This window comes from Felis catus, chromosome D4 (genome assembly GCF_018350175.1).
Source record: "Felis catus isolate Fca126 chromosome D4, F.catus_Fca126_mat1.0, whole genome shotgun sequence".
Lineage (NCBI taxonomy): Eukaryota > Metazoa > Chordata > Mammalia > Carnivora > Felidae > Felis > Felis catus.
Genome location: NC_058380.1, coordinates 52,447,370 through 52,519,458, shown reverse-complemented (window position 1 = coordinate 52,519,458; position 72,089 = coordinate 52,447,370). Strand labels below are relative to the sequence as shown.

The window sequence follows — 72,089 nt, the reverse complement described above, 5'->3', positions numbered from 1 at the left end:
GATACAAAGCAAGAAACAGACACCTAACTACAGAGAACAAACTGATGGTTACCAGGATGGAGAGGTGTGGGGGATGGAGAAATAGGAAGTGTGGATTAAAGAGTACACTTATGATGAGCACTGAATAATATATATAGAATTGTTAAATCACTATATTATGCACCTGAAACTATGATACCATATGTTAATTATACTAGAATTAAAGTAAAAAACTTAAAATTATTTAAGTTTTTAAAATTATTTTGAGAGACAGAGAGAGTGAGTGGGGGGGTGGCAGGTAGAGAGAGAATCTCAAGCAAGCTCTGCACTGCCAGCATGGGGCCTAACACAGGGCTCGAAGTCACAAACTGTGAGATCATGACCTGAGCTAAAAGCAAGAGTCAGATACTTAACTGAATGAGCCCCCCAGGTGCCTCTAATATTATTTTTTAAAAATAAAAATTATTTCAGAACCAAGAAAAAAGAAAATTGGCAAGTACATGAAAAGACAGTGCATTGAAGAGCATATATAGGTGGCAAAGAGAGCACATGACAAGATATCCTGTATCATTACCCATCAGGAAAATGTAAATCAGAACCAAACTGAGAAGCACATCAAACTTATATGAATGTTCAGAGTGAAAAAGATGGGATAAGGGATAATAGCAAGTTTTGGAGAGGATGTGGAGAAATTGGAACACTTATACACTCCTGGTGGTAGTGTGAAATGATACAGCTGCTTTCGAAAATAATGTCAGGTCCTTAAAATGTTAAACATTAAGTTGCCATACGATGCAACATTTCCACTTTTACATATGTACCCCATACAAATGAAAACATGTCTGTATAGTAACATGTACATAAGTGTTCATCGCAGGATTATTCATAATAGCCAAAGCGGAAAAAATTCAATTACTCATCAAATTATGAAAGGTTGAACAAAATGTACATCCATTATAGTATACCCATACAATGGAATGTTATTTGGCCAGCCACATGTAAAAAGTTAAGAAGTACTGATATATGCAACAACATGAATGAACTTTGAAATTATTACCCAGAATGGAAGAAGCCAGGCAGAACCGACTGTGTATCATATGATTCCTTTTATATGAAATATCCAGAATAGGGGAATCTATAGTGAGAAAGTAAATTTGTGTTGCCTAAGCTAGGCAAGTGTGGGTTGGTGGCGTGGAAATGTAAATGCTGCCCACTATTGAATATGGGGTTACTTTCAGGGGTGATGAATATGTTCTGGAAATAGAATAGTGATAGGTGAAAAACTACAAATATAATGAAACTATTTAATTGTTTACTGTAAATGGGTGGATTGTATGGTAGGTGAATTATATGGCAATATCAAGTTGTTAAAAAATAATAGTTCCAGTAGATTAAAACAGGCTATGAAGTATATAATAAGAGATGATATGGAGAAACCGTCTATTGAAGGCATCAAGCTCTGTCATATTTCACTGAAAATTACCTGCCCATTTTTCTTTTCTCCAAATTCTACACTTTCACACCAAGTGATAATGGCAGTGGTTATGAGTAATTTACTAGGGCAAACAGTCCCATACCATGTTCTCCATGGATTTTTATGCTGGCTACTCTAAAATTCTGCCAATTTCTAGCATAGAAGTACTTGCAAACTTTAATTTTGAATTGTCTTTAGGAATGACTCACCTTTTCCCAAGTTTAATGTATTTGGGCCCTGATAAAATTACAGACCCACAGTGCAGCTATTTTACATTTGAAAAACTCTCTAGCAGGTGTGTCTTTCTCATTTTCAATTGTCTACTTAACTGTCTTCTCAGAATGCAGTAAGTAGCACATTTAGTATACTCAGGTTTTATTTTGCTGGGTTAATTCGCTTGTTTTATCTCTATTTGAGATACTCCTAGTAAGTTATGTATTGAACAAATGTCTATGAACCAAATTATCTTTTTCAACTTATTTCCATGGTACCTTTGGGATTGTGTTCCTACAGGAAATCTTTTGTGGCTGGTACCTATCAACTTCCAGCTCACACTAAAAACAGTACTCTCTAGAATGAGGCCATGCCTATCACCCACAGTCAGGACATTTTGTTTAGGGGACTGGATTGCTGATGAATTTCTCAGAATCTTCAAAAGAAGAAGTATTTAGCACAATGTTACAGCACACAGGATTTAACATCAGAAAGATCTGTGTTCAAATTATAGGTCCAATGAAAAATAGCCAAGGCAAATAAACAGCCTAAGTGTCTATTGACAGATGAAGAGTGTGGGGTGTACACACACACACACACACACACACACACACACACACACACACATACACAGGAATACTATCTAGTCATAAACAATAAGGAAATCTTCCCATCTGCAACAACATGGATGGACATTAGGGCATTATGCTAAGTGAAACAGATGAGACAGTGAAATACACTTGTGGTCTGGTCTCACTTAAAAGCAGAAACTAAAAACCAAATTCATTAAAAAAAAAATTGAAAGATCAGATTTGTGGTTACCAGGGGTAGGGATGGGGTATGAGGGAATTGAATAAAGGTGATCAAAAGATACAAACTTCCAGGTATAAATAAGTACTAGGGATATAATGTATAACACGATAGTCATAGCTATCACCAATATATGTTATATTTGAAATGTGCTAAGAGAGTAAATCCTAAAAGTTCTCATTACAAGGAAAAATAATTTTTGCCAACATATAAATAAGTGAATTAATAAATATACTTTCCAGCACAAGAGCCTATGTCTTGCTCCTCATTGGAAGAGTCCAGCACATTTTGCCTTGGTAGCAGTATATACTAAATAAGAACAACAATCTGGAGTCAGCCAGACCTGGGTTCCAGTCCTAGATTTCTCACTGATGGTTTAAGTAAGATGTTCACCTTGAACTTCAAACTCTTCATCTACAGTAACAGAGGTAATTATTGTCCCCCATTCATACAGTTATTGGAAAGACTCAATGAAGTAAATTATATAAAGTTCCGAGACATATGCCTGACAAACAGCATTAAATGATCATAGCTATTTTTATTACACTTGCAGCTATAACAAATTCAGACACAGTCTTTTGTGGACCCACATCTAGGTTTATGAAGATGGAACTACGTCTATTCCATACCTGAGAATACCGAGAATTTGGTTCAGGTAGAAGGTCATTTATCTAACTCACTGAGGAACACCATTTAATTTTTCTAAAAAAATCAAAGGCACAGGGGCGCCTGGGTGGCATAGTCGGTTAAGCGTCCGACTTCAGCCAGGTCACGATCTCGCAGTCTGTGAGTTCGAGCCCCGCGTCAGGCTCTGGGCTAATGGCTCGGAGCCTGGAGCCTGTTTCCGATTCTGTGTCTCCCTCTCTCTCTGCCCCTCCCCCGTTCATGCTCTGTCTCTCTCTGTCCCAAAAATAAATAAAAAACGTTGAAAAAAAATTTAAAAAAAAAATCAAAGGCACAAAATACACCCCTGCTTTTTGTTATTTATTTCTGATGAGTAGTCTTTCTGGACCTGACCCAAATTGTTTTTAGCATGCAGATTATGTGACACACTCTTAGTATTTGAAAGTAGCATATACTCTTTACAATCTGTATCAGATACAGAAGTCTTCATTTCCCCAGAGGCCACAGCTACCATTCCACTCCTATTACAAAGGTACTTTCCACTGCTTCTCAGTGGAAAGCAGTGATGCCAAGTAATGATAGCTTTTGTATGACGGCCATTTTTTTTCCCCTAGTAAATTTCTCTTCTTGCCCTCCAGATAGCACACTCTCTGTTGCAATACATGTGGTTTTCATATGTTTTTTTTTTCCTACCCAATACTAAAAGGTTTTATATCTTTTCTATCAAATATGAGCCAGTCAGGATGCCTGACAAATGAATCCACTTCATATAGCTCCATCAACCAACTAAATATGTCAACAGAATGTATTAGATCTAACATACCATCAAAAATGTTCAATTCTTTGCCTGATCCAGCTATACTCCAGATGTTCCTAATCATCACTCCTGGGCTCAGTCCTGCCAGGCTGTGGAGTGGATGATATTTACAGCTCTCCCTCATAACAGGGAGATTATGGTAATTTTCTAATTTACAACAGCATATCATAAGTATTCAAAACATAATTTTAAACAAACAATGCCTAGGCATTTATACTCTCTTAACCAACTCCTACAGTGATCTTTCAGATGGAGCTATAGCCAGTCCTTTGATCTGTATCACAAGTTCCTAGATTTGCTGATAGGTCCTGGTCTCAATGCCTACCCACCCCGTCTGTCCAATAATAAGGAACAAACTTGTTGTCTTTACTGTAAACCATTTGTCTGCCCTCTATCATTAGAAATATTTTCATATTTAAGATATGTTTTAGGGTAAGACTCCTATTTGTGCTTGATTGACCATGGACCTTTCTATATCATTGATACCAGTTCTCCTTTCCCTCCCCCAGAAAACATCACTATTAGTTTGATGGTAAGTGGAATACAATTCCTTTAAGTACTTAATAAATTTTGTCAATTTTAGGTGCAGCCTTTGTTTGTCCTTTTATTACTTTTCTCCTTGATATGATGGAATTATTCTGAATTAATTTCTGAAAAATTAGTTCTAAAAATCTTACAACCATGGGAATTATTAATATTCAGAGACGATGTTTCTTTTTCTTTGTTTTCTGGGATATTTTAAAGAGTGTTAATTCTTCATAATGTGACTATTATGTGTATTTTTTTTTCATATTGTGAAACTGCTAAGATTCTCAGCATCTTAAAAAGGCACTGCAATCTGGGAACAAATAGAAGGCTTATTGCACTGCTATGTGGCTACTGGGTGCTCATTAAATATTAGTTGATGTTTGAAAAGTTAAGTGGAATGTAATTGCTTTCTGCATAAGGAGACTGCAAAGTAGAACTCTGGCCATGCTGGAAGCTGAAGGAAGTGATTTTAAAAATCAAGAATAAGGGCCTCCCTTATTTTATTATTTTGGTACCTTGGATGTTATAAAATGTCATAGAGAGTAATTATGATTGTGACATACCACAATATTTTTTCTGGAAACTGGATGTTTTGACAAATATAGATCTTATTCAAAACTGAAAAGCTTTTTTTTTTAAATACTCTGATGACTTTCATTTTGTATTAATTATTTGGGATAGGAGTAAGGTTACCAGTAATGATTAATCTATGTTCTATAAAATTCTATGTTAGCAAATCTGTATTTCCAGTGAATCTTGGCTCCAGACAAAGTGACTTGCCTCTATAATAATTTATCTTAGATTGGTGACTGAAATTCACTCACCATTGACCCAGTGTTCATGCCCTCATTTTTCCTTAGAAACATGGTAACTACTAGAATACACACTAATTACATACAAAGCACAATTATATCCACCTATACACTGCTGATATTTACATAACTATCAGTCTAATACAATTCTTTTAAGTACTTAACAAATTTTGTCAATTTTAGGTGCAGCCATTGTCCTTTTATTACTTTTATCTACAAGGACTACAGGAACTTTTTGACATCCTTCATTCTCAGGTTGGGATTCAGTAAGAAAGGAATGCCTGGAATGGAGTTAAAATATTATCCCTAATCTGTCTTCTCAGCAGAAGCAGGTTGCAGCTCTGAAAATGTTGTACATCTTTGTGATGAATGGGTATTTTCTCGCTGTTAGGATCCATGTTTTAGATGTGCTTCTCATATCATACTTGGTAGACGTGTTGTTCAAATCTTCTGTTTTTCCTAATTTTAGTGTAATGTTCAGAGAAAATAGTGATGTAGGTGGTACTCTGGACATTTATTTTCCGCATTTGATCTACTATTGGTTTCTGCCCATTTCCAAGCTCTGTTGTTCAGATATCCTCTAAATTTTCTTTGTTGTTTGCAGCTGTGATGATTTCTCTTGATTTCAAATGATAACCTGTCTGATTCAGACTTTGGAACCAAGAATGCATTGTAGATAAGAGACTTGCAGTCTCTGGAAGAAATGTAAGCTTGTTCATCTGCTTTTACTGCTACATATAATGAAAATCCCGTTATCATTTATGGATAGACAGCTGGCTGACCATGACTTTCAGTTAATAAGAGCAAATTAAATTACACTCTATGATAACCAGGATTAAAAAGCTGATTGAAAGCAAGTTTGGGGGAATCTTTGCTGTTCTCATGATACATTAGAATGATGGGCAAATGTAATTCAAGAAATGCTGCATAGGGTGGCTCTAAGGGAATTAAATAATTTAAAGGAAAAAAATGACAAAACTGAATCCCTAAAATATGTCTTTACATAGGTTGAAACAAGGGATAATATATAACTTTAAAAATCTGTTATCACTAGCAGCACCAGCAATCTAGTAGATAATAATTAACTTAAGTTATTATTTTATAGGTTGCCAAACTGCAATGACAATAGAATTTACTGACTCTCCAGATCTCTTCTGTCAAAGTCAGGACATGGATTTTAAAAATGTGGGCTTTACGAAGAGAAATATAGGCACACAGGAAACTTCCAAAGTCAGGATTTCCCCAAAACCTCAGCTCTCCCTGAGTCTCCTCTGTCAGCTAAAACAGACTCTTCTTCACCTATTTGATAAGTTTGTTTGTCATTTTAATGCTTTATAGAATGCTCAAATGAGGCACTTGCTTTTCAAGATAAGGTCAATTCTCACACACTCAACTCCTTAGTAACGGAATTATAATTAGAAAAATACTCCCCCTTATACCACAGATAAATAATAAAGTAAAGCCTGGAGAGACAGGCTTGTTTTTCTTAAACACACCTCTGAAAATCTTATCTAGATAATAAGCATAAAATGTAGAATGAATAAAATTAGTAATAAAAGTGATTTTCTAAAGAAGGAAAGCATTACATCAGGTTGAATACGCTTATAGTGCATTCATACACATCCACATATTCTGGATACAACATGCCAGTTTGAGCAGATAGGGTCAGTTCTAATACTTTGTTTATTTTACTTTTTAAAAATTGATTTGCTGGCGGGTCTTCTCTTTGAAGTTAAAATGTTAAAATCTCATACAAATGCTTTATTTTGAAAAATGGAAATTCAGACATGGCTATGACTAACAACAATATGACATCCAAGAATATTTTCCTTTCCACGTCTTTAACATGCATGGACATGAGAGGAGCATTTGCATCTCTCAGAAGTGCTTCTGAGGTTGTTCACTTTAGTGTAGTCATATTGACAAGATATACTACAGAAGAAATCATGATAAGTGTATATTAGGTGCCCACCCACCCCCAAAGTAATGTATTTTAAGTCACAGAAATAAGAACAAGGAAGGCTTAATTAACACAACAGGGTGCAGGGTAGTACAAAATTATTTGATCCATGAGAAATGATTTCTTTATTGCATATTACTTGACTATGGGATACTCAGGAGTAAACACAGATGCATCCCATTGATGTTCTATTTCCCATTTCCCAGAATTGAATCAATTCTAAATTCTATAGCCCCTTTAACAAAGTAGAAGCTGGGTATACTTAAGGAAAACCACTACAGCATCCATATATTTGGTGTATTTTTATACCAACGGTATGTGCAACTATTTTTTAAAGTTACTTATGGATTTAGATTATTGAATGCTTGCCAAAGTAAACACTATAATCTAGAGACCTATACTGTTTCTCTATTATTTTCCAGTATGCATGGGAATTTATGAAGACTAGGTCATCAACAGAGCCCAACATGAATCCACCTCCCCATACCTCCTGTGGAACATCCAAATTATCCATTGTTTATTAAGTTATTTAGTATATACTATTGTAGCAATCATTAGCACCTAGGCACAACATTGCATGGGTTCTCTGATACATAGAATAGTGGTTATTATGGTAGGAAGGACCATGTAGAAATCTTTGGTACTTCTCTTTCCTAACTCTTTCCTTGTACATCAAAAGCTAACACATGACTAGAAGATAATTTAAGAAACTAATGCCACTATCAAAGACTTACATAGGAAAGTAACTTTATCATTTCGTATTTTGCTCATTAACTTAACTGATACCCAAACATATGGTGTATAACTATTGACCTGGGGAATGTTTCCCCCCTTCCCTCTAATTTAATGGAAAACACCAGAAGCTGTCTTGTTTATTTTAGCAGGAATTACAAGATACTTACCATCTTGCTTCTAGGGTGTCAGTTCTGTACCATATTGTAGACTGCAGGGGCTTTAACTCTCTTACCATCTAGACAGCATTATGCTGTCAGCATTGATGATTTAATGGTATAAGAATGTAAAATATAAATACTGTAGAGGCTTTGGTAAGACATTTGTATGATGAAGACAGAGATAAAGTCTTCAAATATCGAGACATTTAAATAACAAAAGAAATAATGAGAAGAATATATTATTGTCATAGAACAAAATAAGAATCCATGAATCCAAATAGATATAAATAAATGGTAGACAACAAACGCTTCTTCCTTACAGTCAATTCCTGACTAATAAATATAGAAGAAATGATAGAACTAGAAAACTACCATTTGGCGCTCATCTTATTATTAGTTGTTTCAGACAAGAATCACCATAACCTAAAAGTAGTGCCCTAAAATATGACAAAAAATATTTCTAACCTATCTCTAAAAGATACTTATTAATTGGGATGGAAAATATAGTAGAAAAGTCTGGCCAACAATACTTTAATCAAGTGATCAAATTAACATCACAATTAATGGGAAAAGTTGAGGTCAAGTGCCTCCCTCCTATGATGATTTCTTCCAAAAATCCACACCTAAAATTCTAATCCCGATGAAAATCAGGTGAACATAAATTAAGGAATAGTCTAGAAAATAAATACCCAGAACTCTTCCAAAATATGTTAAAGTCATGAGAGAAACAAAGAGATTGCAGAATTTAAATTTATCGTGTGACCCTGGATTGAATTCTGAGAAAAGAAGATCTTTTTTTCCTAAAAAAGGTAATTAAAGGGACAACTGGAGAAATTTGCACATAGTCTGTAATTTTGATATCAACACAAATTCCCTGGTTTGATAACCTTACTTTGATTATGTAAGAAAACATCTTATTTCTAGGCAATATACCCTTAAGTATTCAGAGGCATCTTATCTTCAAATTTCTTTTCAACTTTTGAAAGAAAAAACTGCATGTAGATATATAAATACATATGTATACTCATGTGGTCTCATAGTTTATGTGTATGTGTGTGTGTCTATATGGATTCAGAGAGAAAAAAAAAGAGGGAGGAAGAAAAGTGTATGTGAAAAATGTAAATATTGGTGGACTTGAGTAAAAGTTTAGGTGAATTTATTGTCCTACATTGCAATCCTTTTTATAATTTTCCAATCATTTCAAAATCCAAAGGAAAAGAAAAGCCAGTTGGATTGCAATCTTGTGAAAAGCTGAAGAATCCAGTGGCTCATTCTAAAAAAATTCACTCTTAAGAGAAAAACAATTTGCTGAACATTATCACTAACAAAGAAGCACATTTGTTTCTAATTGCTTGAAATTAAGAACACCAACTGATACAACAATCTAGAGAGAATAGTTTAAGACCAGATGAGACTAGAATGGGAAGCAATGAAGGAAAACCTACCAGTAATATGAAAACAGCAAAATACTGGTCTCATGTATATTTCCTTTTTTTTGCAGTTTAGACAGTGTCCATAAATGGCTATCAGTTATATATGCCAGTACCATCTCAAATTGTTTATTACCCTTCACGTACCTCTTCGAAATCCCTTCTTTCATTTGGTATTATATACCTAATTTGTACCAATCATTGCATTAAGTCTTAAAATACCCATCAACAAAAGGGTCATCCTTTCCACAATAAATACACAGTGTCATGGGGAACAATAAAAATAATTATACAAATAATTATTTAATATTGTCACCATAAATCCTATGAAGTAAATGAAAAGACAGGGCAATGAGAGTTTAGCAAAGGAAAATGGTATAGTTTCAGAAGACACATGATTTTTTTTAACAAAGTGACTTTAGTTGGAGATTTGATAAATAAAATCTAGTCTATTTATGGATACTCTGTTTAATTAAAAAAATTATTAAACATTTATTCATTTTGATCCACCAAAAAACTGCTCAACTTGATTCATGAATTCAGCAAAGTTGCAGGATATAAAATCAATGCACAGAAATCGGTTGCATTCCTATACACCAACAATGAAGCAACAGAAAGAGAAATCAAGGAATCGATCCCATTTATAGTTGCACAAAAAACCATAAAATACCTAGGAATAAATCTAACTAAGCAAGTGACATATCTATACACTGCAAAATATAGAAAGCTGATGAAAGAAATTCAAGAAGAGACAAAAATTGGAAAAAGATTCCATGCTCCTGGATAGGAAGAACAAATACTGTTAAAATGCAGATACTACCCAAAGCAATCTACATATTCAATGCAATCCCTATCAAAGTAACACCAGCATTCTTCACAGAGCTAGAATAAATAATCCTAAAATTTGTATGTAATCAGAAAAGACCCCGAATAGCCAAAGTGATCTTGAAAATGAAAACCAAAGCAGGAGGCATCACAATCCCAGACTTCAAGCTATACTACAAAGCTGTAATCATCAAGACAGTATGGTACTGGCACAAGAACAGACACTCAGATCAATGGAACAGAAGAGAGAACCCAGAAATGGCCCCACAAACATATGGCCAACTAATCTTTGACAAAGCAGGAAAAGAATACCCAATGGAATAAAGACAGTCTCTTAAGCAAGTGGTGCTGGGAAAATTGGACAGTGAAATGCAGAAGAATGAGCCTGGACCAGTTTCTTACGCCATACGCAAATATAAACTCAAAATGGATGAAAGACCTCAATGTAAGACAGGAAGCCACCAAAATCTTTGAGGACAAAGCAGGCAAAAACCTCTTTGATCTTGGCCGCAGCAACTTCTTACTCAACACATCTCTGGAGGCAAGGGAAACAAAAGCAAAAATGAACTATTGGGACCTCATCAAAATAAAAAGCTTCTGCACAGCAAAGGAAACAATCAGAAAAACTAAAAGGCAACCGACAGAATGGTAGAAGATAGTTGCAAATGACATATCAGATAAAGGGTTAGTATCCAAAATCTACAAAGACCTTTTCAAACTCAACACCCAAAACCCAAACAATCCAGTGAAGAAATGGGCAAAACACATGAGTAGACACTTCTCCAAAGAAGACATCCAGATGGCCAACTGACATATGAAAACGTGCTCAACATCACGCATCATCAGGGAAATACAAATCCAACCACAATGAGATACCACCTGACACCTGTCAGAATGGATAACATTAACAACTCAGGCAACAACAGATGTTGGCAAGGATGTGGAGAAAGAGGATCTCTTTTGCATTGTTGGTGGGAATGCAAGCTGGTGCAGCCACTCTGGAAAACAGTGTGGAGATTCCTCAAAAAACTAAAAATAGAACTACCCTATGACCCAATTGCACTACTAGGCATTTATCCACTGGATAGAAGTGTGCTGTTTCGAAGGTACACATGCACCCCCGTGTTTATAGCAGTACTACCAACAATAGCCAAAGTATGTAAAGAGCCGAAATGTCCATTGACAGATGAACGGATAAAGAAAATGTGGTATCCACATATATGTATATATATGTATATGTATGTATGTGTAAATATATGCGCGCGCGCGCACACACACACACACACACACACACACACACACAATGGAGTATTACTCGGCAATCAAAAAGAACGAGATCTTGCTATTTGCAACTACATGGATAGAACTGGAGGATATTATGCTAAGTGAAATTAGAGAAAGACAAAAATCATATGACTTCACTCATATGAGGACTTTAAGAGACAAAACAGATGAACATAAGGGAAGGGAAACAAAAATAATATAAAAACAGGGAGGGGGACAAAACAGAAGAGACTCATAAATATGGAGAACAAACTGAGGGTTATTGGAGGAGTTGTGGGAGGGGGATGGGATAAATGGGTAAGGGGCACTAAGGAATCTTCTCCTGAAATCATTGTTGCACTATGTGCTAACTGATTTGGATGTAAATTAATAAATAAATAAATAAATAAATAAATAAATAAATAAATAAATAAATAAAACATTTATTCATTTTGAGAGACAGAGAAAGAGCACGAGTGAGGGAAGGGTAAAAAGTGAGGGAGACACAGAATCTGAAGCAGGCTCCAGGCTCTAAGCTGTCAGCACAGAGCTTGAGGCCGGGCTTGAACTCACAAACCAGGAGATCGTGACCTGAGCCAAAGTCAGACATTTAACAAACTGAGCCACCCAGGTGCCCCTGGACCCTCTATTTTGATACACTATTCTATTTGATCATCTTTTCACCAATACAACACTCACTCAGTTACTGAGTTTTAAAGCAAATCTTCAAATCAAGTAATAAAGAGTCGTCAACTTTGTTCTTTCAGATGCCTTAGTGATTTTTTGATTTTACATTTCTACATAAACTTTAGAATCAGATTTTCAGTTCTTAACACGAGCAATGTATTTTCGAATTTGGATTGGGATTGCATTTAGATTGCTTTGGGGAATGAAATTTTATAAATAATGAGTTTTCCAAAAACACAGTTGACGCATCTCTCCATTTACTTATGTATTTTTAATTCCTCTCCACAATGTTTTATTGTTTTCAGTGTAAAGCTCTTTAACATTTTGTTAAATATATCTCTCCATGATTCATGTTTTAAAACTATTATTAATAGTAGCATTTGGAGTGGGGCACCTGGGTGGCCCAGTTTGTTAAGTGTCTGACTTTGACTCAAGTCATTATCTTACCAATTGTGAGTTCAAGCCCCACATCAGGCTCTGTGCTGACAGCTCAGAGCCTACACCCTGCTTCAGATTCTGTGTCTCCATCACTCTCTGTCCCTCCCACATTCACACTCTGTGTCTCTTGCTTTCTCTTGTTCAAAAATAAATACACATTAAAAAAAATTAAATAGTATTTTTTAGTTTTACTTTCCAATGAATGGCTAGTATGTACAAATAACTAATTAGACTCCCACTTCTGCTTAAAATAGAGAATGTCAAAAACACGTCAATTCTACCATAACAATTAACACATCATATAGTGTATAAAATCCTAATTTTTCAGGCCATGATGGAGCTGAGCTTCCAAGGTAACATGAAAAACTGAAATCCAAAGAGTTCCAAACCTCTCCTATGAGAGACAAGAGTACAAATTATTTTCCTTTTTGTCAAACAGTAGAAAGAAGAGGTCATCACCATAAGAGCAAGTAAGAAGAAAACAGCTGAAACATAAATGAATTATTAAAAGGCAAAATATGTGCTACCATGACAGTTTAGAATCCCAGGGAACCTTACATGCAACATAAGTCCACATCATTCATCAAACTTTTTCCCTGAGCCTCCACTGATTACTGATATGACAGAATTCAAGACTGAAACACTTGGAAGAGAACCCCTCTGTGGTCTACACATGACGACTTCACTACATTTAAAGGTGATACTTCATCTCAACTCTACAGACCATTTAGAGTACAAGGTACAGGTTGGCTCCTGATGGAGGATGGGCACAGAAACAGGCTGTGTCCTAGACATTTGTCAGGTACAAGGAAGAAAATGCCTATTGATGGGCATGGAACAGAAAAACACTCTGCCCCTAACCCTGCACTGACATGAAGCAGAAGTTATCTACAGCTGGAGCACGACTAAGAAACCCACCCATCTTGGATCCTTTTAGGTTAATTCTAAAATTTCATTTATATAGATTGCTTAGAATTTCCTAATATGGAAAATCATAAATATGAAAAGAGTTTTAATTTTCTTAGGGATATTAAATTAAAATTTCAAATGAGTGCTAGCAGCACTAGGCTTTAGAAAAAAAGAACTACTTTAAAGTATTAAGAGAAATAATATCACTATTCTAAAGTGAATACACTGTTACGCTTCAAGTTATAATACCTTTCAATTCAAATTACCATTATAGTTTATTCTGGTAGAAAAACACTTTCAAATGCAAATTAACAACCAAGAAATGGATACTTCTTTTTTATATCCTCTTCCAACATTTGTTGCATCATTTAAAATACATGTCTAGCCCAAAGTATATTTTCAGGTTATTTGGCTAAACTAGGAAATTATCCATACAATCAGATCATCTATCTCTGTCTTTGACATTTTCAGTATTTCCCAATCTCATCTAACTTTGAAATGCTTCAAAAGCAATGGTATTATTGGGATTTATCAGTTTTCTTCAGAGACATTAAAAATATCCATACATAAATCCCATTTTTAAATATGCAATAAAAATAATTTGGTAACTCAACTTTCACTTTAAAGGTTTAAGTTTCTAATTTGGGTTACAGACACAGAAAAACTAGACATGCCTGCTAATTAAAAATCAAGACATCTCATTATAATATTTTTATATTATATAAAATATAGACACAAACTTTCCCAATGACAATCCATCAATTACTACAACATTCCCATTTTTTATCATTTTAGGCATTCCAGCTCTGGTTTTTACGAAAAACTCTGTATTACTAAGTCAACTGAGTTTGTAAAAGGCATTCTTCCATTAGACCTAGTTTTATCCTTAAGTGACTTCAGATATTACTCTTTCTCATGGAGAAATGGTAACATTATAAATAGTAGCTTTTACTTAAATACTAATGAGAAAAGTATGTATTTTTGAACTTTGAAATATGTGGAAAAGAGGGAAGATGAACATTGAAATAACTTGCTATTCTGCCAAGCAGTGATATCCACTCAATATTTTGATGCATTTAATAATATTCATTTCCTATCCATTCATCTATTGATGGACATTTGAACCAATTACCTATCTTAGCTATTGTAAAGAATACTGCAATCAACATTGGAGTGCATATATCTTTTCAAATTAGGTATTTTCTTCTGCTTTTGGTAAATACCCAGTAGTACAATTTAGATATATAAAGATGTGGTATATATACATAGTGGAATATTACTCAACTATAAAAAATAAATGAGATATTGCCATTTGTGCCAGACAACATGGATGGATTTAAGGGTAAGTGAAGTAAGCCAGTCAAAGATAACATGATTTCACTCAAATGTGAAATCTGAAAAAAACTAACAAACGAAAAAAAAAAATGGACCCATAAATACAGAGAATAAATTCAGGAACAAAATAAAAAACAGAACCAGACTCCTAAACACAGAAGTTGCCCTAGGGGAGGATGTTGGGAAGATGGGTTAAAGAGGTGAAGGAGTCATTGGAACTTTCCTGAAGAAATGATATCTGAGGTGAGAATTAGAGCAAGACGATTTGGCCATGCAAAGGGCCAGGGGAAGAGTGGGTTAGTCCAAAGTCATTCAGGCAGCAAAGAACTTTGCACCAGTTCAACAGAGAAATGGGGCTATGGGATTAGAGTTTAATAATCTGTGGTGGGAAGAGAGGGTACATACAGTGGGGAAAGTTAAGATGTCTAAAATCGTATACCAAGAAGTTTAGATTTTATTCCAATCAAATTGGGAAGTCTCTGAATGTTTTATGCAAGGGTGTGATGGTTAATTTTATGTGTCAAGCTGACTAGGCTAAGGGATGCCCAGATAGGTAGTAAAAAATTATTTATGGGGGTATCAGCATGGGTGTTTCTGGAAGAGATTAGCCTTTGAATTGGTGAACTGAGTAAAAAAGATAGTCTTCCCCAATGTGGATGGGCATTATCTAATATACTGCAGGCCTGACTACAACCCAAAGAGGAAGTATGAATTCTCTCCTCTCTCTCTCTCTCTCTCTCTCTCTCTCTCTCTCTCTCTCTCTCTCTCTCTCTCTCTGCTTGAGCTGAGACATCTATCTTCTCTTGCCCTCAGACATCATCACTCCTGGTTTTTGGACCCTTGAACACAGAACCCAGATTTACACTATTAATCCTCCAAATACTCAAAGCACCCCAGATTCTTAGGCCTTCATAATTGAGAACAAAATTGAGTATTACACCAACTTCCTGATTCTTCAACTTAAAGATGGAAGATCCTGGGACTTCTTGTCTTTCATCACTGTGTGAGCCAATTCCTAGAATAAAATTCATATACACACATACACGCGCACACACACGTACACACACACGTGTACGTGTACATGTGTGTACGTGTGTGTGTGTGTGTCCTGTTGGTTCTGTTTCTCTGGAGAACCCTAATACAAGGGGGCAATGCGAATTAAGGTTTCAATTTAATTGATCATTGACTTCTGTGGAAAATAGCTTTCAGGTTCATTCCCCAAACGAGCACAAGCATTATTCCATTAATTGCAATTTCTTTGGGGATGTGGGAGTCTCCCTTTATCCACAGTATTGCTTTCCATGGCTTCAGCTACCCGTGGTCAAGTATGATCCGGAATAAGATAATCTTTCTCCTGAAAGTCAAACAGTAGCCTGATGCTATGTAACAACATCTCTATTCACTTCACTTTATCCCAATGCAGGCCATTTAATCATCTCACACCATCCCAAGAAAGGTGTTACAGTACAAGAAGATCCTTTGGGAGAGAACCTTATTCACATAACTTGAATTACAGTAAGTTGTTGCAATTGTTATATTTCCTTATTAGTTATTGCTAATCTCTTACTATGCCTGATTTATAAATTAAACTATCACAGGTACACATGATAAGAAAACACAGTGTATAGAGTATCCGGTACCATCTGTGGTTTCAGGCATCAACTGGGAGTCAGGAACGTATCCTCCCATGGATAAAGGGGACTACTGTGTATCATTGTGTCTTTCACTATAAAGTAAACTCTGTTGGGCTACAACAGCCCATGACCGTAACTTTCCAGTATCAGAAACATTGCTAAAAACTTCCTACGATCCTACTCTGCTTCTCTGATACACTCTTCCTACCAGTAATGCTGCTGTGTGACAGAGAACAGTAAACTAAGCATAGATGCCTTGTCATCTTAGGAATGCCATTCTAGTTACACTTCTGTCATCCACATACTCTAGTAATATTTATTGAACAGATAACATGTGCTAGACCTTTTTGTAGGTAGGCAGTGGAGAATAAAAAGGCATGGATCCTACTCTATGAATTTTAAAGTCTGCTTAAGGAGAGAAAACATCTAAAACACCAACACACACACACACACACACACACACACACACACACACACACACACACTCACTCACTCACCAGAATCGAAAGTTTCAGAAAAAGAACAGAGTGCCATGAGACAGTAACAAGAGGAAATAAATTTCATTGGTTTTCCAGGAGAGAGGAGGAGAGTTAGAAATTGTGTCCTTGAGAAGTTATAATTTAAATTGAAAATTAAGCAGATGCAGAGCTTGAGGGAAGAGTATTCTAGTTAAAGGGAACAGTATGTAAGAGATTTTAAAGCATTTGAGGAACTCAAAGCTGGCTCATGATCTTAGTGTAAACAATAGTGGTATAACAGGCCTTTGTGGAGGAAGGCAGAAGCCAGATAATCATCAAACTTCTAAGGCCATTTAGGAATTTGTAAATTTTTTGTTTGAAAAAAATTTAAAAAACTCCATTGGATTCCAAAGCAATGGTATTTTAACAGCAATAGGGACACTGAGGGATTTTAAGAAGGGCAATGACATTCCCCAACTTTAGCACAAGCCATCCTCACTGTAAGTTCAGGAACTGCTTTTACTGATCTACTTTCCTCGAAGACACAGGCAAATTTATTTTAAATGTGTCATCAATGTAGTGATAATTTCCAATTGACACCAAAACTAATGAATAGAGAAAAAAGATATTCCTGGGCAAAGAAGAATAAATAATCGGTACAATAATAGCAAAGGAAAGTTTATTTTTATTTCTGTGTTTTCCCTAGAATCTCTGATGGTCTCAATTTTATTACAATTAAAGACGATACAAAGTTAATACAAAACAGCAACCATTTTATAAGTCTTTACTGTGTCCTCTTTTATTTGCTCTACAACCATATAAGGAATATAAAATTAGCCCAATTTTTTAAGTGAGGACACTAAGGTTTGTAAGCAGCAAAGATCAAAGTGATGGAGCCAGGTGGCAATGGCTCCCTAATAACTTTGAAGTTCTCTGGCCAATTTATACAAATATTTTTATTTTGCTCTTTCCAATTCTGAGAGAAGTTAGAACTTCCGCCCAATTTCAATTACAAACCAAAAAGCCCTAGCCTTCCTCAAGTCTACAAGTATTCCTCTAATTTATCTTTTCTCAGAGTTTGAGGATGCTTACCTCAACATTTCTCCTACTCTTAGTGTGAGGATTCCTGGTATTAGTTTTCTCAACTATGTCAGTTTTCAGGTCCAAAGTATCATGGAACAACACCTAGGTGTTAGACTAGATAACTATTTGGAAGCCCCTGGGAATATTTCTATAAGGGCAATAGGGACAATGTCCATTGAGGATACAAGACTCACGTGTGGTCTCCTGAGTCACTAAGGCTTACTACTGCGATCAATTACACTCACCTTCTCTCACATCTACTTCCTATACCATTCTCCCCAACAAAAGCCATGGTTTCTACCATTTCCTGTTTCACCTTGAACATGAACCTGTCCCTAAACATATTACAGAAGCACTAACTGAACCAACAAAAGATGTCACTCACAAGGACTAGTGACTTAAAAAAATATTTTTTAAACCAAAGCATAGGTATTTCTCACTGGGACTTAGATTTGTGGAGAGGGAGAATTCTGGGTATCAACTCCAGCTCTTCTCCAACCCTGTAGCTCTCATAAAATCCCCAGTTGTTATTTACATTGCTACTTGGTATGTCTTGGAATAAAGGACAGAGTCACATTTTTCCACTCTCAATCACTTGATTCCAAAGCCAGTCATCCACCTTAAATGCATCACCTGAGCTTTGCACCTACTGTGGCTCACATAATTAAAAATGTTATATTCAGTAAATAAAGGGGCCAAATTATCTGAATGGAAAAATAGTGACATTAAAAGCAGTTCTGGAATGGGAAACATGGGGGTCTCCAACCAATTCACACAAATATCATCACCAAGGCCATCAAAAATCTCAGACATGGTCCCAGATGCCTTTTTCACTCTGCTCTCACCTCATTAACTGGTTTTCCTAACTGAGGACTGACAAAGATGTCACATACCGTGGGTTACCTTGAAAATAGTGCTTTGTAAATGAACTCCCACCCTAACATCAGTACAAACAATAAACAGGAAAACATCTAAGAGGGAGGGATGGAGAGATGGCAAAACAGAACTCTCTAGAGTCATCAGGATGAATCCCCATGACTCAGAGCCCGGGTTCCTAATGTTCTGTCTTCTGCTATGTGCCTTCAAAGAAACACTCAAGAGGGGATCTAAGCTCTGTTGCCATTATTTTTTTCTTTAAATTCCCATTAAGATTTTTAGCTGGCTGACAATTTCTAAATAGCCTAAATGTCTCCATAACGTCTTAGTATTACTTGAATAGTTTCCCAGAGGACATGCAAAAATCCCACAGGGTAAGGATTTTAATATATCATAACCCACATGAGACTTTGGACTCAACTTTCCTTAGTGGCATTCACATCTGTGTGTCAGATAAGAATTAAATTCGTCTTAAGGAAATTCTATACACTTTTACCAGGGCCTCTTATTTTTTCTTTTTACTAAAACATAATTAAAACAATAAAAACCCTAACTACCTTTCATGTAACACTTTTGCCTCTCTTCAGAGTACATGCAAAGTGAGGGGCTGATCTGCTTCCCTAGCCTCTTCGCATGCACAGGACTGGCCTGGAATTCCAAGTTCCCAGGTAAACTAGATACCTTCACAAGAATCAAATGTGTTACATGCGCGTTCTTGTAAACTTTTCACCTTCTTCTCTTCACCCCACAACAGAAGATCCAGGAACTGGATCTAGACAATAGACCCTTCCAGATCTCCTCTGTAGCACTGGCTTTCCTCTATAGCAGGGATGGTAAACTAGGTCTATAGGCTGAATCCAGACATCGCCCTGTTTTACAAATAAGGTTTGATTGTAACACTGCCATACTCCATCATGTACATACTGTCTATGGCTATCTCAATAAAAGAACAGATTTGAATAGTCATTACAATGACTATATGGTCTGTAAACCTAGAATATTTACTACCTGGCCCTTTAAAAAAAGTGTTGATAGATGAAAAAGCTCTGGAGGCTTTCTGAAGAATTTTAAATCATTTTTTCAATTTTTTTAAATGTTTATTTTTAAGAGAAAGAGACAAAACATGAGCGGGGGAAGGGAAGAGAATGTGGGGGTGGGGGCACAGAATCCGAAACAGGCTCCAGGTTCCAAGCTGTTGGCACAGAGGCTGATGCGGGGCTCGAACCCATGAACAATGAGATCATGCCCTGAGCTGAAGTCAGAAGCTTAACCAAGTGTGCCACTCAGGTGCCCTGAATTTTAAATCTTTTACCTCATTCCATCAACTCCCCAACAATCTGATATCCCTCAATGCCCAAGCTAACAAAACTTTCTCTGCTCATGAGATTCCTCCAGCACTCCAGCAAATTCATGTTTTTTGACCTCTGGAATCCAACCAGTCAATGTGAACAGGGACTTTTTGTGTTCTAATAAAACAGCATTATTAAGTCTCAGATAATTACATTGATCAGTCTATGACATATTCCTCAAAGCACTTAAATCTCTGGCCTCCTCATATTCCCTAAGTTTCTGCTTAGAAATACTAGAATTTGAGGTCTTAATTCAGATTTCTCTGGCATACTTTGATTATTACGCTTTTCAAAACAGGCTTGTTGAGATACAATTCACATGCCAAAAAATTCACCCATTTAAAGCTGACAATTCAATTATGTTTAACATATTCTCAGATTTGTGCAACTATCACCACAATCTAATTTTTACAACATTTTCATCATCCCCCAAAGAAATTCTGCACCCATTATCAGTTGCTCCCAAACACCTTACACCACCTCAAGCCTGGAGCAAACACTCATCTATCTTCTGCTCTATAGATCGATTTATAGGGAAGGTCCAGAAGAGACAATCTCACTATTATAGTCTTTTGTGACTAGCTTTGTTCACTTAGAATAATATTTTCAAAGTTCAATTGTGTTGTTGCATGTACCTGTACTTCATTCTTCTTTGTCTATGTCTGAGTAATGTTCCATTGTAAGGATATACTACATTTTAAAATCCATTCACCAGTTGGTGAACATTAGAGTTTTTCCCCTTATGAATAATGGGAGCTATGACCATTCACGTACAAGCTTTTATGTAGACATGTATTTTTTTATTTCTCTTGAGTACATACCCAGGAGAATTGCTAGCTCATACGGTATACAGTATACTAACATTTATGGAAGTGCCCAACTATTTGCCAAAGTCACTGCATCCTTTTACATCCCAGTCAACAATGCAAGAAGGTCCCAATTTCTTCATAACCTCAGCAACACTTATTGTCTTTTCCATTATAATCATTTCAGTGATTGTGAAGTGACGTCTCATTGTGGCTTTGATTTGCATTTTCTTAATGATCAACAGTGTTGAGCATTTTTTTCCTGTACTTCTCTAAAGAAAAAATAAAAATGGTCAACATCCATTAAATCATTTGTTCATGTTTTAGTTGGGTCGGTTCCTTTTATTATGACATTGTAAGAGTTCTTTTTTATGACTCTGAGTCCATTATAATATATATAATTTGCAAATATTTTCTCTCATTCATTGAGCTGTTTTTTCAACTTTCTTGATGGTATCAAGTACAAAAGTTTTAAGTTTTGATAAGGTCAATTGATCTATTTCTCTCTGGTTGGTTGTGCTTTACTATCATATCTAGCTAATCACTACCTAACCCAAGGTGGTAAAGATTCACTTCTGTTTTCTTTTAAGAGTTTAATAGTTTTAACTCTTATATTTAGGTCTTTGATCTACTTGGGAGTACTTTTTATATATGGCAGGAGTTAAAGTTACAACTTCATTCTTTTGCATGTGGATGTTGGTGTTACTGCCCTGTGTTAGCACTATTCCTTTCCAATTAATTATATTAGCATCTCTGTTCAAAGTAAGCTGAACAGACATGTAAGTTTTTTTTTTTTCTGGATATTCAATTATATTCCATTGACTATATTCCATAGTGTGTCTGAGAGGTGAAACTTCCAACTTTGTCTGGTTGAGTGCCTCCCATATTATTTTGGCTACTGTACAAATGTTTTGCATTTTCATATGAATTTGTGGATCATATTGTCAATTTAGGCAAAAGAACCAGCTTAGATTTGGTATGTATGTTAAACACTGTTTTACATGTTCTGTGAGAAACTTAGGATAACCTGCTAAGGTTAGAGTGGATAACAAATTGCGGTCAGCTACAGTAGGTAGAAAATACTAATTTGGGGAGGAAAGTCTAGGACGGGAAATGCCAAGACCTCTGAGCACCACAGAAAGATTATTGCTTCCCAGACTGCTAACATGATGTAACTTTGGCATCACTCCATTATTCTAGGAAAAACTTATTTCAATCTAATCAATTTCTCACGAGGAGTTCCTCTTCTCTCTCCCTAGTATCTCTCATTGTTACTTCACCAATGATGTACAAATAACAGCATTAGCTACCATATGCATACCACTCATTGTTCAAAAGACAGTGTTTATACGACATATTTAATTCTTACAATCAACTTAACAGGTAAATATTAGTTTTATTGTACAAATCAATACCTAGAGGGCCAGTGGATAACAGCTTTGCTATCCTTTGTTTAGGAATGAAGTTTTAGAGATGAGATTTGGACTCAAACTGATAGAGCTCTTATATTTAAGCTATTAATCAGTATTTAAACTTCCCCCCATGAAGCATCCTTTTAACAAATATTTTTGCAATCAATTAATTCATCAAAATTAAGTCAAGCTTCAGCAGCAGTAACTCTTTGTACTGCCTTTCTAAGCTCTCTGAGTGACTCTGAAACAAAAATCTTAACTCCACTATTTTTATAAAGATAAAGATCTAAAGAAGCCTACCTATCATTTTATAAGAGCCTACCCCATAGTAAAATTATTTTATGTGTCAGATGTGCTTCCAAATAGTCCATGTAGATGAAATAGGGGATGCAATTTGATTAAACAAGTTTTTGAAAATTGTCAAAGACAGGGATTAATACATCGGGTTCGTTATACTATTTAATCTGCTTTTAAAAATCATTATGTCCAGAGTAAAAGTTTGTTTTTTTAAGCAGAAGATTTGAAAGTTTTTTCTTTAATCTCAAATGCATTGGTGAAATAACGTCTCTTTTACAGAACTAGTAACGTTGAGGAAAAATAAGGTAAAATAAAGTACGACACAGAGTAAATATATAAATAACCAACATCAAGGGCAACTAAATTAATTATTTCAAACATTTAAATTGGTGGTCCTAGGATTCCATGTCATTTTAAAGGTTCCAGTTTTCTCTCTTCTCCCTGTCCAGGTCACGGTTGCTACTGGGCTATTTGGTCAGTACCAACCTACTTCAGTCATGTCCTAGATCCTGAATAATTTTTCTCCTGTTCTTATGAGCTGATCAACTTATCTGATGTACTCACTTTACTGATCAGTCTTAACTTGTGCTCTGCTCTGTAGAGCAGGACACTAATGGACACCAAGTCCATTCCTGGAAGACATGGAATTTTTCTAACAGGCCTTATATAACGACTCCCACTTTGCTGAAGCTTCCCTAGACTGCTGATCATGACATTTTCACCCAATGACCTCTCTCCTTCACTTGGAGTCAGTCCTGTGCTCTCATTTGACAACTAGCTCCCCCAGATTTCCCAGGCTTCCTCTCTACTTTCTCTCATGGGTGCTTCTTGTAATAAAGACCTTTCCTTGTTTGATCACCATGGCACTTGCTTATGGGGGGACTGCTAGTAGCATGACTACATACTGGACAGATTCCCTAACTTTGAGTCACTTTTAAGTTCTTTAGACTTGTTTTAATGTCCAGTCTTATATGGCACTTAATTTTATCTCTCTTCTTCCTCCAGACTCCTGCCAAAGAAGCTTGGAGAGTCAGGAGCTGTAGCTCTTTATTCTCAGCCTGCTTTTAGAGCCCCCTTTGGCTGCTGCTCTTTCTTTCCTTAAATAGTGACTATAAGTAGCTCAACACTCAGGTTTGTTGGAAACGTGGATTAGATACATGTGAGTTCCTTAAGGACTTCTCCAGAGACCTCTTCCTGGCTGCATGGTTTTCTAGTAAGGGATATCCGATTCCAACTTCATTTCATTCCACTCTCTGCTACATTTTCAACCTCTGTTCATACAATCAATTCAGACAGCAAACAACTTTCTTGGGTGGGTGCTTACAGGACAGCTCAAGCTCATCTTCTTCCAAGCACTGAGGGTGGGAGGCTGACTGCTACATGGCTCCCCAGCCCCCCCCTTTTTTTTTTTTACCTTGTCCTCCCCCACCCCACCGGTTACCTTATTGCTCTATTCAAAAAGGCATAGATTTCAGATCAGCAAATCACTTCATAGGAACACTTCCAAAAGGGAAATGAAATGCCAGTATTTATTTTCTTCTCTATCAGACTTCCTTCATCTCCACAGACTATTCTCTCAGAACCACATTTACTTAGCTAGTGGGTGGTGGACACATACTTTCTCTTCAATAGGAAAGGGTAGCACAAGCCACATCACTCATTTCTAGGTTCTTATATAGGACTTCAAAGGAGTTCTTTGATATATTTAACCTCCCTGTGGTGGTTTTGTATAAACGAAATAGAGGAAAGGTGATGGACAGTTTGAGTAGCAGAGCTTATCTGACCATGACTAAGTCCTGGAAAGATGTCAGACCTCAATTATTTTGGGCTTTTGTTAGAAAACGGTGAGTATTTGAAACTTCTTTGTCATCAGTTTAAGGTTCTATAAATCTCCATGGAACAGTTAAGCTTCATGAAATAAGTTCTGTGACATTAATTTGCTCCCCTGCAAAGCCCGGATTCAACCCTCTTTGACACTGTATTCCCATTTTAAACTGTTAACACTTAATACTGTCTCTAGCTTTTAATTGTACCTAGATGCAGTTCACTGTTGCCCTCTTCAATTACATGTTTTCTAGATCTGCCACTCCTCTGGATTAACTCAGGAAATGGACGGAGAAAACTTAGATACTAGCCTACACACACTCCTTTGTTATTTTTTTTTAATGAGATTTAAGTGATTACTACACTTTATCTTCTATCCATCTTGTTTCCCTTGCATTTCATTAAAATTTGACAGTGGAATGATCTCCAAATTCAGACATCTTTGCCTTATGACACCCCTACGATAGTTAAAAACATCAGTTCTAAGTCATGGTTTTTCTCTTCTGAGTTATTCTGGATGCCCCAGCTACTTATTTGTGATTTTCTTCGTGAAAAGGTAGTCTGTTGAGTAATATGATTCTAAGGGTAAAGGGGACTTCCCTTCCATTTTCTTAAACATTATTTCTCAGTCATCAGCATGTCCCGAAAGATCTCATATGCTGTGTCTGGGATCTTTGCTGCAAGGGCCCAACTCTCGCATGACACATGAAGCAGTAGGCTTAACTGCACCTCTCTGCTTATCAATACCCACCTCCATGTCTCCAAAGATTACTGATTTCTCCTACATTCTGTCTCTAAGACATTCCCAATATTTCTGGTCTTCTTCAAATCAGTAACTATATCCCTTTTGTAGGAGTATTTGGAAATGCTAGAATTGAAGAACCTACAAATTCACTTTTACTTTGTCAGACCAGGATTCCTAACCTGTATAGAAAATGGTATTACAGGAAAAATGCAAGCCTTGAAGAGGAAATGAAGAGACTGCCTTTCCACTAGTGTTAAAGAGAACCATTCCTTGGCTAATGTTAACAATCCAGGCAACAACAGATGTTGGCGAGGATGCAGAGAAAGAGGATCTCTTTTGCACTGTTGGTGGAAATGCAAGCTGGTGCAGCCACTACGGAAAACAGTATGGAGGTTCCTCAAAAAATTAAAAACAGAACTATCCTATGACCCAGGAATTGCACTACTAGGTATTTATCCAAGGGATACAGGCGTACTGTTTCAAAGGGACACTTGCACCCCAATGTTTATACCAGCACTATCAACAATAGCCAAAGTATGGAAAGAGCCCAATGTCCATCGACAGATGAATGGATAAAGAAGATGTGGTATATATATACAATGGAGTATTACCTGGCAATCAAAAAGAATGAAATCTTGCCATTTGCAATCACGTGGATGGAACTGGAGGGTATTATGCTAAGTGAAATTAGTCAGAGAAAGACAAAACTCATATGACTTTACTAATATGAGGACTTGAAGAGACAAAAAAGATGAACATAAGGGAAGGGAAGCAAAAATAATACACAAACAGGGAGGGGACAAAACATAAGAGACCCTTAAATATGGAGAACAGAGAGTTCCTGGAGGGGTTGTGATAGGGAGGATGGGCTAAATGGGTAAGGGGCATTAAGGAATCTACTCCTGAAATCATTGTTGTACTACTATATGCTAACTAATTTTGTTGTAATTTAAAAAAAATGAAATTTAAAAAATAATAATAATAAATTTAAAAAGGAGCACCATTCTTGCTACTCATCAGTCACTGTACCTCTGTCATTCTTCACATTTCATGGAATTTTCTTCTAATTGAAACTTTAAGTAAGCACTCCCACATAAGCTCAACTTAGGTATGAAGCTAATGGAGTGAAATTTCTGTAAGTAGAAAGACAGCAATATTCCCAACATAAAAAACAGATTTTACAGTTGCAGATTCAATAGTGATGCTTCTTGTTTTATGAACATTTTAAAATAGAAATATTTGTCCCTTAGTCCAAAAAAATTGTCTCAATAGAAATCTTAGGATAGTTTTCAGTTACAGATTTAGTCCTCAACTGATTGTTTTCTTTCTTTCTAATTCAACCTTGACAGGTATTATTTGGAATCTTATTCATGGTAGATTCTAAAATTTCCACTGAGACACACCTACTAAAAGAAATTTCCAGCTGAGCAAATATTTTTACCACAGATCGTGTTCTTTTTACTCATTCGCTGACATGTCTTGTGAGACCCTGTAGTCTGCCCCACCTCTTTGCCCCTGTGACACAGCTCACCCCAGATCTGACATGTTTTTTAGGCACTTCCAGGTAAAGGACCAGGAGTCAATTTAGAGCTGTAGAATTCCTTAGTCATCAACATGTCTATTTCTTTCCAACAGCATTATGGAGACTTCATTAAATTCTCCTTAATTTATTCACTCCTAAAGCTTATTTTTCATTATTTAAAAAATGCCAGATTGGGATGAACTAAAAACATAATATTATCTTTAAAAACAAACAAAAAAAGACTTAGAAAAGGAAGAGAATGGGAAGAGAGAAAGATAAAGAGCTAAGAAAGATAAAGGACACAGAAACCCTAACAGTCTTTCTGAACAGAGGACTGCGGTCCACACCAACAAATGACCACTCTCCCAGGTAATCAAAACACACCCTCCCCTTAGACGCTCCAGAGACAGTGTCTAATACATCTTCGTGCTTCTAGCCCAGGAGTCTCCCGCAGGTGATGGTACCTCTGCATTTAACTTCTTCCTGTCGATCACCATGTTTCTGTGTATGCTGGATGTGAAGGGGAAGAGTATCAGCTCTATCTTCCCAGAATAAGCTATTTGCCATTTACTATGAAGAAGTTTGTCCTTCCCCACATGATTCAAATATACTGAGTATAATTTCTATTTGTTATTTGGCTCAACTTCAAACATATTATTTATTGTACTTTCTCTAACGTATTCTAGGAATCATGTGTATTCAATATGGTTCAGTGCAATTTTCTTAATATTTTGTTACTGACAAGAGAACTTAATTTTCAATGGAGGGCATCTTACTCTTGGAAATAGTTTATGAGTTTCCTGTTTCAATCACTCATGAGGGACTCCTCTTTAATCTCCCCAGGGTCTCTGTTCGCTTTATGAAGGATAATGAAAAACGACTATAGCTACATCTAGTGAGCCCCTGCTGCCTGCAGCACTGTAAGCAGTTGACAAGTATCATCTCATTCATTCTGCAAAGTAACTTATGAAGAAGATAATATTCATTCTATTTTAGAGACTGCAAAACTAAGGCCCGAAGGTTAAAAAAATGTTATAAAGCAGTAAATTTTCAGACTTTGGAAACTTTTCCCCATGCATGGTGTGTGTGTGTGTGTGTGTGTGTGTGTGTGTGTGTGTGTGTGTGTGTTTGCCAACAAACTTACTCCTGAGAAGTCTTTCCCTTAATTTGTCTTTCCTTTCTTCAGAAGACTTCAAAAAGTTTGGGTAACTTTAAACTTATTTCTCAATTCTCTAGTCTACTTCACATCAGTTAGTCTCCTTTTGTTTATGTGTTAGCTAAGAAATTCTAGTGTAGTGAAATGCCTATGTATGTTATCATGTCCATATCTTCACAATTTCACTTGAAACTTTGTTCCCTAAATGAATGTCCTCATCTTCAGACCTCAAAACCACTAATAGGCATAACACACATCACCAAACAGTAATATAGACAGGAAATAGGGCCACTTGCCCAATGGGGAAACAGAGCAGGTCAGACGACAAAGAGGAGTCTTCCTTTCCAGTACAGGGAAGTCTCTGGCCACCTAGATCTCAGAAGGACTGAAATCTGGCTATTCCTCCTACCCTCTCTTTCTGTTTCCACATTTCAAACCCTGAAATTTGTGGTTAAACCAGCTTAATAACAACACACACATTTTTACCATGATTATATATAGCCAGTTGGGGTTACCATATTAACTATCATTAATTGAACAAGGTAAGTCATCACAAATCTGGGAAAATAAAAAGGCAAGAGAGAGAAAGATACACAAAGGATACTGATATTGAGGGGGCGTCTAGGTGGCTCAGTCAGTTAAGTGTCCAACTTCAGCTCAGGTCATGATCTCGTGGTTTGTAAGTTTGAGCCCTGCATCAAGCTCTGGCTGACAGCTCAGAACCTGGAGCCTGGTTTGGATTCTGTGTCTCCCTCTCTCTCTGCTCGCACCCTATCTCTCTCTAAAAAAATAAACATTACAAAAAAGATACTGGTATTGAGAATAGCTCTTATAAAAGGAAAAAATAGCTTATTTATTAAGTTTTATTTCTAAATATCTTATTTCTGAAACATTCCCTCTGTTCCTTGAAGCAAGAAACATGTCGGGGTGGAGGACACAGCAAAGTTGCACCAGAAATAAGCAACCTTCTAGTTACTATTAGAAAATGTATTCCTATTGACAACTCTTCTCCCCACCCCCACTAAGGTTTATACACAGCTAAGATCCTCCTATATCTTGCTACTTCTTATTAGGTATATGTTCTTTTAGAGGATGTCTATTAGGAAAGCCCATTACTCTAAGTCTGTTAGTATTTTATAACACAATGGAAAATTTTACTCTCATCATTCAATATAATGTGACACTCTGGAGTGAGCTGAAAACATAGTTACACATAGGCTATCCTACCTGGTCTGCAGTGCAAAATAAACATTGCCTACCAAGTCTGGGACACACAGTTCTGGAAGGAGGCAAAACCTATTTCCTCTGTCTTGTTCAATGGATCTACCTATCTGTATGATGAGCTGTGAGTGGGTTTCCTGGTTCCCGTACTTGCAAGTGTTTGTCCTATTTCCACAATGTTTCTCAAATGCATAGGGTTCATAGATGCTGTTAATATCTGCTTAGAGAGCTTTAAGATTGAATGCTCAGAAATGTATTATTTTTCTCCAACAAAACTGGAACAAATTAATTTGGTATTTTTATCTGGAATAAAGCTTCTTAAATAAAATACCTCTTAATGTTAAGACACACTGTTAACAAAGCAGATCTTAAGACCAAAAAATGGGTCCAACAGTCCTACATAGAAAACAATGGACTTGAAGAAAACATCTCAAGGTTGCAATGGAGAGGTTACATTCTGTACATCCCAAAAAAGTTCCTGCACCTGAGTCTCTAGGAAATACCATGCTGCTGACTCTCCCAGATAGCTTCCTTCCTGTACTCTTTATCCACTGATATTTTTTTATTTTTTTAATTTTGTAAAGTTTATTTTTATTTATTTTTGAGAGACAGAGACAGAGCAAGTGGGGGAGGGGCAGAGAGAGAGAAGGAGAAAGAATCCCAAGCAGGCTCCACACTGTAAGTACAGAGCCTGATTCAGGACTCAAACTCATAAACCATGAGAACATGACCTTAGCTGAAACCTAGAGTCAGATGAGCCACCCAGGTGCCCCACCATGGATTTTTATATTTGAAAATTACTGGTGACTATTAGACAATGGAAAATTTGAGTAGGAAGACAGGATATTAAAACACACTTTCAGAGTCAAAATGATTAGAAAATAATACATAGAGAGATTAACAGAGAATAGTATTGCTACCATAGCCTCTCCTTGGGATCTCGTGCTTTAAAGAATAGATTTCACAGATTATTCCTACTGTAACATAATCTACTTATAGATATTTCAGGAAGATTTTACATAATTTTTAAAGACCACTTCTTATTTTCTGGCCGTTCATGCCAGGTCACTATATGTAATATTTCTGGGACTTTTACAACAAAGTCACCACAGCTGACTTTAGTCACCACAGCTCAAAGAAATGAAGGAACCATATTTTCTGTGTGCCATGATATTAAGACACACTCAGACTGACGTGGGGTGGGAAAGGGCAGCAGCAGAAGACATCCTATCTGCCTTATCCATTAGGATTCTCCAGAGAGAAAAATGTGAAAGTGTGTGTGTGTGTGTGTGTGTGTGTACATACGTACATGAGCATCTATGTGTGGTACAGGTGGTACAGGCAGAGCAGTGAGACATATACTCAGATTATGTTGGATGAGTGTCAACTCAAGCCTTCTCTACTCAGCATGTGTAAAATTAATTAAGAGTAAAGTCTCTTCCCTCAACTACATGCTAGTATAAAAATCTTTCTGCACATTCTTTAATTTGCTATTTTCCAGATTCTTTAGGTGGACACTTAGATCATTGATTTTGAAATCTGTCTTCTTTTCAAATATATACATTTTAGACCTGCATTTCTCTCTAAAGAATCCCTTACCAGCATCCCACAAATATTGAATTTTCAAAAATGTATCGATTAATTTGAAATTCTTCCTATATTTCCTTGTTACTTCTTTGGCATCGTAGTTATTTAAAATATTTTGTTTCCTTTTCAAATGTTTGGAGATTTTTCAGGATGTCTTAATGGTACTGATATTTAAATTAATTCAGTATGGTCAGAAAGCATACTCTAGGATTTCAGTCCTTTGCCATTCTGTGACATCTTACAAACCAGCATATTAACTATCTTAAAGAACGTTCTGTTTGCATTTGAAAAAAATATGTATTTTGATTTTGCTGGGTTTAGTTTGAAAATATCTACTAGATCATGTAGGTGGGCAGTGTTATTTGAACTTCTCATATTCTTACTAATTTTTTTTATAATCTTTCAATTACTGGGAAGAAGTGTTAAAATCTCCAAATATAATTGTTTTTCTATCTAGTTCTTCTCCTATACCTGTTAAAATTTGTTCCATGTACTTATAATTTCTGTTATTACAAGGTACATACACATTTAGGATTCCTGTGTTTTCTTTTTCTTTTTTGATTCCTGTGTTTTCTTAATGAAATATCCCTTTTATCATTATGGAATGTTGTTTTGCCCTAATAATATTCCATTACTGGCAGCCCTCTGCCTAATGGTAATATAGTCATATTATCGTATTATTTTCACGGTTTACATTTTTTTATCTTTCTACTTCTAACCAGACGTCCTTTTACATTTAAAAAGAATTCTCTAGTGGTTTTGTACCCAATCTTATTTTGTATCCTGACATCCTGCCTTTTAACATGACTGATTGGATGATTTTCATATAATTAAATTATTAATACTATCAGGCTTAAGTCAGTCATCTTCCTAATTGATTTCTATTTGTCCTATCTATTCTTCGGGTCTTTCTCCCTCCGTGCCTTTATTTTTCACTGAGTTGTTAAAATTTTTTTTTACTCCTTCATTGTCTTTTGAGCTGTATCTGTGAATATTTAGTGGTCACCATAGGAATCAATATGTTCCTTCTGAACTTATGACAGTCTATTCTGAAATATACCACTTTGCATAAATAAAACCTTAAAACAATGTATTTCAATTGATCTCTGTGTTATCTTTGTGTTATTGTCATAGTCTTTACTTCTACTTATTTTATAAACTTTACAATGTATTATTTTTACTTTTGTTTTGAAGAGTTTTTTTAAAGAATTACTAAAAGGGAAAAATAATTCTTTATAATTGCACAAATTTTATAATTTCCCACTCTCTATATTCTTGCTATTAAGATTCCAGATTCTGTTATTCTTTTGGCTTTAGCCTGAACAATTTCTTTTAGCATTTCATATGGTGTTAGCTAAATACAAATTTTCTTAGGCTTTGGCTATCTAAAGTATCTTATTTGCTTTCATTTGTGAAATATATTTTCACTGGATAAAGACTTTTTCACTAGATTTTCACTGGATACAGTCGATTTTTTCTTTTCAGCATTTTAAGATGTCCTTTTCTTGTTTCCTGCTTTGCCTTGTTTCTGATCAGAACTTATAGTTCTTATTGTTATTCATCTGTGCGTCTCTTATAGTCACTGGTATTTTTGTTTGTTTGGTTTTAGTATTTTAGCTTTACTCGTGGTTTTCCACAGTTTGATTATAGTGTTTATTTAACCTGTTTGGTGTATGCCATGTTCTTGAATCAGTGGGCTGATGATTTTCCTTGGAACTGAAGAGAATCTTTAAAAATCATGCTTTATTCTCTCTTCCGTCCCTAACTCTGTGACTCCAATTGCATATATGTTAGTCTGTTTGCAATTATCCTGCAAGCCATTCTATTGAATTTTTTTTTACATACTTTTCTCTCTGAAATTTTGATAATTTCTACTCACTGGCCTTCAAGTTCAATGATTTTTTCCTTCATTAGTCTCCAAGTTGTTCTTAAACCCATCCAATGCATTTTTTGTATCAGATATTGTCTTATAGAATCTTTACTTCATTCTATCTTACTTTTCTTTTCTCTACATGATAGTCCTAATTTTTTATTTAAATCTTATCCTATTTTTTAAAACATATTTAGAGTATTTGTTTTAAAAGTCCTTGTATGAATGATTACATAATATAGTCTTCTAATTATGTCTTCTCTTGATTTGGGATCATAGTTTACTATTTATTTGCACTTTTTAGAATTATTATATGCATTGTTTTTTTTTTAATTTTTTTTCAACGTTTATTTATTTTTGGGACAGAGAGAGACAGAGCATGAGCGGGGGAGGGGCAGAGAGAGAGGGAGACACAGAATCGGAAACAGGCTCCAGGCTCCGAGCCATCAGCCCAGAGCCCGACGTGGGGCTCGAACTCACGGACCACGAGATCGTGACCTGGCTGAAGTCGGATGCTTAACCGACTGCGCCACCCAGGCGCCCCTATATGCATTGTTTAAAAAGGTAGAGCTAGAAGTATATTGTGTTATTTTGTTTATTATAGCACAAGCCATGTCACCTCCTTTGTTGGACAGGATGAGAGGCTGACCATTCAGGTTCTTCCTCATCAAATTGAGTGACGTTTGAACCACTTTAATTAGGTTGAGTTCACTCATGATTAGTTCAACCCAAAACCTACTTGGCTTTTTGTTGATCTTGCCATTATTCGAACTGGGAGCAAATGAGGCTGTTATTTCATGTAATTTTGACTTGATATGCTTGGAAAACATGCTTTGATTTAACACAGACACTGCCCCAGAATTTAAGTGCCATATGAAAGTTTAAGAAAAGATGATTTCCCTCCATTCTCTAACCCCTTCCCCAGCACTACTCTCTGTGCACAAGTTAGAAGTGAAGATGTCCTGAGAATTATTAGCCCTAGTGATTTACTTTTGCATACTTTTGGGAATCTTCATGGTAATATGCTCTCCATCTAATTTATAAGCCATTCAGTACCACTATATCATCATTGCCCTCTAAATTCTCTGCTTCTGTGGTGACCCATTCCCCCCATCCCCAATCCCACTCACTTCCAGAAAAAGCAGGGCAAGTATGCTGTCCTATGAAGGGTTTTGCTTTCTCTGAAATTCAGTTCATCAAGGCTTCCTTGAGTCCCTGTTCATTATACAATTAGAAAAATGTTCATTTGTTCCAGGTTTTCTTCCCTTGTTTTTACCATGGGAATCAGAGTACTGTGAGGCCTTTAGCAACATAAATGAAAGCAGAAGTTGCCTGTCCACAACCTTTGAAAATTTACTCTTAAGATTTCTCACTCTTCTTCCATATTCTTAGCTTCCTTGTCAATTTTACCACCACTGTTTTTTGATGCTTAAAATTACATGCCACAGAATATATAATCCCAACAAATTAATGACAGTGTTTCAAGCTCTGAATGAGCATATTCATAAATATTTTCCATTTTATTATCACTAATTTAAAACCCATTTTTATGCTATTTCATATACTCTATCCAGTCTCAGCCATCTCTCAAATTCCCTGGGTTTCTTCAAGTTATTAAGGCCCTCAACTTTTATTCACATGTACTAAGAACTTCTAAAATTTAATGATCACTCAATCAAATCTTGATTACTACTTTTTTTTATATTGTTTTTGGAATACAGTTTTTCAGGGAATAGCCTCCCAATCTATTGTCAGAGCACTCTGTGCACAGAACAAAGGCGTTAGCCTAAATAAGATTTTCTGACAGTGTAGAAAATCCTACTGTGTATTTGTCTGGTAAAGGTATTCATGTGGCCCCTATTCACTGAAGACAGGAGAAATCCAGCCACTAAGGCCACAAGGAGTATCTTTCTAACAAGTCCACAGATACCATCTTTCTGGCCTCAATCATAATCTATGAATGCTCTTCCTGATCAAATCTTACTGGTGACATCCATGCTCAGATTCAGCATATATATGCTAACAGTGGAGTAAAAAATGTGTCTAAACTATACGTTCCTGTATATTTTTTAAAAAGCTACAGTAAGAAAGAGATAGGAAAATAACAGAGCAATATAGTCTCAAGCTAAATCTTGTTGATTGTAATTTTAGGAAACTTTCACTCCCTACACGAAATGTCTCACACACACTCTATTACAGACTTTTCCTCCTGACTTGCTTTTTTCCTGCTCTGAGCACTTCATTCAATAATACAAGAACATTCATTGGGTTATTTTATTAACAGAGAAAAAAATTTTAAATAATTTCAGCTAGGATGTTGACTATTCCTAAGTCGAAAGGTGCTTTTAACTCATTTCTCATGTCTTCTGCCATCGTTCTGTGGCAGGTCATGCATCCTATAATATTCAACACAACTGGCACGTGTTGGTAGTGATGCCTCTGCTTATGCTACTCCTTTTTTTAAGTTTATTTATTTTGAGAGAGAGAGAGAGAGAGAGCACACACACAAGCGGGGTAGGGACAGAGAGAAAGGGGAGAGCGAGAATCCGAAGCAGGCTCCACACTGTCAGTGCAAAGCTCAATGTGGGACTCAAACTCACCAACGGTGAGATCATGACCTGAGCAGAAACCAAGAGTCAGTCACTTAACTGACTGAGCCACTCAGGTGCCCCTCAATTCTCCATGATACCAGTAGTCCTCATTTGTCAACTGGGTTGTTAGAAACATACTTGTCAAGGTATTGTTTTGACGATACCCTGATCAGCAGCACTCCTCAAGTCTTACACACAAGGGGAACTATTATTTCATTATTACGAAGCACACAGATAAATTGAGAACAACACTTTGTACAACCTAGCTGTCTCATATTTGCCTCATTTCTATTTTAGGAAGTACTTGAGTAATCCCAAATTGCACACCAAACACATAAGCAGCAAACTTGAAAGAACAGAAGATCCAGAAGGAAAGAGAAGAAACCGTGGGAACAAAACCGCTAACTATAATGTCAGTACTAGAGATAATGAGTTTCTAATAGTGCCCCATCCATATACATGTACTCAAATATGGATTATCTAGAAATATGACTATAAGTTTCTGCCCAAATTCTCTTGACATCATCTGAGAAATTTCACAAACTAGCTCTAGACCATTAGAGTAAAAATACATTCCAAACGCATAAATCACAACTTCCAAAATTTAAGTAAACAAGAAGTAATTAAGAAAGATGAAGAAACCAAGTTACAATAAGATGGAAAGACAATTTCAAAGATAATCAGTCAATATTGTTGCTGTCATTTTTAACTTTTTACAACAGTAGTTTCTGTTACCCAAAATCTTTTACTCTCGGGATACATTAGGATATTAACAAACATAAGCTTTATAAACTTGACTTGTGATTTGTCTGAGTCACCCTAGAGGCCACATGGCTTGGTACACACTTCCAGTGTTGGAGTAGGTTTTATTTGATTACTATTGACCTCTTCCTTGTTTGCCATTTTAAGATTGTTTTTAAAATATACAGCAAAGGTACCTCACAGTAATAGGAAAACTATTCCCTAACAGTCCAATTTTTAAGGAGTCTTCATAATTTAACACTGGAAAGCTAACCTTATTCAAATCAAGGTGTGACAGTCAGCCTCCCCTCCAATATTTCCCTAAAGGGAACTCAATGTAGCCATGGCAGATATCTGAGGGCCAATTAAAGGCTTCAATTCCTTCAGTTAATTTCCTTGGAGAATTCCCATGGCAAGATTACAGGACTGCGACTTCAGAGTTTTGATTGTTTTGTTTTTGGTGTCAGAGGGGTAGGTCTAATCTTTAATACCTCTGATTCCATCTCTAAATAATCCTTTTTCCCAAGTATCTGTCCTTGACTCATTTAATGTTTCAAAGTTGATCTGTTTGCAGAAAAGATCATCAAATTAGTAACAATAAAGAAGAGAGTGAGAGACAGCTAGAGACAGGCAAGCAGCCCTAGAGAGTACACAGCCCAGAATGGGAACGGCCAGTGGGCACAGGAGCAGCATACCTTTTGCTTTAGGACTCAGAACCTCACAGCGATGAGGAGCTACGTGGCTTTGTGTATAAGTGATCTCTTTCTCACCCCTTCCTGCAAGTAACCCTCAAGAGAAGAGCCTCACCTCATGTTATCCAGTGTAGCCATAGAGCTCACCCTGTGAATGTTTCCCTGTTGCACAGGCTTCAAAAATACCCACCTTCCCTTCCCTGTGTGTTGCCATAGTTTCTACATGACATACTGAATGGTGATCTATAACACCTTGCATAGCTGTTTATAGGTCACATTCAACTTCAAGATTTACACTTAACTTCCAATGGGGACATTTAAGCTCTTGGAAATAGTTTTGAGCTTCACCTATGGGTCACTCATGGGGTGGTCCTCTATGTTCTCCCCAGCAATTCTATTCCCTTAGTGAAGTGGCAAAAAGTATTGATGTTTTTACTGAGCTCGTTTTGTGCTACAAGTTTTTATCAATTGACATGCAATACGTCTCCAGCATGGTATGTGGGAGCTATGATGTACTTCCTTTAATACATGTTGAAACTGAGATGCAGAAGTTAACTATTTCTCAAAAAACTCCATGTTGTTAATTTTAAGAGCTGTGATTTGTGCAACTTCAAAATCAGGGTTCTTAGGCATGACACACTACTTACTGATAGGCACAGAACAGGTTACCAATTAATGTCTGTTGATTGAATGAATGGCTCTGTCAAACAATCAATCAAACTATGAGAGTGTCCCAGAAAGAGTGACCTTAGCAGCCTCTCCAGTCACATCAATAGCTCCACAACAAAAAAGTCTCTTAACCAGCTTGGTTGTTGGAACACTTCACAGCAGGAAGCTGTATGCAAATAGGTTTTCCCCCTTGCAAAATAGATTGCACAAAAACATTCCAACAGGGCCATTGCACACTGTTGAATATTTCTAATTTTTAAAAGCCCTTACTCCATTACTAATGGCCTGTCCTCAACACTTGACACATCTTGCACCTTTTTCTCTTGCAGTCAATCCTGGAATACTTGCCACAAAGCAACACTTTCCCTACAGCAGCCTGGTTATCAGAAGCTTATTACTATATATTCTTGGCTCTTGATCTCAAACTTGTCAAGCCAGAGCCTGTGTACTGTTTACCTTACTGAACAGTACATGATAAATGCTAAAATTTGGATATATTTTATGTCAATCCAAGCCAGCTGACCTACCAGCTAAAGTAAAAAGGCTCAGTAATTTATTCTTACTAGAGCTCTACCCTGTATTATTTTCAATATTATTCTTCACTTCGGAGTCAGACCTTTCTGCCTATTCATCTTTGCTAGATTATTAGTTGCTTACTATTTACATGTGGGAAGTTCCAGTTTCTCTGCATAGTCTAGATTCCTGAGGGGCATCTCTTAGCTCCTAAACTCAATCACATTCCCTGTGTATACTGAAGGAAGAAGTTCACAGATTCCCTCTATAACCTTCCCATGTCCATTTCTTACTCATTGTGTCTACTACCTTCCAACTGGTCTCTAGAATCCTTTTCAAGCTTTCCCTGCATTACAATAGAATTTTTCATCCTTTTTACAAATGTTTATTCCACACCTACTTTTTGCAACATATCTTTGGTTGTGTGGAATGCAGTCTTGAACAAAACAGGATATCCTTACCCTAATAGAACTGATGTTCAATTAGGAGAAAGGAGTAATATTATTTTATGACTTTAAAATAATGAAGTAAAACATACATTATATTATATGCTGGTAAGTGAGAGGGGAAACTAAAGCAGAGAAGGACAAAAGGAATGTATGGATGTGGGAATAGATTGTAATTTTAAACACTATGGTTGGGAATACGAAATAGAATATGCTACATAGTCTACAATATATAATAAAGTGAGAAATGACTGTTACTGGAACAAATTTATTTATCTGATGTTTTTATCCACTGCAGTTTGAAAAATATGGTATTTCAAAAAGTATTCCACTTATACTTAAAATAATGTTTCTCAACCTCTGAACTACTGACATTGGCAGGGATGAGGTTTCTTTGCATTTGTAGTATGTTCAGCAGCATCCCTGACCTCTATCCATGACATGCTAGTAGTACCAACACACACACACACACACACACACACACACACGCACTTATGACAACCAACACTGTCTCTAGATATTGCCAAATCCTACCTGGGGAGCAAGATCACCTCCCATTAACAACTACTGGGTTAAAAGCATGCGGGCCAATGGTCTCTACAACTTCTGTCATTGAGAATTCAGTAATTCTAATAAGGGGCAAGTTTTTCCCTTAAAGAAAAATGTATAAACAAGCATAATCAGTAAGCTGCATGATTTAGAATGGCTTAAACAATCATTAAGGGAAGCTACTCCCAATCAGTGCTGCTGTTTGCACATTATCCCTTTGTCGCCAAGAGGATTTTACAACTTGGAAAATGCAATACTATAAGATTTGGGTTAGGTGAGGTAGGGTGGGGGTTATGCCCTTATGCTTTAAAGTACAAAAAAGGCCTAGTGTGAATGCATGCAAGTTCTAAGGGAGTATTAAAACAGTATAATGAAGGTGAAGAATCTGGTAATCGATTCCCTTTAAACAATCCATGTTGCATATCCTGCTTTTCTTCTCTGATCTATTTTCCAATTGCTGTATTTTCCTCCACAGGTATTTCTTCAGTGATTTCAAAACTCCCCTCCTATCTCAGTATCATCCACACAAGTTAACCCTTGACTCAAACTAGATCATAAAAGCATTTTTATGGGTTGGATTCATTATATCCCACAGAGTTCTTGCACATGTTCCCTGGACTCTGAACCATCTTCAACTGCATGCTATCCTCAGACAGCTTCTGAATGAGAATTTCCCAAAAGTATTCCTAATTTCAGAATTCTTTTTAAAAATATTATCTCTCTAGCCTGTATCAAATATTTCTCAAATCTGTCATCTTTCTCAAATTCATAAAAGTTTGCAAATTTTTTCTCCTACCATTAGATCTTGAATTCAGATTTAGGCATCTATTTCCATTCAGCTGTCTTTAACCTTACAGAAAGATATCCTAGGAATAAACCTAACCAAACAGGTAAAAGATCTGTACACTGATAACTATAGAACACATATGAAAGAAATTGAAAAAGATATAAGGAAATGGAAAAACATTCATGCTCATGGGTTGGAACAGTATTGTTAAAATGTCTATTCTACCCAAAGCAATCTACACATTCAATTCAATCCCTATCAAAAGAATACCATCATTTTTCACAGAGCTAGAACAAACAATTCTAAAATTTGTATGTAATCAGAAAAGACCCCCAATAGCCAAGGTAATGTTGAAAAAGAAAATCAAAGTGAGAGACATCACAATTCCAAACTTCAAGTTGCCTTACAAAGCTGTAATCATCAAGACTGTATGGTACTGGCACAAAAGCAGACACAAACATCAATGGAACAGAATGGAGAGCCCAGAAATGGACCCACAACTATATGGTCAACTCATCTTCAACAAATCAGAAAAGAATATCCAATGCGAAAAAAACAGTCTCTTTAACAGTCTTTTCAACACCAAATGGTGTTGACAAAACTGGACAGTAACACACAGAAGGATGAAACTGGGACACTTTCTCACACTATATATAAAAGTAAATTCAAAATGGATGAAAAACCTACATGTGAGACAGGAAACTATTAAAATCGTAGAGGAGAGGGGCACCTGGGTGGCTCAGTCAGTTAAGCATCCTATTTCAGCTCAGGTCATGATCTTGCGTTTTGTGAGTTGAAGCCCCAGGTCAGTCTCTGTGCTGAGAGCTCAGAACCTGGAGCCTGCTTCAGATTCTGTGTCTGTCTCTCTGCCCTTTCCCCACTTGCACTCTGTCTCTCTATCTCAAAAATATATAAACATTTTTTTTAATTTAGAAATCCTAGAAAACACAGGCAGCAACCTCTTTGACCTCAGCTGTAGCAACTTCTTACTAGAGAAGTCACTGAAGACAAGGGTAACAATAGCAAAAATGAACTATTGGGACTTCAAGATAAAACTATTGGGACATCAAGATAAAAATCTTCTGCACAGCAAAAGAAACAATCGACAAAACTAAAAGACAGCCTACAGAATGGGAGAAGATATTTGCCAATGACATACTGGGTAAAGGGCTATTATCCAAAATCTATAAAGAACTTACCAAACTCAACACCCAAAAAACAAATAATTCAGTTAAGAAATGGGCAGAAGATATGAACAGACACTTTTCCAAAGACATCCAGATAGCTAACAGACCCATGAAACAATCCTCAATATACTTATTATCAGGGAAATACAAATAAAAACCACTACGATACCCCCTCATACTTATCAGAATGACTAAAATTAACAACTCAGGAAACAACAGATATTGGTGAGGATCCGGAGAAAGGGGAACCTTCTTGCACTGTTGGTGGGAATGCAAACTGCTGCAACCACTCTGGAAAACAGTGTGGAGGTTCCTCAAAAATTTAATAATGGGACTATCCTCTGACCAAGTAATTGCACTACTGGGAATTTATCCAAAGGATACAAAAATACTTATTCAAAAGGGCGCATGCACCCCAATGTTTGTAGCAGCACTATCAACAATAGCCTAAAGTATGGAAAGAACACAAATGTCCATCAACTGGGTGGATAAAGACAATGTAGTTATATATATAAACACACACATACATATACATATATATACACACATATATACGTATACATATATGTATATATGTACATATATGTATATATACACAGTATACATACACATATATATACACATATACACATACATATGCGCACACACACGCACACACTCATGCATGCATGCCATCAAAAAGAATGAAATCTTGCTATTTGCAATGATGTGGATTGAACTTAAGTGTATTACAGTAAGTCAAATAAGCCAGTCAGAGAAAGATAAGTATCATATGATTTCACTCATACGTGAAACTTAAGAAACAAAACATATGAACATAGGGGAAGGGAAGGAAAGATAAGATAAAGACAGTGAGGGAAACAAACCATAAAAGACTCTTTACTACAGAAAACAAACCACAGGTTGATGGAGGGGAGGTGGGTGGGGATGGACATTAAGGAGGGTACTTGTGATCAGTACTGGGTTTTATATGTAAGTGATGAATCACTGAATTTTCCTAAAATCAACACCACACTACATGTTAACAAACTTGAATTTAAATAAAATCCTGGAAGAAAACAAATACGATATCCAGCATATGGCAGGATAATAGACTGGACAAATACCCCCTTGTGCACAAGTAGTACTAGTCCTGGAGAACGGACTGTAGGAAGCACCTCACCCTGAGGGGCTGAGGAACTGGCTCCAGCTCTTCCAGTCATTCTTCCACCACCTCATCAGGAGGACCCATCCTACTAGTGACCAACATTTGTGATTCCATAGTGCATTTATACTAAGGAAAAAAGAAAATAAAAATAAGGTAAACATATTAAAACAAGAAAACAAAGTAGTTAGGGGCTGGGAAGGGAAGGAGAGGTGGAGGGGAGAGAGAAACTCTAAAAATTCTGAACCTCAGGGCGCCTGGGTGGCTCAGTCGGTTGAGTGTCTGACTTCGGCTCAGGTCATGATCTCACGGTCCGTGAGTTCGAGCCCCGTGACGGGCTCTGTGCTGACTGCTCAGAGCCTAGAGCCTGTTTCACATTCTGTGTCTCCCTCTCTCTCTGACCCTCCCCCGTTCATGCTCTGTCTCTCTCTGTCTCAAAAATAAATAAATGTTAAAAAAATAAAAATAAAAATAAAAATTCTGAACCTCAAATGAAGAATGGTCAAATGAGTCACAGAGTGAACCAAAATCCTCTGTTTATAGCTCCGTGCATCCTAATCAGCGTTGCCACATAACAATACCCCACCGGGCACTGTCCAATTGTAACTTATTCTTGAAAGTCCTTGTCTTTCTGCTTGAAACAAATAGAGGGATCTATAAGAATGGGGTTTAGATTAGGTCCCTTACAGCCAATCCTCCTCTACCAAATCTCGTAAAGCTATTCTTGTGTTACGGACTCTAAGACCCTCCTATGACATTTTCCTTTCTCCCCACAATTTTCTTCTCACTCCGTTATCTGTATCTAAACTGATAGTCTCTAATATTCTCCAAATTACTCCATTCATGTACATCAAAGATTTGATTAAGCCCATTTTACCTCCCCGGTGCCCCAAAATTAAAAAAATGTTGAATTTTTATAAAAATTTGCCTTATGCTCTAACTGCCTCAGTAGGGACCCATATTCTGAGCCATTTGTCTACTTCCATCTCTACTTCCTGACCACCTTTCCCATGCTTTACTTTCTTTTATTCTTTATCTAAGGACTATATTCCTATACATTGGAGTCTGCCCTGGGAAATGGCACAATTCTGCATTTCTGGTACTGACTTGAAGCTCCTGCCCTAGTTTCTGTTCATTTTGATGATACGCCTTCTGCGCATATCCAGAAAATACAAGATAGTAACAAAACTCCTGGCCAGACAGACACAGGCCCTCTAACTACATGATCTTTTTAAACTGCATCACCAAACACTAGAATGAAGAATTTTACATGGGTCATCACCCACTGTTTAATTCTAATTACTGTTTGATCATCAGTTAAGATAGAGAAGCTACCAGTTTCTCGCTCGCTCTCTCTCACTCTCTCTCTCTCTCTCTCTCTCTGATGGCATCTATGCTGTCTTGATATTCTTGGCTTGTTCAATCTTTGAAGCCTAAAAAAGTTGGCCAAAAAGGCTATGGCCCTTCCTCACTTCCATTTATAATCAGTGAGCTCATTCATTGATTTAGGATTTACCTACCATGGGTTTTTCTCCCTCTAGTGTATATTATGTTTAATTTATTTCCCTCAAAGATCAATTCTAAACATTCTGGGAGGCACCACTGCCATTTCAGAAATCGTTTCAACTAAAAAACATATGTCTTTATTACATTTCAAGTGTGTTCTTTGTTTTTAAGTTCTGCATGAATACCAGATATGCTCTGTGTGGCACATGGACATCAAGGACATAGATTCCCTCACCATGAGCACAATGAGTTGCTTTCCAGGGACCAGCAGTGTACAAAACTGGCTATTAGTCTTGGCCATCCCTTGCAGTGAAACATTTTTATGTGACCCGTATGTATTCCATGGAATCCTTGGTTTGGGGAATTTATTTTTTCTTATGTCTTCACTTTTGTGATCAAAGACGGTAGATATTTGTAAACATCAGAATTCTTTACCATCTGTGTCTTTCCTGTTTAATATATTCTTGCCATAGCACAAGTGGGCTAAATAATTGATGGGGTCATATGAATGGGTATAAAAGATGACTTTTAGATAACAGATCCAGAAAGGAAAAGAGGGAAGCCTGAGTACAACAGACAGGTTTCTAGTGAACAAGGTCTTAAGAAAACAGGATAATACACAATGCCATAAACAATCAAGGGATAAAACATCCCATCCTGTCATAGGGCAGAGAGATAGTTGTATAAGTTAGTCTTACAGAAAATATCACTTTGGTTAAATCTTTAAAGTCAAAGAAAATGTTAGGTAGGTAGATGAGGAAGAAAACCATTTACAAGAAAGGAAATGTGAAATCTAAAAAGGCAAATTTGAGTAGCTACAGAGAAAACCAGTGTGTATGGCACTAGATAAATGCTTGAATATGTGGATGGAAAGGAAGCAAGAGACTAGATAAAAATTGCTGAATGAAATCAATATGGATATAGATATGCAACAGACTATAAAAGTATTTATGTAATAGGCTAAGTAAAATTATCCCATTATTTTTGACTAAAGTGATTATAAATATATTCCTGAGCCCAGGAAGGGATAAATAATTTGTGTCATTTTTTAAACTACTTTACTGAGGTATGACTGACATACAAAAAGCTATACATATTTAATGCCTACAACTTCAGTTTGGAAATAAGTATATTCTTGAGAGACCACCACAATCTATGCCATAAACATGTTGATCATCTTCAAAAATATCCTCCTACCGTTGCTATTTATTACTATTTTTTGGTGTGAGAACACTAATGTCTACTCTCTTAGCAAAGTTTTAAGTAAACGATGTTGTTAACTATAGGCACTACACTATATAGCAGATCTTTAGGACTTAGTCATCTTATATAACTGAAACATTATACCTCCTTACTAACTTTCCAGTCCCTCATCTCCCTGCTCCTGGCAACTACCATTATACTCCCTGTTTCTAGGAGTTTTGACTATTTTTGTTTGCTCATATAAGTGGTATCACTGGTGCAGCTACTATGGAAAACAGTACAGCAGTTCGTCAAAAAGTCAAAAATAGAAACAGCATATGAACCAGCAATTCCACTTCTGAATATAAATCCAAAGGGATGGAAATCAAGATCTTGAAGACTTATCTGCACTCCCATGTTTATTGTGGCATTGATCGTAATAGCCAAGATGTGGAAAAAACCCAAGTTTCCAATGAATACAGAAATTTGGTACACATAGACAATAGAATATTATTCAGCCTTTAAAAAGAGGGAAATCCATTTGTGACAACATGGATAGACCTGGAAGACATTATGTTAAGCGAAATGAGCCAGACACAGAAGAAAAAAATTGTTGTATGGTTTTGAAACTGTAAGTATCAGAACTGAAATTTGAATGTATACCTAATTTAAAGCATGATTTATTGCTTATAACATGTTGCATCTGATTTAACTGGATGTGGAGTAAAATGATTCCCATACATTTTCTACATATTACTTTCAGATTTATCTTTCCTTTAGACTATTTTAATTACATGGTCTCTGTTACACAATTTTCAATCATTCTCTGTTATACAGAGAATAAAGTATGCCACAGAATGAATTCATAGCCTGATATCCATTATTCTTCACAATCTTTCCAAAAAGTTTCACCACTCATATTCCTATCTCATTGTTCACATGATTAAATTCCAGTTTTTAGCTAATCTGCTCTAAAAATTATGCTTTAGTTCCATGACTTTTTTCTTCCATTAGTTAGAATTTTTTTTTACAAGTTTTTATTTAAATTCCAGTTAGTTAACACACAGTGTAACATTAGTTTAAGGTGCAGAATCTAGTGATTCATCAGGTACATACAGTACCCAGGGCCCATCACAAGTGTCCCCCTTAATACCCATCACCCATTTAGCCCATCCCTCACACACTTTCCCTTCATCAACCCTCAGTTTGTTCTGTATAGTTAAGAATAAATATGTTTCTTGGTTTCCCTCTCTTTTTCTCCATTTTCATCTTTTTGGTTTTTAAATTCCACATGAATGAAATCATACAGTATTTGTCTTTCTGTGAATGACTTATTTCACTTCCCAGGATACTCTAACTCCATGCACATTGATGCAAATGGTAAAATTGCATTCTTTTTGATGACTGAGCAATATTCCATCATGTGTATGCGTGTGTATATGTTGGAATCAGTGCGACATATGATATATGAATCCATTTTTCTTTCCACTGGGTGTCAGTGTCCTCACATCAATTTCTTTGTGGGTACTCAGCTCCTCTGAGTGTGATCTTCTTTTAGTGTTTTTTTGTTTGTTTGTTTGTTTGTTTGAGAGACAGAGAGAAAGCACATGCACATGTGCAAGAGAGAACAAGTCAAGGAGGGGCAGAGAGAGAGGGGACAGAGGATCCAAAGCTGACTGACAACAGAGAGACCCATGCAGTGCTAGAACTCATAAACCAAACCGCGAGATCGTGACCCCAGCTGAAGTCTGACACCTGATGGACTGAGCCAACCAGGCACCCCACTCTAAGTGGGATTTTAATGTGGAACATATTGTTCATACTTCATGGTTCTTAAATGCAAGTCGACCATTTCTTTTGGTGCTTCTGAAATAAAACAGGAATCTTCAACACTGGAGGAAAAATCCGGTTGTCCTGGACTTACTGAAAATGGCACTATTCTATTCTACTTAGGTAAGAGCTCTAATTGATATGAGTCAACTATTGTATTGTCAAAACTTTTCTTCGAGTTCAAGATGGCCATTCAAAGTAGTAGAGACATCATTATTACTAAATTCTTTGAGCACCACTACATGATAGCCATAATGCTAAGTGCTTTACTTACGTTATCCCATTTAAATTTCACAGCTATCCCAGGAAATACTGGTATTACCCAGTCTTACAGAAAAAGTTACCTGCTATAAATTGAAGAATCTGAGGTTCAGAGAGATTACCCAACTTGCTCAAGTTTATAAAATTACTAAGCAGTTAGCTCTTACCAAGTGTATAATTAATTTTCTCCAAAAGTTAGGAATATAGGTTGAAATGAGAAAGCCAACCATTGACTGGCTTTCAGATAACACTGTTTTCTTCTATTGTAACTTTGTTGTATTTCATCTTATAATAATTAGAGAGATACTAGTTGATTTTATATCATCCTCAAACTAGGGAACCAAGGGGAGAAATATATTCTGTTGTTGTTGTGTTATTGTTATCATTGCCTTAAACCTAGTATTTCATGTACTAGAATATGCTTACCTTATCCATCATTACACATCAATTTGCGGGGGCTGTACAAATGGGCATTAGAAAGACAAACAGAAAAATTGTGTGTGTGTGTGTATCTCTGCATTTTTATGTGTTTTTAGGTGATTGCTATAGACTCCAAATTTTACCACTATAAAACAAAATTTTACATGAAGTTCAACATAAAAAGGACATTTTTCTTTTCCTAGGATGTTTCTACAAGTAACCAACATATTGACCATTTTTTGGCAGGTTTTTTTTTTCCCTTTTAGGTGCCTCAAATGGCACAATCAATCAAATTGACTATACAACGATCCAGAATAGCCATTAAGAAACAACTCTGAGGTGAAATGCTTTGACCTTTATAAAACTTTAAAGATTGACTTCCCTAAGGATCAATTCCTGACCCTAGACTTTACCTTTGGAAGTTGACATGGTGAGGCTCTCTATCAATGTAAAATCTCATTGAAGTCTTTCACTTTCTTAAGAGTTATATGCAACTCCATTTATCACTTTCTTTTGGTGGAAAAATACCTCCCTCCAAATACCCTTGAAATCTGTAAAAATTCCATGATAGCACCTTTTTCAAAATTTTGGGTAAAAAAACACATTTATAGATTTTTTTAACATAAAGAGTTGCAATGGCAGCTCTCCCATAGCTAATATATTTCATATATACACTTCTTATTTCAGGGAAAAAGAAATTGCTCCAATTGAAGAGTAACATTAGGCCACCAACAAATGCATAATACTTATGTGTAATTGGAGTACATTGGTTACTCAACCTTCTTGGAAGTGTAATAAGTACGTGATATGTCTGCTATATGAAGGGCAATATTCTCCATGCTATGGTTAGAGTATTAGCAGATGATTTGGGTTTGAAAGAATAGAGACTGATTCTGATAGTCCCGGCAGAAATTTACTGAAAGAATTCTGAATAAAGAACTCAGAGAACATCTAGAAAATCAGGCTGTGTCAGGATCCAAACAGAATCTTCTGGCAAGGAGTAATCCCACTGGCTGTTACTGCCAGCACCATTAACACTTCCACTAGTCAGCTCTAAAGACACAGTGGATACTACATATTCTCTATGCTCTTAATTGCATTTGTGGACCCTGCACTCAGCTATAGCTACAGTTAAAATCACAGTCTGACCCTGTCCGTTCATTTCACCCCCTCCAAAATCAAAGTACAGAGTATATGTATTTCTCATCACCATGTTTGGATCATGTACCAGCTGCTAAATGAAGAATGGAGAAAAGGAAATGCATAAGATATCCCCTTGTATCCTTTAGTGGAAGGGGCTACCAAGATTATTCAGCTTTATGAAAGCCAAAATTGAGATGAGTTTGTGATGAAGACATTTTGGAAATACCAATATAGGGTATAAGGTAAAAAGGAGTGGCATAAGTCAAAAATTTTTACACGGTCCCAGACAAAGAGTTTCACTTCAGGTGGCAGGTGATAAAAGGATCTATTAAATGGCATTAGATATAAAGTTTGAAGGTGTATAATTCAAACGTTAAATGGAAAAATACCATGTTATGTTTTGGGGAAAAAGAGAATACTTTCAATACGGTCTATGAGGCAAGTATAAGCCTCTTACCAAAATAGTAGGAAGACATTAGAAGGAAAAATTAGAGACTAATATCCTTTTTGAGTATAATCACAAAGAATAAAATATTAACATATTTAACCAAATAATATATTAAAAACACATTACCTCATGACCAACTGTATCTCATCTAAGGGATATAAGGTTAGTTTAACAGTTGAAAAGGCAACAAAGTAGTTCATGGCATTAGCTGAGTTAAAAAAAATACATATTCTCCTTAAAAAATACACAAAAACCACTTGGCAAATTCAGTGTTCATTCATGGTTTTAAAGAAAATATTCACAGCACCCTAAAATATAAGACAACCTCCTCAATCTGTTAAGTATTGGCAACAAAACATGAAAAACTAATATATATTTAATGTTGAAACATTGAATACTTTCTCAAAGGTCAAAAACAAGTCAAGGCTACCAGTTACTTAATTCTACTTAACATTGTACTAGAAGATAATTAAATGAAAGGCATAGAGATGAGAAAGGACAAAGTGAAACTCTATTGGCAGATGACATTGTTGTATAAAAGAAAATGCTATTTAATTTATAAAAAAACATACTAGAAATAATTAGGTCAACATGCAAAAAAATCAATCGTTTTTCTATATAGTAGCTGAAACTAGTAGACATGAAATAGAAGAAATATCACTTATGAAATTATCAAGTAACATCAAATAGCTAGGAATAAATACAAAATCTCAAAATGAGAAATTGAAAAAGATAAGAAAAAGATCAAACACGTTCATGTGTTGGAAGGTCAGAAATTATTAAAATATCCATTCTCCCCAAATTTAGGTATACTAAATTCAAGCTGATGTCAACTTTTATAAAGTATACAAAATCTCAAGTAGCCAAAGTCATCTTGATGAATAAGAGCTAAGTTAGAAAACTTGAACCACCTGATTTCAAGACCTACTATAATCACAACAGTGTGATATTAGTCTAAAAATAGATAAAACTGTTAAAAACTGAGAACAAACTGAGGGTTGATGGGGGGTGGGAGGGAGGAGAGGGTGGGTGATGGGTATTGAGGAGGGCACCTTTTGGGATGAGCACTGGGTGTTGTATGGAAACCAATTTGTCAATAAATTTCATATAAAAAAATAAAAATAGATAAAACTGGCTAAAATGAACAAATCAGGAGACTATAGATGCTGGAGAGGATGTGGAGAAACGGGAACTCTCTTGCACCGATGGTGGGAATGCAAACTGGTGCAGCCACTCTGGAAAACAGTGTGGAGTTTCCTCAAAAAAATTAAACATAGATCTACCCTATGACACAGCAATAGCACTGCTAGGAATTTACCCAAGGGATACAGGAGTGCTGATGCATAAGGGCACTTGTACCCAAATGTTTATAGCAGCACTTTCAACAATAGCCAAATTATGGAAAAAGCCTAAATGTCCATCAACTGATGAAAGGAGAAAGAAATTGTGGTTTACATACACAATGGGATACTATGTGACAATGAGAAAGAATTAAATATGGCCTTTTGTAGCAACGTGGATGGAACTGGAGAGTGTGATGCTAAGTGAAATAAGTCATACAGAGAAAGACAGATACCGTATGTTTTCACTTTTATGTGGATCCTGAGAAACTTAACAGAAGACCATGGGGGAGGGGAAGGAAAAAAAAAGAGAGGGACGAAGGCAAACCATCAGAGACTCTTAAAAACTGAGAATAAACTGAGGGTTGATGGGGGGTGGGAGGGAGCGAGGGGAAGGTGGGTGATGGGCATTGAGGAGGGCACCTGTTGGGATGAGCACTGGGTATTGTATGGAAACCAATTTGACAATAAATTTCATATTAAAAAATAAATGAAATAAAAATAAAAATAGATAAATTCAACACATGAGTGGTCGAATCACACCCACGCATGATTAACTGATTTTAAACTAATGTGGCAAGTCAATTATGTGGGTAAAGGAAACTATTTTGGCACTAAAAAAATAGATATTCGCGTGGGGAGGAAAAACAATATCAAACACTCACCTCATACACAAATATTAAGTTGGGGTAGATCACAGACCTAAACATTAAATCTTGACTGTAATATTTCCAGAAGAAGATATAAGGCAATATACAATATACAATACAAATATATACAATATACAATACTGAGGTCAAATCATCCTTAGAGAGTAAAGGATTTATTACGAGCATGAGTAAGGATTTGAAGGTATGGACTCATGGGATATATGGAAAATGATACTTATGTATCTATTACATTAAACATTAAGTACTTCCCTATGTGCTATTTGTGTGGAATAAAGCAGTGAAGAATGAAGACAAAATTCCTGCTTTCATTGAATAGGAAAGAAGGGGGGAAGGGGGGAAGGGAGGGGGAAGGGGGGAAGGGAGGGGGAAGGGGAAGGGAAAGAGAGGAGAAAGAAATTAGGAAGAATTACAGATAAAGAGGCCTCCATTTTAATAGGCTTTTTTTTTTTAAGGTTTTGGTGATTCTCTCTAGAAACAGTACAGAAGCTGGAATGAAAAAGAAAAGACCATGATAGGAGAATGACATCACCAAAAGAGTGGTGTAGTGGACCCCAGTCTGTCTCCCTCAGAGATCAACAATTAGCTATCAACAAACAAAAAGCTCTGGGGGAGCTCTGAAGTACACAAGAAATTTCAACAAATGGAACAAAGAAATCTGAGAGTAACTACATTAAAAAAAAAAAAAAAAGACCTTAATTTTACATCATCATCCCATCCCCCAAGCCGGCATTGCACAGCCAAAGGAAGCTGCCCAACTCGAAAGGAGTCCCTTTGCTGGGAAAGAAAGAGCAGAGTGAGCAACCAGCTTCCCAAGCCTTCTGGGGCATCCCAAGAGTCCTACTTCAGTTTGACCTCACGCAGACTAGCAAAACAAAGACACTCTGAGATGGCCAGAAAAAAAAAAAGGAAAAAAAGCGGGAGCTATCCATGGTATCCACCCAGCAGGAGCAAGTGCAATTCACAGCAATCTGCTCTGCAAACACAGCAGCTTTCACCACTGAATAAAACCAAAGGTCAGCATGCATTTCTGTGAATACTGCAGATTATTTCACCAGTTTTTACCCCACAGGTATTCACGTTCACTGATGTCACCAACTGGAGTCCTTCTAGCTCCTTACCCCACCAATGACCCGAGCCCTGGGAATGCACTTGTAGCCAGCCTAGGCCTCCCCAACTGCACAGTGCAAGATGACAGACCTGATCCCCATGGGTGACCTCCAAACTCACGTATATGCTTGAGGCTAGCCGCCCCCCCCCCAGCCGTATATTTGTATGTCACCAGTCCAACGTCTTACACTGGCCTCCAATGGGGTGTGAATGCCTAAGAAAGACTGTGAAGCCACTAGAGAGCATGCTGATGGCCAGGGACCCCACAGCTGCTTGTGGACCCAAATCAGACCCTGTTTTCTGACACTGGCCTTCACCACTGCACACACCTGCAGCTAACCCCTCTAGCTGTGCACACACATGCTTCTGCAGCTGCCAGCATGCCTGGAGTTGGCTCTGGTCCTTCTCTCTTGCCTGATTCCACCACTGTGCATGTGTCTGTAATCAGCCCCTGCCACTCCACAGACACCCATGGCTGGCTTCCACAGCTGAGTGTGTGCACACCAGTGACTCCGGCTAGCACTGTTTCCTACCTTGGTCTCTGACCACTGGGCCTGTGAGTGCTGCCAAGGAACCTAATAGCCCTGTATCCGATGTGGACACCCACAGCACTCTCCAAGGAACACGTGATGGCCAATGCTGTGAACCCTCAGCAACTTGAACCAAAGAGACCTAAGCCTTGCCCAGACCTGGTGCCACCACATGTCCATGCACTTGGCACCCTGCACCACCAGACACTATCATACAAGAAACTTATGGATCAATATCCCAGTGCAAAATAATATCCCAGTGCAAAAACTTTCAACAAAATATTAGCAAACTGAATTCAAACAAACTACACTATATTATGGATGTCTGAATGAACCACTGAACCCTTAAAATAATTATGCAACAAAGCACTAAATAAAATGTACTCCATTTATGACTCTGCAAAAGATTAGATTACAATTTCACAACTTTTATTTTAAAAAATTACATTTTTAATATGATTCTCTGAGATAGCAAAGCTCCCTGAAGTTATCTTTCTTTCCCAAAGTAGCTGATTCAGTGTATAATTTTGTATTCAATGTCACCTTTGTTAAATAGGTAAAGACATTCCAGCCAGCTCTTTCATCTCTGACATTCTACACTGTATCAGTTGCCACTCAAGCAAGGTACATCTTCTTTATCATCAAATACAATTAGTCTGAGTTTATATCTATCTCTATCTTTCCATTCTTAACATAAATCTCAGCAAGTTGAATTCTATGGGATTTGAGAAGGAAGTTTATCAACTGTGCTTTAAGTCAAAGCACAATATTTAAAACGGTCATTGTTTATATAACAGCGTATTTATTGTTTATGTTATTTTTCCCTCATCAGGGCATTGCAGCTCAGAATCATGTCTGTGAATAGTGGGCAAAAAGAAATTTCTGCATTCTAAGGGCTTCCAGTTGTGGGGTGAGGCCATTTCGCTACTGGGCTTTCAGAAAAAGACTCTGGGGAGTCTGGAATGACTTAAGCAGGAGCCTACTTTATTGGAGAAGGTAGGGCTGTTTCTATCCCTATAGAGGAAAGTCAGGGGTGCTATAAAGGAATAATTAAGAAAAAGTTTTGCAACAAATATACACCCATACATCTAAAAAGAAGGAAATACTGCCATTTGCAACTACACAGATGGAACTGGAGACCATTATGCTAAGCAAAACAAACAAGACACAGAAAGGAAATAGTGCTGATCTCATCTCTATGTGAAATCAAAACCAGTCAAACTCAGAACCAGAGTAGAATGCTGGTTGTCAGGGTTCAGGGAAGGGGGTGTGGAATGGGTGTTAATGGTCAAGGAATACTAATTTTCAGCTTTTCAAAATAAGGAAGTTCTAGGGAGCTAATATACAGCATGGTGGGGACAGTTTAAAAATATAGTGTTGTGTGTCTGAAACTTGTGAAGATAGATCTTAAATTAAAACAACACACACAAAAAATGGTAACTATGTAGAGGTGATGGATATGTTAATTAGCTTGATTATGGTGATCCTTTCACAATGTATACATGTATAAGATACACATAAATCAAGTTGTACACTTTAAACACATACAATTTTTATAAGTCAGAAATATATAAACTTGAGGGCACCTGGGTGGCTTACTTGGTTAAGCAACTGACTCTTGATCTAGGCTCAGGTCATGATCTCACTGATGAGATTGAGCCCCACATCAGGCTCTGTGCTGGCCTGCTTGGGATTCTCTCACCCTCTCTCTCTGCCCCTCCCCTGCTTGTGCTCCCTCTCTCTCAAAACAAATAAAACATTTTTAAAAGATAAAAAAGCATGTAAAAAATAGCCTTATTGAGATATCTGAACCACCCTATTTTTACTAGGTTGAAAATTTTTTGAATCTCTTGACTAACATAGCTCCTGATTTTGCTGAGGCATAGAGCAAGATGGACTTGGAATAAGGTGAAACATCCTACATTTCTACGGTTTGTCCCAGTTTACAAGCAGGTGACTGGCGAAGTGTCCAAGAGGCTACAGGACCTTCAAAGCTCAGCTCTGGCAGAATGGAACCTCTCTGACAAGAGCTGAAGTAAATGAAGAAGGTAACATCACCAACCAACAGCTCTCATTCTTGGAAAATGCACCAAAAAAGGGGGTCCTCAGAGGCACACACTAGTGTGCCTCCCTGAAAGAGGCAACATTTGGCCACCTATATACAGAGGAAGTAGGAATAATCCAAAAGGATTTAACTGTTAATGTGCAGGAGAAGGCAACATTTCTTTATCAGATACAGAGATAGCATTTTTCCCCCTCCCAATTTTGGCTGTTACAACCCCAGGAAAGGTTTCTCCCACCAAGTTAGAATTAAGTCAAGCAGCTCTGGCAAGACGGGAAGAACGGAGCTTTAAATCAAAATATGATGTTGAAGTTTCACATGAACAGGACTGATAATCATTAAGAACCAAACTAATTAATTAATGGTAAATCATGGGATCAAGTGGATATATCATTCAACATCTGTTTATTCAGTGAGATATAGGAGTACAAAATAGCCTGGTTAAGCATATTATTAGAAAAAAGTTTATGCATCAATAAGTTAAAATTCACCACTAAATAAACTATTTCCTACATGCTAGCATCGTTTGAGAAGACATAGTATATCCGAAAGAGTATAGGATTTGGAATTCAAATCCTAGTTCTACTACTAATTAGGTATCACTGAATAGCACACTTAATCTCCTCACATCTACTTATTCACAAGGATATAAGAAAATCTTACTTCCGTAACTCACGGGATTATTTTGGGGATTAAATTAAGATAATGAACCAAAAAAAAAAAAAAAACACCTTATAAACTGCAATACAATTCAATACCACTAATAGAGGAGAGATTTAGAAACTATGTAGTATGTGTCTGATTCCATGGCATAAATGTTTTCTTCATAGCTTTGATGCCTTTCACCCCTGTTTCACAACATTTGAAAAAACATCACACCTACAAAGATCTCAATATGCACTTTGGTACAAGGTATACTTAACAAAGGAGACAAAATCATGGAATGAATCTGAAAGAAAAGACAAGAGTGCATTATGGAAACCAACATCATCCTGTTTGCTGTTCATGTTTATTCATGTATTTTGTCCTTTTTTAGTCAATGTCTGATATGTTGTTTCAGCCACTATTCTACGTGTTCCTATCTTAACAGAATTTAATTGTTGAAGGAGAGGAAAGTTCCCAAGTTGCAGAGAAAAAAGCAAAATACACACACATATGCAAATATCTAACACATGTATGTATAACATGTACATATATATGTATACATTATATACATGTATACATTATATACATGTGTGTATATATGTAAACATGCCTGTGTTCATATTTCTCAAAGTTTTGGAAATTTTGATTTTTTTGAAGAAATAAAGGAAGAGTATCAAATGACAGGTGGTAAGGGTCAATCTGGCTCTTTTCAGTAACAAAGCTAAGAAAATGCTCTCTGAGGAAGGGATATGTATGCACACACTTAAATGAGGTGAAAATCCCTATGACTGTTTTAAGAGCTTTCCAGTCAGAAGATACAACAGCAAAGGAACTATGCCTGGGATTCACTGGAAATATTTCAGGAATGGTCAGACTCAGGAAAAAAAAAAAAAAAACTGAGAATCTAGTAGGGGCCTCACAGGTGTGCTTGGAGGCTAATAGATTTCGAAAAGGAACTTTCATTGTTCGAAGATAACTGTGGAAGGTTGACAAAGAAACTGATTCTTATGAAATGACTTAAGCTAATATTGTGCTAGTCTTGAAAGAAAAAGTTGAGGTGTTGGCTGGAATGGTAGCAGTTGAGATGATAAGGAGTGTGTGTAGTCAGAATTCATTTTGTATGTAGATACTTCAAGACTTGTGTATGGGTGGTTAAACAGATAAATTAAGAGTAACTCTAAGATTGCTATATTTTAAGAAGATAAGAAAGAATGGAGATATGGCCATTGTATAACCCAAGATCAGAGAGTATATGTCTTCCACATACTCTGTTTGCACCTTATCCTAAATTTGTAAACTTACTTTAAGTCTTTTGGTTCTCAGTGTATTTTGTATTGATTTAACAAACCAAATATTTAAAGCATTTTAATTCGGTCTTTGAACATTTTTGTTCTAGGACACTGAGGCAGCTTGCCTAGTAGTGTACTTGGAAGTTACCATTACCTCAAGGTAATTTTCCTTATGATAGAGGAAATGGGAAATATTGCAACAGCCAGAGGAATGTGGGGGTTTTAAAAAGGATTTTGAGAGATAATATAGAAATATTATTTATTGTTGGTAGTGACCCATTAAGGGGGGAGGGGGGAGATTATGATGCAAGTTGGAGAGAAAACTTGTGCTCAGACAAAACCCTGCATACTAACATTTACAGCAGCTTTATTCCTTGATAACCCCAAACTGGAAGCAACCTAAATATTTTTCAATTAGCAAAAGCTTAAACAAACCATGTTACCCTACACCTTGGAATATTACTTAGCAAAAAAGGCAACAGACACCTCCAACAACTTGTATTAAGGGAATATTGGTCACTGAAGAAAAACCAGTCCTGGGTTACATACTTTATAGTTCCATTTATTTAACATTCAGGACATGACAAAATAACAGAAAGGGAAAATAGATTATGAAAAGAGACAGCTATTTTCATAAAAGCATGAGGGATGATGGAACTGTTCTGTGCCTTCACTGTGGTTGTGGCCACAGGAGTATACTTATGTGATAAACCGTGGAAAACTAAATACACACACACACACACACACACACACACACACACACACACAAATGAGTACATGTAAGCCTGATGAAATTTGAATAAGATCAGTAGACTGTATCAATGTTAATTTCTTGGTTGTAATACTGGAATATAGTTACATAAGATATTAACATTGGGGGAAATTGAGTGAAGGGTAAATGGGATCTTTCTGTATTATTTCTTCCAACCTCTTGTAAATCTACACTTATTTCAAAATAATTTTAAAGAATATATACTCAAAGTCAAGAGGAAATGGAAAATGGGAATAGAATCCTATGTCTGTTTGAAAATACTGAATCAGTAAATGAAAACCTTTCCACCAAGAAAGCTCAACACCTGGATGATTTCAGAGAACTTTCCCACCTACTGAAGAAACAAAGAATACCAATTTTAAATCTTCCCCTCCAGAGAATCAAAAGGGGAAACTCTGATGACATGCATGTTATTTATTGGTGAAATACAGGGACAATTCCAACTTAATTCAAAATACCTCAAATACAAGATGAATTGAGAGAGTACCATAGAGATAGGTATGTGAAAGCAACAACAATAAAAGGGTAATGGTAGAATCTAGATTGTGGGTATACGTGATTTCACTGTGCAATTCTTTCAAATTCTCTTCATGCTAACATTTTCTCAAGAAAATGTTGAAAGATGTAAGGGTAAAAATTAGAGACCATAAATACAGACAACACCTAGGAGAAATATTGCCACCAAGGGGTCTAGAGTAGGTGAGAAAGGAGAGTTTCAGAGACTGGCTTTAGAGGATAGTGCAGACAGCTTATATATGATGCTAAGTGTGAAAACAACACAATTCAAAATGTTACAAAACAATGAGAATATCATGATTATTTTACTAAGTGTAAAAAATAATTTGATAAAATTGAACAATCTTTCATGATCAAAACTCTCAGCAAACTATTTATAGAAATATAAGGGAACTAGTTCAACTACGTCATTTCTAACAAATAGATCTATAGAATATTGATTGCCAACAACGTACTTAGAGATGAAATAGTCAGCGTTTTTCCTGAGGGCAAGTACAAGATAAGGATGATCCATTACATTTCTTCTATTCATCATTGTACTGGAAGACCTAGCTAGTACATTAGGATATATATTTTTATGGTTCAGCCATTTTTAATAAAAGAAAAAGAATACCTGTGTTTATTATAGATGTAATCATTTACAAAGAAATCACCTTATGCTGTGTACCTTTCAGAATTAAACAAAACCACATAATTAGTTTGCATTAAAGCAGTGCAAAAATACAATTCACATTTACAACATGGTATGATCTTATATCACTTTGCTAGATACCTAGATCAAGATATAGATGATTAGTTTTGTAAGAAATTCAAACCATGTACAAGCCAGCAACAAGGAAATGCTATAAATAGTTAACAAACTTCCTCATTATTAGAAAGCTTTAAACCACCCTACTGATTCCTTCTACCTTTCATAGTAAATCAAATGGTCAAAAAGCCAATCACAAAGGCAGCTTGACATGCATGAAGCTTCACAGAAGAAGGCCAAGTTAACTCAGAGTGTAATCCTTATTTAAGCATATTATCTAACCGCCCCAAGGATATGAGATGTGGATCTTTGACATACAGCAATTACAAAAGAGCCTCCTAAAAAGTAGGCAGGTATGCTACAGCCTGGAGGTAATGTTTATCATAAATACCTGTGGACAATTTCAAGGCCTCAATGTCAATAGGAGATCCCAGCAATTGCTGATTAGCAGTTCCGATCGCAGGCAATGGAAGCAGACATCATAGAAAGACATGCTAGAAAACAAAAGAACAGTTTTATGGCATTACAGACACTTAGAGGTAGGAAAGATCCCAGAAATCAGCTTTTTTTTTTTTTTTTTAATTAAACACACGAAATCCAAGATGGAATGTATCTTAGTTCAAGGTCAAGAAACTTAGGAGATACCAGAAACAGGAGTCAAGAATCAGGTTTGTTCACCTCCAGTTCAAAGTTCTGCCCTCAACAAGATAGTGCCAGTAACCACCATGGAGAAATCCCTATATAGGTGCATATAATCACCTTAGGAAGAATTTGGCATCTGCCAGTGGAAGTTGTTCTGGCTTTATTCCTGAATTTTCTGTTCCATAAAACATTGAAGAGGGACCAGGTGCTACATTCACATAAAAGATTTGAGCAATACATTGCAGTAGAATCATAGCATCACAGATCATCCAACCGGAAATGCACTGAACTGGAGACCCAGTACTGTCTTTGAATGAGTAACTGGTGAAGCAGGGTCATGTGGAAGGTCAATTTTCTCTTAAATGAAGCAAACAACGTTTTGGGCTCCAGCTGAAACATGCGGGCTAGATTCACATTCTATCTACCAATTCAGCTTGAAGTTAACTAGTAACCACTCAATGAATGATCGATAAATTGGCTAAAATTTATTTTTGGAATGTCCAGAATCTAAGAAACAGAACCTACTATTGCACAAAACATTTTTTTCTATCCCCTCTTTCATTATTTTTATAGATCAGAGTGAGTGGGGAAACATCATGAATTTCATGCATCCTAGGTACTTTTGCCTTTGTAGGCTCCTTCCTCTATAAAGATATGAAAATTATGTTTTTCAAATGCATTGGCATAAAACATTATTAATAACTTATTACAGTTTTTCACCCCAAAGCTTATTTTTCCTAATAAAAATTTTAAGTTGAAAACATTTTAAAGAGCCCCTGAAATTATGGCCAGACTGAGGCAGCGTGTCTATTGTGTTTAACAGTTAAGTTGGCCCTCAGAAGGCTAACATCTTTCTTAAGGGCTGTGGAACTGCCTTGGATTTCACCAATCAGCAAACTCAGGATGCCAAAACTTGCTTTCATATCTTCAATTTGTCATAAGTAGGAATATAGGACTTATTTAAAAGCCATTTTTCATACATTTCATACATTTTTCATTCAGACCTTAGCCATGGCTAAAGAAAAACAGAGGGACCCTTTTGTAGATAGATGTTCCTCGGCTCAAAGTGAAACTCTTGTACATTTGCTGTTAGGGTAAGGGTTTATTGGGGCGCCTGGGTGGTTCAGTTGATTAGGTGTCCAACTTCGGCTCAGGTCATGATCTCAGGGTTTGTGGGTTTGAGCTCCGCGTGGGGCTCTGTGCTGACAGCTCAGAGCCCGGAGCCTCTTCAGGTTCTGGGTCTCACTCTCTCTCTGCCCCCTCCCCTGCTCACGCTCTCTGTCTCAAAAATAAGTTAAAAAACATTAAAAATTTAAGGTTAAAGGTTTACTCCTTTTCTCAGAAAAGTCACACTTTATTTTGAGCATGAGAGAACAGTTGAATTTGCAAAATTTAGATTTACAAATAACAAAATTCACAGTACTTTAAAATAAACTTTATGCTAATATATACTTTAAACACGATCTTTCCTTTAACAGGGTCACTACATTTTATTGCATGATACTCTTGAAGGGAAAAAAGAAAAATGTTCTACATGTGAGGATTTAGAAAGAGTTGAACTCATTGTGCACCACGAGTCCATTCATCAAGCATGTATTTCTAACAATTCTTTTGGTCCTATCAAGATTAACTGAACCAGAAATAAGTTCCCAACAGAATAAAACAAAGGATATAAAAAAGAACGGTGGTTTGATTTCTTTGTGGTCTATCACTGCTGATGTTTGATATTAGTAATTGGGGATCCTATTATGTTCACCTATGTGGTGGTTCAGGGTTTTTAAAATTACTGCAACAATGAATCCTTACTTCTCAAACTACTGCTTACCAAAATTCATTGTGTGGGGTGCCTGGGAGGCTCAGTTGGTGAGTATCCGACTTCGGTTCTGGTCATGATCTCACTGCTCCTGAGTTCAAGCCCTACATTAGGCCCTGTGCAGGCAGCTCCGAGCTTCGAACCTGCTTTGGATTCTGTGTCTCCCTCTCTCTCTCTCTGTTCCTCCCCCATTCAATTCATTGCTTCAAGACCTCCAGATACTAACAGATATTCAGGTAGGGATATAAATATATTCGACCTGTTTTTCTTCACACAACTAAAGGGAGTATGTCAGTGAATGTCTGCTTTGTTTCTTTCTATTTTGAATTATTTTCTATAGTAAAATACTTTTCTGATAGCATTTTCCATTGTACAGGGTGGCATGGTGCTGCATAAAAATCTCTGGAGGAATTTGGCTTCTACTCTTATGGTAGCAGCTTCAAATTTCCCCAGTTGTGTATCTCATAAAAAATTTAACTGGAATCAGGTGCAGTAATAAGTTGAACTTCTGGTTGAATGACACATAGTGATTTAATCCAGACCCAATCATGTTCAATTCATTAAAGTGAAGAATGCTTTTCAATCTTTCAGATAAAGTCCATAATATAAATCTGGAGGATATGTACTCTAAATTCAGCTGTTTCTTTGACCTTATCTTCTTTGTCTGTTTTAAGACTCCATCTGGATTGGGTCATAGGAGATAATCTCTCATTTGGGCCAGATACTAAAGGAAAATAAATGAGTAGGAAAAGGATGAAATTGAAGTAAGGGACTATGGAATACAATAAATCAAAGCAATGTATCTCATTAAAGAAACAGCAGTGAGTAGCTCAAGAATTTGCGCTTTGCTTTGTTTTCACCTCCTTAGGCCTAAATTCCTCATCTCCTTACCATGTGGCTCTTATTAGCAAGTCTTACCACTGTCTATATCCTTCCTGGATTACTTAGGGGTATTAGGAAATTCATGAACTCCGTGGTAGCTCTGCCATATTGGACAAAGTACCGTCAATGTGCACATTTCACTAGAATTCAAGGACCAGGGAAATCAATCAGAAATAAACTCCAAAGGATGGTGACTATGGAGCAAATTCAGGATATTCTCCCAGAACAAAACAAAACGAAACTAAACGATCGCTAAACTGTTTCCATCATTGTTTTGAATTAGCTACAAGTTCCCAAAACACATCTAAAACTAAGAAGATTAAGATTCTTAAAGAATTGCTACATTGTTTATAGAGGATAAAGATAACAATCATTAAAACGTTTATGATACATTACATTCTGTATACTTTACAGAAGAAAGATCAACATAATGAGTTGTATTATTTATGGCCTAGAGTGTTTATTTCATATATTTGCAAGCAAACAGAGTCTAGTATGCCATGAATAATTAGTGACAATTCTCCTGGACTTCAGCTAGATTTGTCTGTTGTGAATCTTGCTCGTCTTCTTTCCTGGTGCATCAGACCATTACACCCTTCATTGGGGAGTTGAACGTCTTAGCGTCTCCCTTTGTTAGGCTGGGTAATCACAGAAATATAAAGAGAAATGGGATCACATTCCTGCAATCGATTCTCATGCACAACACAGGCAATTCTTTCAACGACATAGTGGGAAAATGGCAATCCAGCTTTCAGTTAAACACTTGAGTGATGGGGAGCTCATAGTCCATCACCGGATATTTCTCATTTTCTAAGCCTTGATGTGAGACTGAAGCATGTTTCCTGTTAATTTCCTATGTTAGAACTTCAGGAGCTAGACAGAACAACCATTTAAATGCCAAAAAGCAGCTATCTATTTTCCACTCATCTGTTTTCTCTTCCAATTCTTTCAGCAATTCTAGATGGGTAGTTTGTGGTGTTCCTTCACAATGTTCTCTATTTTCCTCCAAACAAGCTCTCTTTAGTAACTTGGTCACAAAATATATCCCCCTGCAAGTACAGAAACATTTCACAGACTCATAGTGGGCAGCTAATTCTTGCAGTGTCCAAAGAAAGAATATACATATTAGTACAGATATTTGGGGCCTAAAAACAAAGAAGTGAATTCTCATTTTTTCTGTCTTTCACATTGCACTTGGCTTTTGGAAAACTCCCTATTATCCCAAGGATGCCAGGGAATTATTACATTTATGACAAGGTATTATGGTAAATCTCTTTGACATTCAGGGATAAGTCATGCCAAATAGTTACAGAGTAATAATAGGGAGGTGGGGATTTCTATTCAGCCTCTGAAAGGACAATTTAAAATGGTGTCAGCAAGTTAGTATCAATGTTCCCTTAAAGTACTACAGAAACTGGAGCCAAAATTTTAGAAGCTCTGCTTTGAGTTCTACGTCTGGGATCCTAGTGTATACAGAGATTCTGAATGATCCTTTCATTGATTGCTGCTTTAAATGTTAATTTCACTGGCTCTGCCCTTCATATTTTCACCTCTTTTTGCTACTCCATGGCAAGTTATAACACTGAGCTCATTTACAATTTATTGTCAACTTTGTTAAAATTTCATGCTATGACAGTCTAGTTGGTTAAGCCATCGAGCAACTAGATTTGGTGGAGTTTCACATTTTCTCATCAGGTGAAATATCTCTGTGGAAATTCTTTGTGCCAAACAAAGACTCGATAACGTAATACAAAGCATGTTTATGTTGCTTTAACTAATAATATCTGTGCTGTTAAGCAATATCCAAGGACAGACTCTTGTGAGCTCTCATCTCACAGAAATAGAAAAATACTATGAAAAGCCGACACAAATTAATACAAATAATTCCTAGTCCCCAAATCAAACACCCTTTACACTGCAGCTAAACTATTTCTGAACTATAAACCTGGTTATAGAAGTCCTTTGTACAAATCTCTAAAGGACAATGTTTAGAGTCCTGTCTATGGATATTTCACCTTCAGAGATGAAAAAAAGAATAGATGACAGCCTGTACATGGAAAATTTCAGCAAAATTATTTTTACCTGGCTAAAGCCAGAATAAATGTCCAAGTCATACTGAATTTTCTTCACTTTGAACAAGTTAATTGTAGTAAGTTTTGTGCTGCACAAGAGTGTTTTCAATTTTGAAATTAATATCCACCCCAAGCAAAATCGAACAGATGAATCCCGACATCAGCAGCTATTTTCCCAAATGAATCTTCAGGGTAAAAAATCCAGTGAGAATTAAGGAACCCCAGTCTTTTCAATACAAGAGTCTCATAGAAGCCAGACCACCATCAGATCTTGCTTGTTTGAAAAGAGGCAGTAAAAACGAGGCAGCATTTAATAGACAGTTGTGTAGACCTTGCATGTTTGCAATCTTTGAAATAATTCCAATATTTAAACAGCAAAAAAATTGGGACAGGGAAAAACGTCAAAGTCCACAGGGGTATTACTAAAAGAACATTCATGATCTGTCATGTCAATCTAGCGCAAAATAATTATGTCATTAAGTTTTTCTACTTTGAGTTCAGCCATGGGCCCAGGATTGGAAGACGTTGAGGAACAGGCAAATTTTACCACCAGACTCAATTGCGAGACACACTTTAAACATCTATTACATGTACTCAATTTCAACCTTTGATTCTTTTAGTTGTCTTACAAGTCACCTGCAATGAATGTCTGTGAATAATGTTTCTGTAAGAGAGGTCCATGTCCTAATTCCTAGAACCTGAAGTTAGACAACATTCCATGGCAAAAGGGATTTTGCAGGTGTGATTAAGTTAACAATCCTGAGATGATCACATTATCCTGGTCCTTATAAGTAGGAGGAAGGGAGGAGGGGTCAGTCAGTGAAATGCCTAAAAATGCCACTATCTTCGCTTTGAAAATGGAGGAATAAATTACTTGCCAAGGAATGCAGACCAGCTCTCAACATTGGAAAAAACAAGAGGACAGATTTTCTCTTATAATTACCACAAAACCACACACATATAGCCCTGCAGATAATTGTGGGGGGTGGGTGAGGGAAAAATCAGTGAAATCCATTTCAGACTTCTGACTTCAATTTTAAGATGCAAATTTTATGTTATTTTAAACCAGTAAGTTTACGATAATTTGTTACACTACCAACTTAAAACTTAACGTAATGTTATGACATCACTGGCAAGATAAAATACAAACTTTAAAACATAAATGTCAAGTCCTTCCAGGACCCTATCCTACCAATTTATTTATTCACACCTCCAAATACGCTCTAACACACACTTAGTGTCTAATATTAAATTACTTGCACTTCTTAGTGTCTTACATTAAACTTTATCTTTTGAATTGTATGTTCACATATGGTTATAGGAAGTAATACAGAGATTCCTTATAATCAGTTGTAACTCCTTATAACCAATTTCCTCAAAATGTAACATCTGGCAGAATTATACTACAATATCAAGAACAAGATATTGGCATTAAAACATTCTGAGGACAAAAACTCCCTATTGAAGGCAGTAAAGCAGAAAGATAGAACTTGGGCACTTGATGACCTCGTAATCTTCTGAACTAAACTACCCTTGATCATCACCCTACTTCTAGGCTGTTTCTGGTATGAGGTAATAGATAACCTCATTATTAAAGTCCTTCTGAATTTTGAGTTTTCTGCTGGGTGCAACCAAAACCATCCCAGCTGCTTCAAGTTATAGCATTGCTTTAACCTATCTCTCTAGTGCCACCCTGCCAATAGACACTACAAAAATAACATTTTGTAAAAAACAGTGCTGTTTAGAAATGCTTGTCAGAGATCTCAGCATCACTCACTTTTGGAAGCAACCACTCCATCCGAAGAACAAGTAAAATTCAGAACAAACTGGAAAACAAACAATTCTTCTTAAATCCATAAGAGAAGTGAGGTCACAGAACAAACCAGTGCCCCCCAAATTGGAGAGACCAACAAGTGAATACAGAGAATCGTCACGTACCAGAGCAGAAACTCACACACCAAAATGTCTGCAGAAACCGGTTTCAAGGTAGGGAAACAAGAACCGTAACTGAAAAATTGTTGGAGGCTTGGTGTGGACAACCCTTTGAGTGAAAATCCAGGGGAATCACTCACAGTGGAAGGAACCCACACTTTAGTGGGTTTACCTCCTAGACTTGTATCCAGTTCTGGAAACGGACATTGGAGGGGGAAAAAAAAAACACGCCCTCCTGCATACTACAAGGGGAAAAGGGGGAACCATTTTGAAATACACCAGAGCATTCTGTTCTTAAAAAGGTCCCTCCCCAGGAGAAACTAACCAATCAGAGCCTAACCTACAGGTGTCTTATCAGAGCTTAATTGGGCCTAGGGGAGGGGAAATATCCAATCTCAGCTGGTTCTAATCCCCCATGTGGGAAAAGAGAGCTACTCCACTCCAGTGCCATTTAACCTTACACATGGGGAGACTAAAGGCCTATTTACAATTTCTTTTACTCAGTATGACACACCCAACTATTAAGAAAAAGTTATAAGACATACTAAAAGACAAAAAATACATTTTGAAGAGACAGAGCAAATATCAGAACCAAATTCAGATATGGCAGGGATGTTAGAATTATCAAGTTGGGAATTTAAAACAACTATGAATGATATGCTAAGGGCCCTAATGGATAAAGTAGGCAGCACACCAGATTAGATGGACAATGTGAGCAGAGGGGTGGAAGTTCTAAGAAAATCCCAAAAAGAACTGCTAGAGGTCAGAAATACCATGACAGAGATAAAGTGCTTGATTTGAGGTCATTAAATAGGGCACACCTGAAGAGACAATTGCTGAGTCTGACAATATTTCAATAGAAACCTCCGAAAGTAAAAGGCAAACAGAAAAAAGGGACTAAACAACCAGAGTATCTAAGGACTGTGGGAGAACTACAAAAGGTGTAATGTATGCATAAGGGAAATACAAGAAGAAAAAAGAGAAAAGGTAACAGAAGCAATATTTGAAACAATTAGGACGGAGAATTTTCCCCAAATTAATGTCAGATGCCAAATCACAAAACCAGAAAAACTAAGGGAACTTCAAGCAGGATAAACGCCAAAAAAGACATGCAGGCATATCATTTTTAAGCGACAGAAATTCAAAGATTTAAAAAAAAATCCTGAAAGAAGGCAGAGGGGAAAAAATCATACCTATAAAAAGCAAAGATAAAACTTACATCATCTTCTCAGAAAACATGGAAGCAAGAAGAGTGGAGTAAAATATTTAAAGTGCTGAGAGGAAAAAAAATACCCACCAACCTAAATTCTGTACCCTGTGAAATGACCCCTCAAAACTGAAGAAGAAATACTTTCTCAGACAAACAAAAAATTCAAGGAATTTATTACCAGTAAACCTGCCTTGCAATAAATATTAAAAGATTTGCAACTACGTGGACGGAACTGGAGGGTATTATGCTAAGTGAAATTAGTCCGTCAGAGAAAGACAAATATCATATGACTTCACTCATATGAGGACTTTAAGAGACAAAACAGATGAACATAAGGGAAGAGAAACAAAAATAATATAAAAAGAGTGAGAACAAAACATAAGAGACTCTTAAATATGGAGAACAAACTGAGGGTTATAGGAGGGGTTGTGGGAGGGGGGATGGGCTAAATGGGTAAGGGGCATTAAGGAATCTACTCCTGAAATCATTGTTTCACTATATGCTAACTAATTTGGATGTAAATTTTAAAAAATTAAAAATAAAATTAAAAAAAAAAGTCCTTCAGAGATAAGGAAAATGATATAGGTCAGAAATCCAGTTCTACATAATGAAAGGAAGAGCACAGAAAAAGAATAAGTAAAGGTAAAAGAAAACATTCATTTTTCTTATTCTTATTCCCTAGAATATTGCGAACTCTGGAGAAAATACTTAAAAAAATGAGATAAAAAGGACTATAACTGATATGCTCAGAGGACAGCAAGTCAGACAAAGACAAATACCGTATGATTTCACTCGTATGTGGAATTTAAGAAACAAAACAAATGAGCAAAGGTGAAAAACCAACAAACAAAGAAACAGACTCTTAACTATATAGAGAACTGATAGTTACCAGAGGGGAGATGGATGGGGGATAACTTAAATGAGTGTTGGAGATTAAGGAGTGCATTTATGATGAGCACAGAGTGTTTTATGGAAGCATTGAATCACTATATTGTACACCTGAAACTAATATTACACTGTATGCTACCTAACTAGAATTTCAATAACTTAAAAAAAACAACTATGGTACATCTAGAAATCGAATATTATTCATCATTGAAAAAAACAAGAAACAACAAAATGCAACAACAAAAAAAGAGCTATCAAGTCATGAAAAGATACAGAGGGAACTTAAATGCATATAACCAAGTGGAAGAAATCAATCTGAAAAGGCTGCATACTGTATGATTCCAACTATATGGTATTCCGGAAAAGTAAATCTATGAAAACAATAAAATGATCAGTCATTGCAAGAAGTTGTGGGAAGGGAGAGGTAAGTATGCATAGCACCAAGGATTTTTTTAAATGATTTTTTAATGCTTATTTATTTTTGAGAGAGACAGAGCACGAGCAGGGGAGAGGCAGAGAAAGAGGGAGACCCAGAATCTGACTCAGTCTCCAGGCTCTGAGCTGTCAGCACAGAACAAGATGCAGGGCTCAAACCCATACACTGTGAAATCATGATCTGAGTCGAAGTCCGACGCTTTAACAACTAAGACACCCAGGCGCCCCGCACCAAGGATTTTTAAGGAAGTAAAACTATACTGCATTATACTATAATGGTAACCATGTGTTCTTATATATTTGTCCAAACTCATAGAATGTACAACATCAAGAGTGAAGCCTAGTGTAAATTACAGACTCTGAGTGATCTGGGTGATAATGATATTTAATGTAGGTTTATTAACTGTAACAAATGCAACACTCTTAAGGAAAGATGTTTATAATGGAAGAGGCTAAGCATGTGTGGGGGCAGAGGATATAAAGGAAATCTCAATTTCTTCTCAATTTTGCTGTGAACCTAAAGTGCTCTAAAACATAGTTGATTTAAAAAAAAAATAGAAAAGAAAAGAAAAAAAACCTGCCAGACTGCTTTTCCAGAATGGCTTTATCATTTTACATTTCCACTAGCAATATATAAGTGATCTATTTTTCCACATCCTCTTCACTACTCAGTGCTGTTACTAGTTTTTAACTATTATGATAAGTACGCAGTGATATTGGGGTTTAATTTGCATTTCCTTATTGCTAAAGATGTTAAGCATCTCTTTATGGGGTTATTTGCCCTCTGTATGTCCTCTTTAGTGATGTTTCTTCATGTCTTTTGCTCATTTTATAATTATATTGTGTTTTGTTTACTCTTGAGCTTTGAAATTTCTTTACATAGGCTGTGTCTTAGTCCTTTGTCTGGATATATGGTTTGCAAATACCGCCCCCCCCCAACTGTAGATCATTTTTTCATCTTTGCAATATATTTTTTATTTTTGCTAAGCCAATGTTTATAATTTTGATGAAATCAAATTGATATTTTTTTTCTTTTGGATCAGCTTTTGGTGTCAAGTCTAAGAACTCTTAGATCCTGAATATCTTCTGTCTTTTACTAAGTTCTAGTTTCACATTTTATAGTTACAGCCATGATCATTTCAATTAATTTTTGGATAAGGTAGAAGACATAGGTCAAGATTCATTTTTTTCTTGTTGTTATAGATGTCCGCCTGCTTCAGCACAATATGCTAAAAGTCTATCCTTCTCTAATGAATTGCTCTTGCACCTTTTTCAAAAATTAGTTGGGCACATTTGTGTGAGTTTATTTCTGGGTTTCGGTTCTGTGTCACCGATCTGTCAATTCTTCCAGTGAGACCACACAGTCTTGGTGGAAAAAGCTATATAAAAAGTCTTAAAATGGGTTACAAATGTATTCTTCTTTTTCAAAATACATTTATCTATTATATTTCCTTTGCCTTTTAATAAAAACTGTGAAATAATCTTGTCCATATTAACAATAAAATCTTGACAGGATTTTGATAGAAATTCTATTAAGCTTGTGTATCGGTTTGGAGACAATTGACATCTTTACTATGTTCAGCTTTCCAATACAGGAACATGCTATCACTCTCCATTTATGTAGATCTTTGACTTATTTCATCAGTATTTTGTAATTTTAAGCATGCAGATTCTGTACATGTGCTATTCCATTTATACTTAAGTATTTCATTTTATTTTGAGCAATTGCACTTTTTTTTCCATTTTGACATCTTCCAATTGATATGCTATTGATTTCTCCACGGTGATCTTGTGTCTTGCAATCACACTCAACTTGCTTATGGTTATAGGATTTTTATAGGTCTTTCTGAGGTTTTCTATGGAGATACCCATTTTATCTACAAGTAGGTACATTTTTTTTTATTTCTGATCAGTATACCTGTTATTGCCTTGCCTTGCCTTATTGTACTGACAGTAACTTCCAGCGGTTGTTGGGTAGGGTAGTGAGAGTGGACATATTTGGCCTATTCCTGATCTTAGGTGAAAAATATTCAGCCTTTTCCAATTAAGAGTTTTATTAGCAGAGCACCTGGGTGGCACAGTCAGTTAGCATCCAACTCTTAATCTAGGCTTGGGTCATGATCTCCTCGTTCCTGAATTCAAGCCCTGCGTTGTGCTAGGAGCTGATGGTGCAGAGCCTGCTTGGGATTCTGCTCTCCTCTCTGACCCTCCCCCACGTGTACTCTCTCTCTCAAAATAATTAAACTTAAATTTTTTTTTAAAGTTTTACTAGCTGTAGATTTTTGGTAGATGTGCTTTACCATGTAAATGAAGTCCCTCCTTCCATCCCATTCCTAGTTTTTATCATGAATAGGTGTATATTATCAAATATTATTTCTGAATTAGTTAATAGGATCATGTGATTTTTCTTATTTAGTCTGTTGGTTTAGTGGATTGTATTAATTGATATTTGAGTATTGAACCAGACTTGCATTTGCAGAATACATTTCATTTGAGTAAGTTCTGTGACTATTTTTATTTATTTCTGGATTAGATTTGCTAATATTTTGTTGAAGATTTTCACATAGAATTCATGGTTGACATGTCTTCTGGTACTTGAAAAACGTCCCAATTTCTTCTGGCCGCCATGGTCTCAGATGAGAAATGTGATTCAGTCAACTCAAATGTTTCCCCCGCCCCCGCCATATGTAACACATCTATTGTAGCCATTACAGAAATGAGATGGAAACCCCACCCAAAATTTAGTCTAGATTTGAAGACTGATGGTGTTAAACATGCACTAAATAGGTAAAAGCTTTATTCTTCTCATAATGGTACTTCCTGGGAAGAGCATGGCAGATTCCCAAGCAAGTCCAAACATCACTTGAGGTGGAAGGAAGTGGAGATGGTTTGGATTTTATTGTAGTTTGGTGTGTCAATTTAGGTGCTGGTTCCTGCACGTAGTCCAGATCCTGGCTAGTTTCAACTTCCCACTTGCATCAACAGGGAGCATTAAGCTTTCTTACCACATGCCTCATACATGGGGCAGAAGACCAGGAGTGGTGAGGTTCAAAGCTGTCAGCGGTCAAATGTCAAAATTTGAGTTCGACTCTTTATTATGATATTGTTTCTCTCTGTTTGCCTTCGTTATTTTTTCTTTGCTTTTAGTTTTCAGATGTTTCATGGTGTTGTTTCTTCGTGTAAATTTCTTTGTATTTATCCTAAGATTTACCTAGCTTCTTGAATCTGTACTTTTATATTGCTGTTTTTATCACATTTGGGAAGCCATTATTTTTTGAATACTTTTTTCAATCCTAATTTCTCTCTCCTCTCCTTCTGAGGCTCCAGGAAAATAAATGCTGGGTCTTAGATTATTGCGCCACAGGTCTCTGATGCTCTCTGTCTCTGTCTCTCTCTCTTCAATCTATTCTCTTTTTTGTTATTGTTCAGAATGGATAAATTCTATTAACCCATCAGTTCACTAATTCTATCCTCTAGACCATTGACTCTATTTGCCTTGTTGCCTCCAACAGGCTTGTAAGCTCCGTACCAACTCTGGGTCCTGCTGCCACCAAGGAGGAAGTGGGCAGAGGACTGACTCGCACTGCTT

The 72,089-nt window shown here is 36.5% G+C and overlaps 1 long non-coding RNA gene across 2 annotated transcripts; it reads right to left on the bottom strand.

The window, feature by feature from the left end:
* Positions 1–20,237: 20,237 nt before the first annotated feature.
* On the bottom strand, positions 20,238–66,273 carry LOC123381609. 2 transcript variants are annotated; one of them, XR_006588837.1, is made up of 4 exons: positions 65,974–66,273; positions 59,018–59,120; positions 42,175–42,285; positions 20,238–21,475 (listed from the first exon to the last, which is right to left on the bottom strand). It is a non-coding gene; the product is annotated as an uncharacterized LOC123381609 (long non-coding RNA). The 2 variants fall into 2 exon arrangements; XR_006588838.1 differs by lacking the exon at positions 20,238–21,475 and adding an exon at positions 26,468–27,513.
* Between the last annotated feature and the right edge of the window lie 5,816 nt (positions 66,274–72,089).